This window comes from Ochotona princeps, chromosome 2 (genome assembly GCF_030435755.1).
Source record: "Ochotona princeps isolate mOchPri1 chromosome 2, mOchPri1.hap1, whole genome shotgun sequence".
Taxonomy (NCBI): Eukaryota; Metazoa; Chordata; class Mammalia; order Lagomorpha; family Ochotonidae; genus Ochotona; species Ochotona princeps.
The window spans coordinates 128,070,074-128,142,162 of NC_080833.1; the positions used below are offsets into that span (position 1 = coordinate 128,070,074).

Here is a 72,089-nt window from a genome sequence, read left to right on the forward strand (position 1 = left end):
TAGCTCCCTGCTTGTAGCCTGGGAGGGCAGTCAGGGATGGCCCAAAGCCTTCGGACCCTGTACTCATCTAGGAAATCTGGAGGAAGTTCCTGGCTCCTGGCTTCAGAGTGGCGCAGCACCGGCCATTGTGGTCACTTGGGGATTGAGTCATTGGGCGGAGCATCTTTGTCTCTCCTCCTCTCTGTATGTCCGACTTTGCAATAAAAATAAATAAATCTTTGAAAAAGCCAAAAAAGTATATCCAGATGGTTCAGTTTGGCCCATGGTTAGAAATACAAATGTAGAAATAGAGAGGAGACCTAAGACAAAAAGTCAGATTTAGACACTGGCTATGCAAAGAAAATGCATAAGTCTTTTGAAAAAGGTTGGATCATATAGGCAGAAACTAGGATGAGAAAAACAAAAAGGAGATCCAAGGATGAAAACTCATATAGCACTCATGTTTGAGCATAAGAGGCTGAGCCAGTTAAAATGGCTAATCTTAGAAATATGACAAAATCGGTTAAAACCATTTGAAAAAGTCAATGTAAGTGTGGGAGGTACTCAAAAGAAATTTCCTAGAGTGTTAACTGTGTTGAAACAGTTCTACTGGCAATGGTAATGGTGGCTGGGACAAATTTCTGTGCTGTAAGGAAAAGAATGCATGTCTGTTGATTCCTGGACAGGATTTACTTATGAGAAAAAAGAGCTGAGGACTGTTTTAGAGGGGTATTTCTGGATGGATAGTTGAGTGTGTTTACAGGCTAAGAGAGAAATGCTAAATTATGTTTCATTTAGACAAATTGAAGTTATGTTTCATTTAGGATAAAACTGTATTTTTAATGTCAGTTTTCATCTTGTATAATAAAGATTTCTTATTACATACATATATTTCCTACATGTAGATGCTGTAGAATAACAAAAAATATCACTTGCTTGGTTTTGACCAAAAACTTTCATATGCATTATCTTAGTTTATATTACAGCTGCTGTGAAGTATATAGGCCATGCATTAATTCTTTCTCTAGATGAGAAAGCTGAGTCTTATTAGGTGGTGGTGGTTCAAAATCACATAATTTATCATAATACAAGGTGTGAGCACATATTTTATGATTTCAAATCTTTCATATTTTATAGTCAGGCACAGCTGTCTAAGTTGTATTCTTAGTTTAAACTTGTCAACATCATTTATTGACACATTCTGTCAAACTTTTGTTGAGGTATTGAGATAGGTTAAGAAATACTAGCCTAGTGGAAAGTGACGATCAATAAATCAGCCATTTTGGTACTGTGATAGGTATTATAAATTTTTCGCAGCCTGATATCTGTTTAGTTTAATGCAGGAATCCCATTGTTCAGTCTGAATTTGAAATAAAATACCTCATTTTATCCAATTCAGGGAAAGCATCAAACATAATGCATAGCATAAAAATGTTAATCTCATGTACAATATCCTTTTTAAATTAATAATAAAGATCAAGGAATATTTCACATTAAGAAAAAACAGTCCACAGAGCTAAGATACAATTATCAGGTTAGCAAAGTGGTGATTACAGGACAAATTGCACTCACATTTTCTTTTCTTATTATTTATTTTTTTTTTATTCATTGATTACATTGTATTATGTGATACAGTTTCATTGGAACTGGGAATCACCCCACCCCTCCCCCCCGCCCTCCCCCCATGTGGAATATTCCACCTTGTTGCATATCCACTGATCAAGTACAGTTGAGATTCCCTCTTTGCAAGTATAAACCAAACATAGAGTTTTCAAAAAGTGTTAGCATCCTCTGTGATGTAAAGTTTGCAATATGTCTTTTTTATATACCTTTCTTTTTTTAAATTATAATTTAAGTTTTTTTCGAATTATCATCATTCTGTAATACAGTTCCATAGGCCCTGGGATTTTCCTTGTCCCCTCCCCAAGCCCCTTCCCCCCACCAAAATCCCCCTGTATTATTACTACAGCATAGTTCTTCATAAACAGTCACATGTTCATCATTGCAGGCATGGAAACTGGCAGAGAGTCCAGCATCCTAATGTCAAGATGCAGCTAATGTTTCATTAGTAGTCCATCACTGATCTGGAAGTACTCCATCTTAGTGTTCCGTCTGCACAGATCTTCACTGCTAATGAATGGCCTGGGTAGTTGATCAAATTGTTCTGTCTTCCATCCTCTGCCATGGTACCAGGTGTCCTCTGGAGCGTCCGATGTACTGCCATATCCTTCACGGACATTTGGATATGCTGTCCACTGCTCCATCTGAGCCACTGAGGAGGCGTGACTCTGACACATCCACTCTCACAGTCAGCCCATGGAACCTGCAATTCTCTCCATGGTTAAGGTTCCTAGTACAGTAGCTCAGTTGGTAGGGAATCATCCATGAAAACTCATCTGAGGACATCCCAGATTTGATTCTTTTGTGTGTTTGCCTATACAAGGTTTGGCGTAGTCTGTCACCCAAATCAGTCTATGCATACACTGGTAGTTGTAAATCCTAGGTCATTTCTGTCTCCAGCTCTGTGTTTTACGAAACTCAATGGGTGCTGGAGCCCAACTGGATCCTGCCCAACACATACTCGCCCTTCATGTAAATCAGTGGGAGCTGCAGTCTAGTTGGAGCAACTCACAAAAACCCCACTAAAACCACCCCCGCCCTGGTTTCTGTGCTTGCCAGTAGGTACAGCAGATTGGTCCCATCTATCCAACATCTGATGCAGCTCTCATACATGTTGATGGGTATTGAAACCCAGTTTGTCCCAACAGGCCCCACTATCCAGTCCACACTGGTGCCAACAGGAGCCACCATCTTTCTAAGCCATGCTTTTGCCTGACAGAATTTGGCCCCTGTGCCACCATCTATTAGCTAATGCTGTGGCAAAACACAATCAATCCATGCCGACACTGGCTTATGCATGTAGGAGAAGGTACAGTCAGTCTAGCCTGGCTTTTCTCTGATCTAGCTCACATGTAGGCCATTGGATGTGGCCCTTCCTGGCCTGGTCTTCCCCCATCCCAGCTCTCATGCTCACCAGTGAGAGTAGTGACCCAGTAGGGTGGCCATCTCAACACCCTTACTGGGGCAAACACCCCTCTCATGTTTCACATGTGCTGCTTGGGTGCTGCGGCCCATTCTTGCACAGCCCTCTCATCTTGACATTTGCCAGTGGGTGCTGTAGTCTGGCCAGGCCAGGCCCACCCCCATTTCCAACTCACATTGGTGGGGCTAGAGCCTAGCCCAGCCCTGCCAGCCTCTAATCCCGGCTCTCATGTGGACTGCCTGTTATTGCTCCCTGACTTGGTCTGACCCACACTTCATTCTGGCACTCAGATTTGCCAGTTGGTGATGTGGGCTGACAGCCTGGCCTGCCACCGACCTGCACCAAATGTATGCTTGTGGGTAACATATTTGGGCCTGGTCTGGGGGCTGCTCCCTGTCTTGGTTCTTTCACTCACCTGCAGGGTGTGTGTCCTGACAGAAGAGTTCCATACGCTCCTCCAACCTGATCTTTCCCAATGCCAGATCTCGTATGCTGGTGCATCAATGGACCATCCCTACTTAGTCTTCCACCTGTTCTAGCATAACAGTGGCCTTTCCATACGGCCTTCACACATTCTGGTTTTTGTTGTTGGGTGCTACAATCCAGCCAAGCCTGATCCATACCCAGACACAGCTCACAGCTGGCACTACGGTGGCAGAGACCTAGCCTAGTCCTTCCTATACCTATCACAGTTCTCAAGAATACAAGTGGGTGCTGGATTCTAGCTCAGTCTGGTCCATACCCAGCCCTCACACATGCCAAGGGAATCAGCAGCTATATCCAAATCAGACCACAGCCCCTCACTGTGCCCCCATGCTCTCCAATGGGGATCACGACCTGGTCAAGATATCCCTTTTGCTACCCAGCCAGGCATGCTCCCCTCTACAGATCTCAGGCATGCCTGTGGTTGTTGTGATCCATCATGAAATCACCCCCACGCATCTTAGCCTTTGTTTTTGAATGCTGCAAGCTGGCCTAATCTAGGCAGCCACCAGTTCTAGTTCTCCCTGGCAGATGCTGCAACCTAGCCCTACTAAGTCTGCTCCAATCACTAGCTAATGTGAACCAGTATGTGTGATATCCTAGCCTGGCACAACCTACCCTCCATTTTGGTTTCTGCACTTGCCAGTGGGCTAAGATCTGCTCGGCCCTGCCCAGGCAGCCCCCTTCCAAAAACCAACCAACATACTTACCAATGGGTGGGGCAACTCTGCTAGGCTTGTCTGACCCCTAGATCTGGAACACATACTCACCAGTTGGAGCTATGGCCCAGTAGGACCGCCTCCCAGTTTTCCAGTCAGCCCACTCCCAGACTCAGATCTTACATGCTCCAGCAGGTGCTACGCCCTTGCCCACATAGCCTGCCCCTCCATCTTGGCATTTGTATGAGCTTGTGGATGTTGTGGGTTGCCCCGTCCTACACCCTGATTTAGGATGCACATGCAGGTGGACCTGTCAGGCTATTCTCAGTTCCAGTACCCATGAGTGTTGGCAGGTTCCGTGTTCACTCCTAGTTCATCCAGTTACCACCCCTACTCTTGAGCTAGCCAGCGGGACTTGTATTTCCGTAGGGTTGGGCCCACTTATTCACTACAGAATCAACCCCCAGTCCTGGTTCTCTTGTGTGCTGGTTAGTGTCATGGCCCTGAATAATGTGACCTGTCCCCTGTTCCAAAACTCAATTAGGTACTTGGATCTAACTCTGTTAGACAGGCCCCTAGCCATAGCTGTTGTGTGGTATGGAATGTAGTGGTCAGTGATACACTGAGTTAAGAAGCCCATCTCGGGATCCATGTTGGCTGATGAATCAGTCTGACCCATACAGATCATGCAGTCTCTCCCCTCCATACTACCAGGTCTCAGTCCCCTCACTTACTAGCCAGTACAGTAGCCCTGTTGTTGGTTGTTCCTTGGGTTTCATGCCTCATTTACACATATGGTGTCCGTATCCATGGATGTCCCTATGCAATATTTCCTCACCCCCAATCCCGGGAGCTCATTGGCAGGTGGCCAGGGAGCAAAGCCCAGCACCCATTAGGCACACTGGACTCCAGCAAAATAAAGATTGTGGTGGCTGCTTCAGAAGCAGCCGGGTGGGGCAGCAGGCTTCCTCTGCTCATCACCAAGTTTGGCCCATGAAGAGGAGTTCTGTTGCATGTGTCCGACCTGCCAGGTAGGCTTCTAAATACTACTGGGAACATTGATATAGTGCCCTGCCAAGTCCTCCTTTTTACTTATCTCTTTATTTTGCTACTCTCCTTCTCATTCTCCTCATCCGTTCTTTCTTCTCTTCCCCCTCCTCCTTCCAGTACCCCTCCTTCTTGTCCACACTTTTCCTCTCTCTCTTCCTCCTCCTCCTAATTCTCTTTCTTTTCTCCCTTCTCCTCTACCTCATCCTCCTGCTTCTCTTCCTCTTTTTCCTAGTAGGACCACAGACATATGTCTATTTTCAGGCCATTTATTATTTTTTCAGGTTTTTCCAGATTGCAAGCTAATGAGTGCTTACGGAAAATCACCTGAACTAGACTTTAGCACCCAATGTTGTGACACAGGCCTGAGATCATGTAGGGTTGTTTGGGCTGAGATGTAGCACCCAACAGTTTGAGAAATGGGGCTGAGGTGGAACTGCCCCAGGCAGTAGCATCCACCAGCATGTACTTGGTGCAGGTGACAGAATAAACTTGAGCCTGCACTAGCTGGCACACACAGAAATCAAATCTTAGATCATCTCAGGTAAAGTTTCTTGGGCACTTCTCCAACTAGACTGCTGGACTCAGACTCTGGCCATAAGGAGACTCACAGGATGTATAATGCTCCCTTGGAGTGCATGCATCAGGCCTGGGCCTTCTCAGTTGCTGGTGCCAGAGCAGTGAACAGTGTGTCCAGTCGCACATGGAGGACGTGATGGCCAGGTCATCCAGGCCATCAAGGGATGTTGACTGCATCATCAGAATACAGAGGGAAGAACAGGTTGTAGAGTTCTCACGTTGTGCAGCCTGTTCCTGGCTCTGTGGCTGCATTAGATGAACTTTATCGACTTTATCAACCAGTAGATCTTGGAAAGATTTTCTCAGTACTGGAGGAACAAAAGAGACATCTTAGGGCTATCGCAACAACACATGTCACATCCTCAGAACATGCTTCCCCACACTGGGATCTCTAAGCATCACTAAAAGACCATGTTGGGGAGTGAACCAAAACGTAGAAGATCTTTTCCTTTTTATCACTCCTGCTGTCCCTAAGTCTGACTTCTAAAAGAAAGAACATTTTAAATTCATTCTACAAAGAAAACTTTTTAAAGTTACTTTATTTAATATGAGAACTTCCAATTTTATTGTGTTCATCTACCTAAATGTTATCATGAGTATTTTTTTCTTTTTTGGTAATTATAGTAAGTTGAATGCCAAACAACCTATCACTTGTAGCTTTAATCCTATTTACTGAAATGTTTAAATAGTGTTTTTGCTGTTGGGTTTGTACTATTATATTGTTAGGGTTTTTACATGTGTGCTTATTAGAGGTATTGATCTGTCATTATCTTACACTGTTTTTGCAGAAGAAGGTGTAGAAGGACATTATGACCCTGGAAGGTCAGTGAGCACAGGATTACAATTGATTGGATAATATTTGTGTGATAACAATCAAATGGATACCTTTGTTATAACTGATTGGATATCATTTGTATAAGAACAGTTGAGTGGGCAGCATGTGAATGAGAACACTTGGTAGAATATACAAAAGGAGTTCCAAACATAAGTATAGAAACAGTTGATGGGTTTTGTTGATAAGTTCAATACTTCCTTCCTAATTCCATATGACCCTTAGTGTATAAAGTCTGATGCCACTAATAAACCTCGGTTATTCATCATCAGTCAGTAGTCCATGTGGGTTATTACCAGCTCCATGCACCAAGTCCATCACTGCAGAACAGTGACAGAAGGTACATAGGTCAGTGTGGTGGGAGGGTATCAGGGTGTAAGCTGTGCTTGGTCACTGTTGGGAATGACTGCTACACAAGGCTAAGGCTGTTCCAGGATCCTGAGTGCTGGGAACCTGAACTCCCTCTGCTCTCCTGACACATGATCCACAGGAGGCCCTCACCTCCCTGTCCAGCTTCCCAGATTAGGATGTTTCATTTCCTGTCTGGTGAGTCCCATGAATAGTTAAGCCTTGCAGGGACTGGGAGTATCATTTTGTATAACCAGACCTAAATGACAATTAGCTCCTTTTGCTGCTCTGTCCCCAGCACACCAAGTTTGGTGGACCATGGCCTCAGCCCTCACTCTTGCTTCACTCACTTAAGCCCATGTGGCTGTCCTGGTGATAGGGAGCATTCCGATTGACTGCCCCTCTGTGACCTCACAGGGCTCTGTGGCCATACCAGCTGTCCAATCAGCAGCTGCCTGATCACAACCAGCCCAGAATGCTACAGTGTCAGCATTCTAGAAAAGCCATGGTGAGAGACAGGCCCCTCAGCCTGGTGCAGAAAGTGGGCAAGGGGTTCAAACTCTGCTTTCTGTGGTCTTTCTCCCCACAGGCCCAACCAGGGGGGTTGTCCAGCATCCATGGAAGCCAGCTGACCATGAGTGTATGGGGCTTGGGTGTGTATCAAGTGGGAGTGTGCCAATATGCTGAAAATGTAGTGAAGCCCAGGGCTTTAGCAACACTGTTACTATGAAAGCATTTCACCTCTCCCTCTGTGAGAATACTTTGTATACCTCTAAGGAGACACATTGAACCTAGTTCTCCATTAGAGATAGTGTTGTGCAGAACACATGTCATGGAGACAGCCAAGTCAAGCTGATTGGCATAAGCAGAGCACATCTCCTTTCCTATCACATCTTGCAGTGAGTTCTCCCTAACAGAACACAGTCTCATGCAACAGGGTCACCACCTTATAAAACAGGCCACTTCAATAGATTTTTCTTATGTACGTGGAACTTGCTATCCATGGATCGACATGGCTTCAGACAGATTTGGTTTTTGCCTGGCATTGTCTCTCCTTGACTCAATCAGTCTTGTCTCTGTTTTTTGAGTTAGATAGGTGCCCGATAAGGCTGATATTTCTGCTCATGTTCAGGAGACAGCCTTAGCTTCCCTGAATGGTCGTGTTTAGTGTCTTCTGGGTTGTGGTTTCATTGTCATTCTCTTTAGAGTCACGTAGGCAGAAGATTGCCATAGCCATGTCTCACAAAGAAGAGTCCTTGAGTAACTATGGAAACCACATTTGTCATGGAACAGGGACCTATGAGAATGATTTTACACAGGATTGGGGCTGCCTCTTATATGGAGTGGGCTTTCTGCTCAACAAGGACCAGCTATGGAAGACAGATACATGTCAGAAGCTGCCATGCATCTTGGATTCCTTGAGGAGCAAGCATCTCAGCTGTGGCTGCAGCAAAATGTGTGCCCCAACAGGCATAGAGGCATTTGATTGCAGAAAAAGGATGTTTGCCATAGGATGCAACCACAGCACAGAAGGCAGTAGCATTCAAGAACAAGAGAAGGATCATGGAGACATTCTATCTCAGTTCTGAAGTTACTCTCTGCAGTAACACAGCTGAATGTACCTTGTGAATAAGTAGGCGTGTCTACACCTGTACATGCTATATCTCCACGGTGTCACATTGTAACTGTAAACGAAGAATGATACCACTGCCACGTGAGGGGAGTCAGTAGGAAGTGAGAAAAGGAAGGGAAAACGGGACTCCATAGACCTACAAACTGCATCATGGAGAACTTGGATTGTAGTTTCATTGTCCAGAATTTAGGGTGCCCTATACAGGGCAGTGGTCATCCAAAAAGTTTGGTCCTGCCACAGGAATGGAGAAAGATCTTGTTGGCCAGGAGAAGGGATGCTTTTAGAGGGGTGAGGAGGCTGAGTAGCAGCACCAGCCCAGGGAACCACCGGCTGGGTCAGCACTTGCACACACTGTCCCTTGAGGTCTACCCTTACAACCAGAACTTCCACTTTTCTCCCTAAAGACCCATTATTATTCATGAACAATTCTTCATGGAACTCTGATTTCTACAGACTTCAGGATCATGTATAGCAACCATCTTCAGCAGCTAACATAATGAGGTGTGTTCAGTTAATAGACAGGACCTGTTTCCCTGGTTAATTGAATAGGTGTGGCCATTTATTTTGACAGGGTGGAAATGGCACCCGATTTTTTGATAGATGGTCCCCCCTGCCTCCTATCATGCTATTTTAATTAACAACAGGGAAACATTGGGGCTCTAGCTGCTACCTTCCTGCCTCTTGCCTTAGTTAGTCGAATGTTTTTTACTGTTGTGGAATATTGTACTGTGCAGCTTCCAAGTTGATTGGAGGATGAGTGCATTAACACTCCTCAATTTGCCGTGGTGCCTGGATATAGCAGGAGCTGCAGTTGCCTAGCTTGCCAGTGAACACACTTCCTAACACCCTACACTAATGTCCAGTGTGATTTCTCTTATAATCTGCAGTACTAATGGCCAGGGTAGCTCACCCCTGTCACCACATGAGCTCTAGGCTGGCCTGTGCCCCAAGGAAAAGAGGCCCCTCCCAATTGTCACAGCAACACAGCCCTAGCCCTCTCTCCCGAGCCTCTCCCGTGCTACCTTAGATACCTGCAGCCCCAGCTTCCTCTTGGCAGTCCCCAACAGGCTTATATTTTTCTTAAAACTGACTATGTAAAGGAGATGAAATGAACAAACAAAAACACTGCAAGCCCAATGTCCTAAGTCAAAAATTGTAATGGTTTTAAATAAAACAATTTTGATTAGCATTAAAATTCTGGAAATGAGAGATATTTCAAAGCAGAAGAAAATTTGGTAAATACCAATTTCTTTTTTTAAAATTTTGCAATTCTTTGTGGACAAATGGGCCCGACTGGAATCCATCATGCTAAGAGAAATGAACCAATCCCAAAAGGTTAAATACCACATGTTTGCCTTAATCTGAGATGAAAAGAGAACAACTTGGAAAATAGTACCTGTATATTGTAATATTAGTGCAATCTCTTATAACCTGTATCCAATGCAATAAGATAAGGCGATATAATCTATAAACCAACAATTAATGTCAGAATACTTAAGATCTACATCGAAAATCTGTAAAACCTACTATACCCTCAATACGCTATGTTAACCTGTAATGGGGGGGAGTGCAGGGAAATCTTTCAGGACCATAAAAAGAGTGAGAAAAAAGTACAATATAGTCTATCAAGATCAAATCTGGTAATTCATAGATAACAGACTCAAAGTGGCACTAAACAACAATAAAACTACTATACCAATGCGTGAGGGGGGAATCGGGTGCGATCCTGACAACCTCTTAACAGGAGGTCATGTGCGTGGAGCAGGGGAGCACTCCAGAGTGGAGCAGGTGGTAAGGAGGAAGCTTGGATCCCAACCATGAAGACTCCCAGACCTTCACCACAAACTATTAATACGAGCAACAAGGACTATATCCCAACTGCCAAGGAGGCCACAGGGAATTGGATGCCCTCGGAGGCCGAGTACTCTGAGGTCACCCACCCCCAACCGGAGCTTCCACAGGGGATGGAAGAAGTCCAAACACTACAGTGCAGAAACCAACGTCATCGGAAAGACAACCAGAAGCCCTGAGTGGTCTGCAGAAACAGAAGAACAATAAACGTCCTTCGGGACCAGGGAGGAGAGCTTTCTCTGGTCCGAGCCTGGCTCCACCTCTGGACCCCCCCTCCCTCGCAATGACCATCGGGATCGCTTCGAAAACCCCTCACAGCAAACAAACAATCATACAAACTAAAAAAAAAAAAAAAAAACCTAAAATAAATAAACAGCAGAAAGTAGAGCTTGAAATCTGACAGGAAAGAGCTGGCATGGATTGGCTCATGCCTCGCTGGGTGGGTCACAAAGATTAGTTTTACTCCTCACCATGGTGTTGAGGATTTTCCTGCACACCCCCCCCCCAAAAAAAAAAAAAATGTTCTGCACCTAAAATGTTGACATATATCTTGTTAGAGTTACAAGCCAGTCTGGATTATCCTAAAATCTGCCAAGATCAGCAAAATTTTACTTCAACACAACAACTGGCTAAATACTAAGATGAAATGGACACGAAACAGCTGAATGGTGCCTTATGGCCATTTTAAGGTATAGAGCAGCCGGTCCTGTATATGAACTAAATTGAAATGTCAATGAGCTAATCATAGGTTGTGGCTAGGACTTGTTTTCCTTTTTTATTTTTTATTTTTTTTTTCTTTTTAATACACTGGTTACTCAAAACCATGTCAATTCCATAACATTGCAAATTGCTGTTGATGTTATATTGGGACTCTTAATTGACTGTGATGATATTCTGCCAGCTCAAACTTCAGACCAGAAAAGGTCTCCCCAAGAAACTGTTCAACCAATCTGGACAATAAGTAGCTGGACTCTATGCTTGGTATATGTTTGCAATGAAAGAATCTTGATTGAATTTGAACTGTATTACTGCATCAAGGTGGAGGAATCCACCGGGGGGAGGGGAGGGGGAGGGAGGGGGGGATTCCCAGAGCCTATGAAACTGTCACATAATGCAAAATAATTAACAATAAAAATAAAAAAAAAAAAATAAAAAAAAAAGCTAAAAAAAAAAAAAAGAAAAAAAATTTATTCATTAATTATATTGTATTATGTGGCAGTTTGGTAAGTATCAATTTCTAGATGGAGATGTGGATTTTTGCAGCCTAATAAAATTTTGTAAATGCTAAAATTCAAGAAATCAGAATTGCTTTCTTGTACCAGAACAAAGTTTTGATTACTGTTAAAATTTCTGAGATAAGTATTTATTGCAATAGTTGAGGAAAGGTTATATTAAAGTTAAAATTGAAAAGAGTTGATTTTATATTTTAAAAATTTGGTTTTGACTAAGATATGGAAAGGAGAGCTTTTTTTATTATTTAGCGAATGAAAAATTTTGTTTAACATAAAATCCTAAAAGAAATGTTCCTTGTCATAATCGAGGAATTTTTTTTTTATTAAAGCCAAAAATCTGGAGAGATGTTGTCATACTGTGGAAATTTGAGTCAACATAAAATACTGGAAAGCAGACTAGTTTTTAATCATATGAGAATACTCAATTAACATTCAAAATCTGGAACATAGAGTTGTTTTCCAAAGCTGAAGAAAATCTTGATTTAAATTCTGAAGATGAGTGTCCTTTTTGAGGCTGAAGAAAACTTTGGTAAAGGTAAAACTTCCAGAAAAGGGATTTGTTTTGTGATGGAAGAACTTTTTAATGAACATCACTTTCTGGAAAGGAGTGTCCTTTTTCATGTAGAAGAAAATATTGGTTAAAGTTAAGCTCCAAGAAGGTAGACAAGTTTTGAAAGCTATAGGAAACTTTGGTTATGGCTGAAATTCTAGAAAGAGAGTTGTTTTTTGTTACACAATACATTTTGCTGGACATTAAAAGTAAGAGATGCGTTCCTTTCCTTAGCTGAAGAACTTTTCAGTTAAGTATAAAGATGCTAAATGAGAGTTATTTTCATGGTAGAACATACTTTGGATTAACACAAAATTTCTGGAAAACATGAGAAGTTCTCATAATTACAGGATATTGTGGTTAAGGTTGAAATGCTAGAAAAATTGTTTTTATAGTACAAGAAAGTTTTGATCAACATTGCAACTTTTGGAATGGGTGTCTTTTTCAAAGATAAAGGACATTAGGGTCAAGGCTAAAATTCAAGTTATATTCTTGAAGACAACTTTTGGTCATGTTGAGATTCTGGAAATCAGTTTTCAAAGCTGTAGGAAATTGTTTAAGATTGAAATTTTAGAGTGGTGACCTGTTTTTCTGTCACACAATAAATTTGGATTAGTGTTAAAACATTGGAAAGCAGTGTTCTTTTGAAAGCTGAGGATAGTTTGGTTGAGTAAGACAACTAGAAAGGAGAGTTGTTTTCACAGCAGAAGACAAATTAGATTTGCAGGAAATTTCTGAAGGGCAGAGAAGCTTTCACAGCTGTTGGAAATTTTGCTGAAGCTTCAAATTCTTGAATGGAGAGCTGTTCTTTCTCACACAGTATGATTTTGCTTAACATTTAAATGGTTGGAATGAGTGCCCTTTAGGATGGTAGTAGAAAATTTTGGTCAAGGTCAAATTGCTCAAAATGAGACCTGTTTCCAGGTAGCAGATAATTTTCATTAATAAAGTTTAATTTGGGACAGCGGAGGTTTTCATAGCTGAAGGAAGTTTTGGTTATGGTTGAAAGTCTAGAAAGAAAAGTTTCTTTTTCATCAGATAATACTTTTGGTTAATGCTAACATTTTTCAAATAAGCTTTCTTTTTCATATTTAAAGAACATTTTGATTGAGGTGAATCTTCTAAAGAGGAGAGTTCTTTGTCAGGCACATGAAAATTTTGATTAAGATGAAATTTCTGAAAAAGGAATGTTGTTCTTTTCATAGTTGAGGAAAATTTGGAATACGTTTAGAATTCTGGTTTGAGAATTGGTGTTATTTTTTGGAGTGCAAAAATACTGGTTTACATCAATATTCTGAAAGCAACTATTGTTGTACAAAGCACTGTACTAGCAAATCTAAGACTGAAGCTACTAATGATTCAAAACAAATACAAGAAATGAACAAAATATATGACTTACGACAGGTATGGATGTCTGATAAATTCTTAAGTCATCAGAGGAAGACAAATGCAGAATGAGATGCTGTATATAGTCAAATGGACACTCCCAAGGTTTCTTACTCACAGAGACCATTGTGTAACTTGCCAAAAGACAGATCTGTTAGTCCTCTCCTAACCAACTGTCAATAATGATGGACACACTGAACTCTCTGTCTCCACATGGGCTGGGATAGGAAGCACCCAGGAGTAAGGATGGAGTGTTCCTGCTTAAATGGTTCAAATGAAGGGAATCGCAAAGGGCTATACAAGAAAGCCTCAGAATTTAAACTGCTGAGCCAGAAAACGGACATGTCATGACAATCACCATAACAAAAATGTGAGAAGATGCATTTGTGTCGATGTACACAACTTATCTAGTGAGCTCCTTAAGGTGTGGGAACATTGTTGTGTGTAATTTGTTTATCAGTTGGCTCCATATGCAGTTTTTATTGGGATACAGTGGGTGTTAGCAAGAATTGAGTCCCCTTGTTGGAGACTAATTGGCCAGAAGCAGGGTACAATTGCAGAATCCTTGTATTCACACCTCCACTGGACTCTGGGCAGTGCCCTTAAGACTAGTGATTTATGTCAACACATAGAAATGTAGGCATTTCTTCAAAAAATCAGCTCAGTGGAGGCTCCATAACCCCCTTTCAACCAGTTCAGGACAGGGGTGAGGTCTTGGCATGACTGGCTCCATGCTGCTGGGAGTTGCTCTCACTACCCACTGCATGCATCTCTTTATATACGTGATTGTTCACATTTCCTTACAAACACTTTGGTATTTTTGTCTTAGTTCTATCAGACTGTTAGCATCAGAATCTGGATTTACAATCTCATTGATCCTGTCATGTGTACCCTCCACCAATGGTGTCACCTGAGTAAAGTCCTCCAAATTCTGTACTACCCTTGTCCTTTTTATGCTGTTAAAATTCTCTTCATGCCTCGTGCATGATCTCCTTCTCATTCAGCCTGGAAGGTGACAGTGCCCTGCACTCTGGTGAATATGCATTGCGACCACAAAAAGGACATCTGACTTAAGGATTATCAAGCAGGAAATCATGATTATAAGGTCATTATGAGGTGGGAAACACATTTTAGCTGTTGAAACTGATAGGACTTGATTCACTTTCCTCTCAGGTTGCTCATTGCTGACACTAGACCTGGGGAAGAGCAGAAGACACAATCAGAATTTACTAGGTTGGATATCAGAATTTTCCAGAATGGAACAGGAGTAATGATAGTGATGATGATATTGAGAAAGATTTCTGAGAGCAACAACAAAGTTCTTCCAAGTATGACTCTGACTCAGATTTTTGGAGCTCTGTCTTTTGCATCTTTTTAGGCATCTCACTGGCAGGCATAGCTGAGTGACCACAGGCCCCTGTGTTGCTACAGATGCCAGATTCATGGTGATGTTTAAGTTTCTCACTCCACCCCTGAGGAAGCAGCAGCAACTTTGCCTGTTGGCTCTCACAGCAATGAACACTTGCCAACAAGCTAAGGTTAACCTTACAACACAAAACCATACACCACACTAAGCCCTTCATCTTCACAGAAGGCAGCGAGAGTGACAGGGCAGGGTTAGTACATGATTATATCACTCAGGACAAGGCCAATGGGACAAACTCCAGAGAGCTCAGAAGATGTAGCCTGGCGGAGAGAGAGCAACTGTTTGGCCAGCAGTTTCTCTGCACCCTTCCCGTGGAATTTGCATACCTCTGAGTACTTAGGAGTTCTTTCCCAGAACCTCTGACATTTCATCTCTCCATGACTCCTCTTCCTGCTGCCTGTTTGTAATCTGAGGACCAGAAATGTCAGGGGTCATTGTTCTTACTCTTTCTGAGAGTTATTTACATCTACAAAGAAATTCAGAAATGGTCCCTCACACACTGGACTGTTTCAGTTCAATGACGAAGAGCATCATGGCTGTGATCTGTGACCAGAGGAGGCTCAAATTTTATCACTAAAGAAACATACACGCTGCCCTTATGACCTCAGCACAAGTGAATCATCTGCTAGATCACTATAGCTTCCTGTCTTAGAGCTAGGCAAAGGCTCTCAAAAGGGCACATGATTGCCATCCTAAGCAATGTTCCTCTAGCCTCACTTTTGGTTGCTGCTGTATTCATCCCTTGCACCACAAACCTGGTTCTAAGCCTCACAACTCTATGTCCCGATATGGCTTCCAGGGGAAACCTACCCCTGTTGTTGAAAGAAGGAATTACCCTTACCCACAATGTTTACATCAAACTCTCTATTTTGCTATGCAACCCCATAGACCTGTGTCTGCTGAATGAGTGAGAATTGTACACATGTACCAAGGTTAAGGGTTGCACAGCATTCGACATCTCACTTCAGATTCTACCTCATCTGTCCCTCAACCAACCCAGGAGAGTGACTTTATTCTGCTTAAGGTACAGTCAAGAGTCCTTCATAATTGATTGCTATAGCTGCCATATAGCATGCTTTTAACCATTGTGGGGATCACAGAACAGAAATCCAGGTGAAGGAAACATGCCTGAACAGCGTCTCTGAAGTCAGAGTGTGCACAGACCTGGGAACCCTCATCTTTGCCCAGATCTCTTCCCTCCTAGGAAGCTCCTCCTGCCACAGCCTCCCTGTGAGGACACTGCAGACTGTCCCTGCTCCAATGCTGTCTCCCCACTGGGTGGAGTTCCCCAGCCTCTGTCCTAGCACATCTTCCCTCCTTTCCTTGGACAGTACCTTGGCTGAGCTTGACTTCATGAGTGCTCTGCCAGATGATGCCCTTCAGAAAGTTGATCCCAGAGGTTCTGGTTCTGGTAGATCTCAGGGCCGTCCACTGTGAGCAGATCTTTGAGATGCTGATGGAGTAAGAAAGAGGTATCTTTTCCTTACTGTGTTTGTTGCTTCAATTGTCTCAGTTGTCTTGTTTGAGGTTGGAATAAGATATCGAATTTCCTAAGGTTAGTGAGAGAAGGGAAGATTCACAATTAGAGATCAGTGGAGGACAGGCTTTAGGTCTCAGAGAGCATATGTGGGAAAAAAAAGTCCTTCTCCCAGGAAAAAGACGGAGTTGTACATTTTGGGTTACCACTAATCCCACCCAAAATGGCCCTAATAGGATTGGAACTCCAGCAACTGAGGAAAAGTCACTTTGGGAGAGTGGAATCATATGATAAATGACTCTAAGTTGTTTCTTTTTAGTTCATCAGCTTATTTGATGACTATCACTTCAACATATGCATTTGAGAGGAAATTAAATGTGGCGAATATTGTGTTTATTGTGCTCCGTGCTTTTAACATTTATTTATAAATAATTGTGACCCACTTACTTGTGTATATGAAGTTCTATGCTTGTCTTGACCCAGGTAAATGCCTTGCTCTGCTAGCTACACTGCCTACCACAGAGATGCTTGCAGCTTATACCTGCTGCATGCCCTTACTTCAGCCTCTTGGGGACAGGTGGGCTCTCAGCCAACTGTTCCTCCTCATGCACCATGTTCTCCCCCAGAGCAGGCCAAATAATGACCTTGTACAGCTAACATTCTGAGAAAACACAGACACACAGCCTCTTTAGATGGCTACACATGCTGCTGAGGTCACAGTAGAGAGTATTGGGTCCATTCTAGCATGGATATACACTGAATGCTAGCTCTGTTTAAAATCTCTCAAGTCTGTTTCTCCATTAGCCAAATATGTGAGATTTTTGTACATCCCAGAGAGATGAGTAAAGAGAAGCTTAATGTGCACTGGGTAACTCCATCAGATCACACAAACAGTGTTTAGCAGAGCCTAGTCTAACCCCTATGGTGTGAATGTGTGAAGTCAGTCATTTACCAAGCTTGACATCTCCCATATCAATCACCTAGGCTTGGCATGGTGCTCCTGTTTGTGTGGCAAACATCAAAAGATGATACTGGTGAAGGGCCTGTGTGTTGGGGCTGCAAATTACATACAGCAAAGTCACAAAGAAGAAAAAAATCTGTACACACATATATGCCGTAAGTCTTAGGACAACACATTTGTGAATCTAACAACTCATTCATTATCAATTAGATTGATCACCTATCACATTCAGCCATGAGTCTGACATCATTCAAACACATGTAGAAGTATCCCAATGAGTCTGTATGACATAGTGCATTCTACTCTGACTCAGAGAGGTGGGGACTGCCCCCATAAGATATTACCAGAGGAGGGCACTGAAGCTCAGAGAAAAAGGAAACCTGGTCAGAGGACAGGAGACCAGTCCAGCATTCATGCTCTCTGTACAATGTGCTAATACAGTGAAGATTTGGGTCATTATCTGCATTTTCTTCTCTTCCAAAACTGTTTTCATGTGATTCTACTGGGAAGTGGAAAATTATTATTAATCAAGAAGAGCTGATGTCTCCTCAAAATACATATCTTTACTTAGAATTAAAATTTTTGATTCAAAACTTCTAAGCAAAAATTCCTACAGTGGTTCTTAAAAAAATAACTGCAGAAAAGACACTGCTGATTCCTAATAGGGAGACACCACCAGCTTCCTCTTGTGCAAGCCCTTGTGTTCCCAGGAGTCAAGGTAGACTAGGACCTGCTTTGAATTCTGCATCCCAAAAGCATCTTCACTCAGGGAGGGACAGAGATTACTGAGAGAGTCTCTATTAAGTTCCCAAAGCACACACTCAAACAAGGGATATCCTGACACTACAGAGGGCTGAAGACAAACCCAGTTTTGGCTCTATGAGTAAGACTACCCTTCTCAGGCTAAATGTGCACCCTCAATGTTTTTACATAGATTGTACCAGAGAAGTTCAGACATCTTCATTATTTTTAAACTGAGATACTGTGCAGATCACTTTTTAATCAACATCACCAGCTTGGTGTTGTGCCAGTTGGGTCTCAAATATTGAATAGACTGACATGAAGAACACTATAATAGTACATGCTGCACAATATCTTGCAGTACACAGAGCATCTCAACACAAGAGTTTTACATCCATTCCTGTGATAACCAAGCTCCTTTGTGTCTGTGCCAGGATTCAGTAACAGGGATTATTATCCAAGGCACAACCTAAACCTCACCTCAATTCTCGGAAGAAATACAGCCACCCATCACCTCCAGAACTTAGTGTTTTGTAGTTGGTTGCTGAGGGCATAGGCAGTAGGCCCAAATGGAAGAAGCTTCTCTTTGAGATCTTCAATCTCCTGTGGAGTGTTGTCCAGCTGGGGCACAAGACCTGGTGTTCTAGGAGGTTCATTTCTGTCCTTGGATCTGTTGGAGTTCTGGAACATGCTGCCATGCTGATGGTGTGGCAGTCATTAATCCAGGGTCTAGGCAGTAGAGAAACAAGCACCTGATGTTTAAAACAAAGTCAAAGGGATTAAATAGAAGTCATGGATGGCAATAGGTTTCAGTCTTCACTTACTGTAGAGAATCACTTCATCGACTTCCAACAATACTTCATAGTTCTTAATCATACAAACAAGGATGAAGTTGCCAGAGCCCTAAGCGAATGCCACTGCCTGTAGTGATGTTTCTGAGGGTGAGAGGGAGGGTTCAGTATGAGGTAACAATCTGGAGTTTCCATGGCAGTATTAGAATGTGGAGGGTGTCATGGCCTCTTAAAGTGCCCTACTCTTCAGTTGGCTAAGCATGGTTCATACAGAAATTTCTTGGACCTTCTGAAGTTCACCCCGATGGAGACCATCCTCTCATCTTTTATTCTTACTAGTTGTGCACACTTGTGTTGATTATATGGGCCCATTACTTTCCAGAAGCTTCAGTGACATAATATCTCTCACAGTGGGACATTCCCAAGAAGTTTTAATTTCTTCTATCACTTTAAAACTCTTCAAGTCTAAAATATATCCTGTATATTTTTCACAACTGAGGTTTTTTTTTTTCAGAATGAGGGAGTGTAGGGAATTTGCCATAGTGGTTAAGATGTATCCCAGGACACTTGTATCCCAAATGTAAGTGCCTGGAATCATGTGTTAGCTTTGTTCCCACTTTCACATTCCTGGTGCTGCCCACCATGGGAAGTAGCAGATGATGGCTTCTTTTGCCACCTGTGTTGGCCATCATATTCTGTTCCTCTCCTCCTGTGCTGGCCTGGCCACAACCAACCATTTTGTTATCTTGGGAGTCTGAAATGTGTGATAGGCCTTTTATCTTGTTGTCTTCAGACAAATACAGCACATAGAGTAATGTAAGCTGTTTCCATTTAATAAAAGGCAGAGTTACAAAGATAAGAATGTGCCGGATGTTAGATCTTCCTTCTGCTAATTTTATCACCATAAGTCCACAATAAACAGGATTGGTTCATGCTCAAGATAGAGAAACAGAATTCTAACCAGGTTACTCACATAGATAACAGAGGTCCAAGCACTTAGATCATCTTCTTCAGCCTTCCCAGGTGGGTTAGCCAGGAGCTGTATTGAAAGAGAAACACCAGGACCGAACCTTACACTTGAATGGAATGTTCATGTCCCAAGATGTGCTTTAATTTGCGGTGCTCAGTGCTAGCTCCAGAAAATTCCCTGAAAGTTCCTACAAAAAATAACTGTGACTTGTACTCTTTTTGTGGGAGTTTTTTTTGTTTGCTTTTTTTTTAAGAAAATTTGTTTTGCTAATCATTTTTGCAGGTTAGTCAGTACTATGGATCCAGATTGAAGTACACATTAGAATTCAACCTCCACAATGAAATTCATTCATGATTTTGGGAATTTGAGTTTTGCATAGGATTTTTACTTGCTGTACATGTATTCAGATTTCCTGTTTCTCATTGAAACTTTTAGTGCTTTGTATATATTTAGGGAATTGCACAGTCATGGTACCTATAGGCATACATTTCGTACAGGTCAGGGGCAAGCCAGGCTGAACAAGCTCACATCGACTGCTGTCATATATGATCACCAGAATATAAAGTGAGTTGGGCCCAATTTAGTCACGACATACACCAGGACACAATACCACTGGGTGCTGGCTGTGCTGGTCTAGGCTGTAACCCCCAGCAGTGGGAGCTGGAATTGGGAATATTCTGGGACGGGCAATGGCTACAGCACCCACTGTCAATTGCTGAGGCAAGGTGGGCCATTCCAGCCTGGGTTGCAGCACCCAGTCAGCAGACAAGATTACCTGTAGGGGAGGAGGCAAACCTGGTAGAGGAAATGTGGAGGGCTTGTCTGCTGGACTACCATACCACTTCCACCGGAGAGCATGAGTTGGGATGAGGCAGACCAGACCAGATAGTACTACAACACCTGTGAGCCTCACGTGAGCTAGATTAGGGAAGCGCCAGGCTGGGTTGACTGCTCCTACTGGTGCAAGCATAAATCAGATTGGGTGAAGGTTGCCAGGAAAAACGGGCAGGGTGGATAGCTCTAAGACATTGGGACGCTGTTCCCAAGTGGAAGACTATAAGATGCTTCTGGCTTCTCATTGTGTACCAGTATTTCCTGGCCTATGTTGCCATTTGGTGAGTGAACTAGCACCTAAAAGATCTTTCCCTCTCAGTCTCTCCTGATCTCCCTAATTAAGACTTTTAAAACATAACTAAAGAATATTTAAAAACCATTCTACAGAGAATACTTTCTTTTTTAGCAAGAAAGTTTTGTTTTATTTTAATGGAAAAGTCAAATGTACAGAAAGGAGAGACAGAGAAGAAGATCCTTGTCACTGATTCACTCCCAAAGCAGCTGCAATGTCCTGAGCTGTTTCTATTTGAACCCAGTAACCCAGAGATCATTCTGGTCTCCCACGTGGGTGCAGGGATCCAAAGTTTTGGTCCATTATCAACTGCTTTCTCAAGTGAAAACCTGGGATCTAGATGAGAAGTGGGACCTCCAGGACATAAACTGTGGCACATATGGGATCCTGGCTATGCAAATCCAGGAATTTCACTAGCCACTAGGCTACCACATCAGGCCATAAAGAAAACTTTCCAAAGTTTCCTTATTTAGTACAAGAACTACCAATTTTGTTTTACTCATCTACCTAAATGTTACCATGAGTATTTTTTTCCCATTTGGATAAGTTACAGTAACCTGAATGTTGAACCAATTGTTATTTTTATCACTAACACCATTTGTTCACAACGTGTAAATCCTATTTTGTTGCTTAGTTTGTACAATGACATTATGTTAGGGTTTTACATGTGTGCTTGTTAGAGGTATTGATCCGTTATTTTCTTCTAGTGTTTTTGTATTTAGTATCCAGATGATTCTGGTCTCATAAAAGGAGTTGCATTTAATTCTACTCTTTTTTTAACTGTATTTATTTTGGATGTGTTAGTGCTGCTCAGGATGCCAGACCTTGAGGAATCTTTGAAATTTATTTTTCAAGCAGTTTGCCCATTTCATCTAACTTATTGAGTCGATCACTTTTGTGTTTATAATCATGTCTCTAGTGAACATCCTAATTTCTCAATTTTAACCTCTCTCTCTCTCTCTGACTTTCTCTGTCTCACTTTCTCTGTACCTCTCCCATTCTCTTGGATTATAAATGCATACACACACACATACACAACACACAAGCTACATAGATGGATAACATCCAGATCCAGGTTTCAAATAGCTCTAAATTGTTCTTTGGTTGGGTAGGTAGTGTATTAAATCTAGCAAGGAGTCACAAGGTATAGCAGAAATTTTCTACCACCAGTTTGTACCAATGTCAGGATTCTGACAGGATGATGTCACCTGTGTTGGAGAGTACCCTGATTTTCCACACAGCTGAAAGGGCCCAAGCACTTGGAACATACTCTTCTTCTTTTCCACCAGCATGAGCAAAGAGCTGAGTTCAAAAACGGGATGAAGCTTAACACATGATGCTATGACATTGGCCTTGCATATGACAAATGTTGAGAGAATCAGAAAACAAAAGGAAAGCCAGTTTTCCACTAACAGCCACCAGCAGTGTGTTAACTGCACTTGCTGACTGATGACAACACAGGATAGGCTACTACCCTGGGCTTGGATGATGCTTCCTCAACCCCAAGACACAAATACTGAAGATCTCTGGCCCTGGATAGGTAGTCTTTGTGAATGTTTAGACAAGGAGATGAAATCTGGACACTCAGAGCCTGGAAATTTAGTTTGAGCCCCTTGATACCCCAGCCTGCTCCTCAGGGTGTCAGTGACCCCAGTCTGCAGGCGAGCAATGTAATCATTAACCCTGCAACCACTTACGTGACATCTTTCTTGCACTTCACAAAGCCACAGCAATAGCCCTACAGAAACTCCATTCCTCTGATCCACCATGTACCCACGGAGTTGCCAGAAGTCTTAAGTTGGATAAGGCTTGGGCTACAAAGCCAGATGTGCACAGTGGTGCCGAGCTGGTAGTCAAATTCACAGTCCTGTAGAAGCAGTCATGTAACCAGGCATCTCCCTCTCCCAGTCTGGAGGTGACTCCTCATAAGGAAACTCTACTCTCCAAGAAATGGTGTGTGCCCAGACACTCAGCCCCAAGGATCTCATCCAACCCTCTCTCCACCAGTATAAGCACAGAGTCAGCACACAACACTGGTAACAATGGTGACAATTACTGTGTGTTCTCCATAGGGGGCCAGGCATCCTCAGCTTCCTGCACAGAAGGTTCCTTGTAACATAGTCAACGGCCACATCTTCTGGCCTCCCTGCCCCCAGGACTGAACCAAAGTGTCTCCTTAGACCTTAATCCTGAGTGTGCCAGTGAGTCAACAATGTTATACCCAAATTGACCCACTAAAGGGGAGCCTGTAGTGCCTTCAATGAGGTGGGAACCAGATCTTCTGGAAGCCAGGACTGCATCCCAGACCCAGGCCTGGTGAAAACACAGTGGTTCTCTTCTGCTCAGAGGAAAATGCTTTCAGTGCACCAGTGTCACTGCCAGAGTGCCTCTTTTATTATTATCCATGCTCTGATGGCTTCTGATCCCCCAGGCATGATCCTCACACTAGAGGAAGGCACTGAGGCAGTAAAGTAGGAGGGGATGAGGGTGTAAGCTGTGCTGGGGTGCCGTTGCGCCTGATGTTCCCCAAAGCTGAGTCTGTTTCAGAATCCTGAGTGCTGGGAACCTGAGATCCCTCTACTCTCCTGACACTTGATCCACAGGAAGCCCTCAGCTCCCTGCCCAGCTCCTCTGCTTAGGATGTCTTTTCCTCTCTGGTGAGTCACATGTTGAATCAACATTTGCAGGGATTGGGAAACCAGTGAGAACCAACACAGTTGAACTCCAGAACTAGCTGACAAGTAGCTCCCTTTCTTTCTTCATCTGGAGAGGGACATGAAGTGTCTAGGGCACTCAGCCTAGCCCTGGCATGGGGACAAACACAAGTGCTTTGGCTCCTGGGAGAAGGGTTGCTAAAGGTTCAGGAGGCTGAGCAGTAGCATCAGGATAGGGAACCACAGGCTGGGTCAGCTCTGTGCAAACAGCCCCTTGAACTCCACCCACCAAACGAAAATATCATCCTCTTTTCCCTAAGGAGCTATTATTACTCAGGACTAACTCTTCATGCAATGGTGATTTATACAGATTTCAATATCCATGTCTGGCAACCATCTTCAGCAGCCAAAGTAATGGGGTACAGTCAGTTGATAGGAACTGCTTCCCTGGTCAATTGATTGTATAGATCGTCATTTAATTTAACAGCATGGAGGTGGCACAAGAACCTTGTGTACCTGCTCCCTCGTGTCCCCTACCATGCTAAAATCAGTTAATTAACAATATGTAAACTTAGTGTCTCCAGCAGCTCCCCTCCTGCCTCTTGCAATTTAGTTAATTGAATGTTTGAAAATGCTGTAGAAATACTGTACTGTGTAGCTGATTAGAGGATGACAGCTTAATTCATTATGAAGAACTAAACTATTGTAACAGTATGAGGAAAAACAGTCAATGGTGGGAATTTAGTGTTGGGGGGAAAAACCCAGACTGTATGGAATTGTACCGTAAAATTCAAAATTCGTATATATATATATATATATATATATATATATATATATATATATATACTTTATATATATATATATATATACTTTATATTCATATATAAAGTATAATAAAGCCTCTGGTTTTGTCTACTATGTGCAGTGGTTCCTGGGGTTTAACATGTTCCTGGATGTAGCAGAAAGCAGGAGCTGAAGTCGCCTAGCTTGACCAAAAAACACTCCTCCTAACATACTACATTAGTTTCCAGTGTGATCTCTCTTGCCCTCTGCAGCACCAAAGGCCAGGGTAGTGTCAAGTGTCAAGGTCTGAGCTTAGGTTGGCCTGTGCTTCAAGTTGAAGAGACCCCTTCTGAGCTGTCTCAGTAGCACAGCCCTAGCTGCCCCAAGAAAGATCCTTTCTCCTGAGACTCTTCTCTGAGACCTCAGATCCCTGCGGCCCCAGCCTCCTCCTGCTTGTCCCCAACAGGCACGTCTGGTTCTCAAAAATGACCACGGAGTGGTGATGTAATCAACAAGTAAAACACTGCAAGTCCAATAAATCAAAAATTTGAATGGTCTTAAATAAAAACAATTGTGATTAGCATTAAAATTCTAGAAATGAGAGATATTACCAAAGCAGAAGAAAATTTTGGTGAATGTCAACTTCTAGAAAGAGTTGTGGTTTTTTGAGAATGGAAGAAAATTTTGTTGCACACCAACTTTATAGAAGTCAGTTGTTTCCTTGTACCAGAACAAAAACTATATAACATTAAAATTTCAGAAAAAAAGTATAGTTTGTACTAACTGAAAAAAAAAGTTCAATGAAAGTTAAAATTAAGTAGAGTTTTTTTTTTATTTTGAAAAAATTTGGTTACGATTAAATTTCTGGAAACAAGACTTTTTGCGGATGAAAATTTTGATAAACAAGAAAATTCTGAAAGAAATTTTCTTTGTGATACTTAAGAAAAATTTTGGTTAAAGCAAAAATTCTGGAGAGATGTTCTCATGCCTGTTAAATTTTAGTCAAATTAATATCCCAGTATTAGGTGGCATTCTATTGCCTGAGAATCCTTGATTAACAATCAAAATTTGAAATAGAAGTTGTTCTGCTAAAGCAAAAGAACATCTAGGGTAACATTAGATTTCTAGAAATGAGTGTCCATCTTCAGGCAGAAAAAAAAAAGCTATGGTTGAGGGAAATGTTTCAAAAGGAGACTTGTTTAGTAAGCAGAACAACATTTGATCAACACCACATTCTGTAAAGGAGAGTACTTGTTCATTACAGAAGAAAATGTTGGTTAAAGTTAAGCTCTGGAAAGTAGACACATTTTGTGAACTGTAGGAAACTCTGGTTACTGTTGACATTCTAGAAAAGATAATTGTTCTCTGTCACACAATAAATCTTGATGAACTTTAAAATGCTAGTAAGGAGAGTCCTTTCCATAGAGGGAGAACTCTTTTGTTAAGGTTAAACATCTAGAATGAGAGTCATTTTCATGGCAGAATGTACTTTAGCACAAACTTTCTGGAAAACAGAGAAGTTTTTATACCTGTAGAAAATTTTGGTTATGTTTGAAATCCTATGAAAGAGAGTTGTTCTTTAAGGCAGAAGAAAATTTTGGTTAACATTACAATTTTGGAAATGAGTGTCCCTTTTCAAAGATAAAGAACATCAGGGTCAAGTTTAGTCATTAAGAAAGGAGAGCTATATTTTTGAAGATAACTTGAAGTTCATATTAAAATTTCTGGAAAGCAGTTTTCATTGCTGTAGGAAATTGGATAAAATGGAAATTCTAGAATGAAGAGTTTTGCTTTGTCACACAATAAATTTTGAATAGTATGAAAACATTGAATAGCAGTGTTCTTTTGAAAGCTGAACATGGTTTTGGTTAGGTAAGGCAACTAGAAAGGAGAGTTGTTTCCACAGCAGAAGACAAACTAGATTAGCATGAAATTTCTGGAAAGGAGAGAAGTTTTAATAACTGTTGGAAACATTGGTGAAGATTGAAATTCTTGAATGGAGAGTTGCTCTTTGTCCTACAATACGGTTTTGCTTAACATTTAAATGCTGTTTATGAGTGCCTTTTAGAAGGATGTAGAAAAATTTGGTTAAGGTTAAATTGCTTGAAAGGAGAGCTGATTCCTTGCAGAAGATAATTTTCATTAACGTTAAAATTAGGAGAGCAGAGGTTTTCATAGCTGTAGAAAGTTTTGGTTATGTTTGAAATTCTAGAAAGTATAGCTGCATTTTGTGGCAGGTGATCATTTTGATTAACATTAGAACTTGTCAAATGAGCTTTGTTTTTCATAGTCAAAGAACATTTCAGTAAAGGTTAAACTCTAGGAAGGAGAGTTTTTTTGCTGTCATATGACAATTATGATTATCAGGAAAGTTCTGGAAATGAATGTTCTTTTTCATAGCTGACGAAAATTTAGCTTATACCTAAAACTGTGGTTTGAGTGTTTCTGTTGTTTTATGGAGTGCAAAAATATTGGTTGGCATCAACATTCTGAAAGCAAATATATTTTCCTCATACCACATTATCAGCGAATAAAAGCATTAAGCAACCATTGAATCAAATGATGCAAGAAATGAGAACAAAATATGTATTACGATAGGCATGGATAGTTGATGAATTCTAAATTCATCAGAGCAAATAAATGCAGAATGAGATGCTGCGTATTCTCAACTGGACGCTCCCCAGTTTTCTTAATGATAGGCCCCATTGTGTAACTTACCAAAGGACAGATCTGTTAGTCTCCTGCCTAAACAACTGACAACAATGGTGGACACACTGAACTCTGTGCCTCCGCATGGGATGGGGAATGAAGCACCCAGGACTAAGGATACAGCATTCTTGCTTAAATTTTTCACCTGAAAAGTATCATGAAGAGCTACTCAAAAACTCCAGAATATAGACTGCTGAACCATAAATTTAACCTGTCATGACCATCATAGTAACAAAAACATGAGGAGGTGCATTTGTTTCAATAGGACTAAAGCATTATGACAGTCAGTTTTCATACTTCTAAATTAGATCCACTTTTTCTGTTATTAACTGAAGAAGACATGGCAAGTCCATTGTCTCAGTCAATGGTCTACATTCTAGCGTTTGCAGGTAATTTCCTCATGATTCTTTCCAGGCAAACTTTTTCCACAAGAGCACCACAACTTTATTCTTGACTGCTCCTACAGCATCCCCTGTGGAGACAGCGCATGTCCAGTGGGGCTGTTGTCACAGTGCATCTGGTCTTGAACCTGCTTCTTGGCAGAATGGCAATGAGAGTTAAGGATTCCCAAGAGTCTGAGGCTTTGGGCCTTGGGTTGCTTAGGTGTTTAACCAAGTGGAGGCTGATGGACTCTGATGGCTTTTCTCGAACCTGCCTGTGGGACTAAAAATTACCAAGTGTCAAAAGTGATGTTGGAAACTCACCTCTCAGTGATGGATTTTCCTTTGTTTGGGGTTGAGATTTTTTCCCTTCATCTGCTGTAGTAGCTCATTTGCACATATAAATCTGCAATATCCTTTCAAAATTTCAGTGATCTTTAGTATCTGAGAGTGAGACAGAGGTAAAACCAAATGAGAATCTTTTGCAGGTACTTTGGTAGGTGAGATAGGCTGGCTTTCTCAGTTTTGATGGAGTTCACTGAAGGACCTGAACTCCAGAGAGGACCTGAGGGACAGTGCCTCAAGCCTGCTCAAAGATTTTGTGATAATCACAAACCAGAGCAGACACTCCCTGATCACATGTCACCCTGTGCCATGGAATATAGAAGTCTTGCACTCCGTCAGTGTGCTTGTTGTGAGATCACAAATTTTGCTGATAATTTTACATGTCTGTTCTACTTCTCCCTGAGGGATATTCGTAATCACCATTGTGCATACCAAGAAACCATCTATAATAGAAGAAGAAAAGTCACTTTAGGAGAGTGTCATCATATGATAAATGTCTGAGTTGTTCCTTTCATTTGGGTATGAATATCACTTCAACATAAGCTTTTGAGAGAAAATGAAATGTGGCAAATGTTGTGTTCATTGTGCTCTGTGTTTTTAACATTCATTTTATTAATAATTTTGAATCAATACCTGTGATGTAAATATCCATCCTTGTCTGGACCCAAGTGAATTCTCAGGTTTGCCAGCTAAACTGCCCACCACCAGGATTCTTGCAGGTTGAACCTGCTACCTGCATTTACCTCAGCCTCTTGGTGACAGGTGGGCTCTCAGCCAACTGTTCCTCCTCACACTGCATGTTCTGCCCCAGTCCAGGCTGAATGATGACTCTGTACGGCTCATATTCTGAAAAAACACAGACACAACAGGCTCTTTAGACAGTTGCACATGCCGCTGATGTTGCAACAGAGCATGCTGGGATCATCCTAGTGTGGACATACACTGGGTGACTGCTCTGTTAAAAATGTTTCTTGTATGTTTCTGACTTACCGAAGTATATGGGATTTTAGTACAACCACTGGAGAACATAAGTTTGAAGTCCACTGGATAACTTGATCAGATGAAAAACAAACAAAAACTATGCATGAATCTGACACTTGGGGCATTTACCAAGCTTGACATCCCCCAATTTAATCACTAAACCTGGGCATGGTGCTCCTGTTTGTGTGGCAAACACTACGGTATATACTGCAGTTGCAAGTCCTTTGTTCTGGGATTGCAAATTGCATGCAACAAAGTCACAAACAAACAAAAAAATCTGCACACACACATATGCCATAAGTCTTAGGACCACACATTTTTTTTAATATATTTTATTTTATTGTATAGCTGTTGACAATCTTTACATATTGTGGTTAACAAAAAAAGGTTCAGAGGGTATAGGGAAGTCCATATTGTTTCCATTGTGTATCTGAGGCAAAGGGGGATATTGAGGGAGAAGCCCCACCCAGTTTCCCACCCACCCCAAGTCCTGGATGTGGTGCATGCTCTGAGATATTTGCTCAAGTGGTTTTAATAGTTCTCCAGTTATGAATCGCTGCCAGTTTCACTCAATGAGGTCGTCCACTGAGGACCACACATTTGTAAAACTAACAACTCATTCATTAGCAATTGGAATGAACACCTATCAAACACATGTAGAGGAAGTATGCCAATGATCCTGTATGACATAGTACAGTCTACTATGACTCATAGAGGTGGGTACTACTCCATAAGATATTAACAGAGGTGAACACTGAGGCTCAGAGAAGAAGGAAGCCTGGCCAGAGAGCAGGAGACCAGTTCGGCAATCTTGCTTTCTGTACAGTGTGCTAATACAGTGAAGATGCGGGTCATTATCTGCATTTTCTTCACATCCAAAACCATTTTTATATGATTCTACAGAGAACTGGAAGATTTATTATTAATCAAGCAGAGCTTATCTCTTCTCAAAATACATATCTTCAGTTACTTTTTTAACATTATAATTCAAATGTTCTATGCAAAATTTCTTTCAACGGTTCCTACAACAAAACAATAGGAATGAAACCGGCTGACTCCCAGAGAAATGCAACAGTCCCCTGTTGTGCACGCCCTTGTGTTCCCAGAATTCAAGAGAGACCAGAACCTACTGGGAATCCTGCATCCCAAAAGTGTCTTCACTAAGACAGAAACAGAGGATACTGAGACAGTCTAGGTTAAGTTCTAGACAAACACACTAAAACAAGGGTTCCAGTGACACGTCAGGGGTCTGAAGACAAACCTGGGCTCCAGGAGTAGGATTCCCCCTTCTCATGCTAAATGTGCACTCTCATTTTACCTCTGTGTATCAGAGAAAGACAGACATCCTCAAGCTCAGTGTTGTGTCTGTTGGGTCTCAAATATTGAATAGGCTGACATGAAGAACACCATGATGTTACATGTCTGCACAACCTCCTGTAATACATCTCCTGTAGTACACCTCCTGTAGAACATCTCAAAACAGGAATATTCTACCTTTCCTATGATCAACAAGCTCCTCTGTGCCTGTACCAGGAATCAGTAGCAGGGATTTTAACCCAAGGCCCAACCTGCACTTCATCTCATTTCTCAGAAGAAAGACTTATGCCCTCCAAAACTTAAGATGTTTTTGTAGCCCTCCAAAACTTAAGATGTTTTTGTAGCTGCTTGTCCAGGGCATAGGCAGAAGGCTTTAATGGAAGAAGTTTCTCCTTGAGAAGTTCAAGCTCCTGTTGAGTCTTGGCCAGGTGGGAGTGCATGATCTGGTGTTCTAGGAGGTTAATTTCTATCCTTGGATCTGTTGGAGTATTGGTATATGCTGCCATGCTGATGGTTTTGGCAGTCATTAATCCTGTGTCTAGGCCTTAGTGAAACAAGCCCATGATGTTTAAAATAAACAAAGTTGAAGTGATTAATGAGGAGTCATGAATGGCAATAGCTGTCAATCTTCACTTACTGTAGAGAATCACTTCATCAGCATCCAACAGTACTTGTGAGTTCTTAATCACACAAACATGGATGAAGTTGCCAGAGCCCTAAGCTAATGCTTAAAATGCTGAAAATTTTAGCAATTCATGCAGTTCTAGGGATTATTAAGATCATGTAGGCTTATTGGTATGTAAATCACATTTTATTCAAAGTGATGCCTTAGACCTGACTTCAGTCATCAGTGTGCTTTTGTATTTAATTCCAATGGTTCACTTTTTTGGATTTTCTACAAAGATCCATCTTTCAATTTCAATAATTCTCTTCATTACTAGTTTTTATAATTGTTTCCCTTCCTTCTGTTATCTTTGTTCCTTCTTTATAGTTAGTTCCTGCAGATGTAATGTTAAGGTTATTGATCTTTTTTAGGTAAAAATGTGATGAGTGTCAATTTAGTTGTTATTCATCTAACCCAGCAGTTTCAGAATGTGTGAGTGTTTAGCACAAGGGTGTCAAATAGGTCCTCTGTAGCTTAGGTTTCTTTCTGTCCAGGCTCAATCAAGTGTGGATCCAAATTTTTTTAACCATTTCATCTGTCTGAGTATGTCTCCACTTTTTCCTTGTTTTATTTCTTCCATTTATGGGGATGGGTTGGCCCTATAAGTTGTGCCAGGCCTGGGAAATAATTTATCTTATTCTGTCAAAACAACCAGAGAAGAAAAGATCTAAAATGCTTTACATCTTTTACAGGCTAATTTTTAAAAAAATATTTTATTTTACTTGAAAGTCAGAGTTATAGAGGAGAGACAGTGAATCTTCCATGTGCGGACTCACCTCCCAAATGGTTGCAATAGCTGGAATCAAACTGATGCAAAACCAGAAGCCAGGAGCTTCTTCTGGGTTTCCCACATGGGTGCAGGTGCCCAAAGAGTTGGTTCATCCTCTTCTGCCTCCCCAGACCATGAGCGAGGAGACAGATTTGAACTGGAGCGGCCAGGGCTTCAACTTGTGCCCATGTGGAATGCTGGCACCACAGGTGGATGAGCCTGCTATGCCAGCACACTGGCCCAGTTTTTAATTTTATTTCCTCCAACATTCCCTACAGAGAAAAGCTCCTCTGGGTATACCTTTAACAATATATTGTCAAATAATTTTTAAAAGTCCTGGAAAATAGAATTAAGAATCTGGCTGAAAAGTTTTTGCAAAATTTGATTTACCACCTCCACCATTTCCAAACATCAGTGGCATTAACCAGTCTGACCTTGTTGTGTAACCACCAATGCCCACCCATAGAAATGTTTCATCATTCCAAATCAAACTCTCTGTCCACTAGAATATACAACCAAAACCTTGCTCTGCTCTCTTTTTGGTCCTTGATAGCAACTGTTTGGTCTGTAGATTTGAATTTTCTAGGTGACTCATTTGAATGGAATTATTTCTTTTCTGTGTATTTCACTTACCATGTTTTAAAGGTTCGCCTACATTGCAGCTTGCTCTAATATTTCTTTCTGTTTTAAGGCTGAACGATTTACCTTTGCATGCATATGTATCATTTTTTATCCATTTGTCCATCAACAGTCACTTTGATTATTTCCACCTTTCAGTCATTATGGGTAAAGTTGCTAAGAACACAGGTGCAAAAGTACATACTCATTTCTGCTTCTAATTCTTTTGGACATTTGCATACAAGCAGAATTGCAATACAATATAAGAGTATGCTTGGTTTGTTTAAGAGTCTGCCATGTTGTCTTCAGAAATTGTTGCATCATCTTAAAAACGCTCGAGTTTGACTGTGATGATATTATACCAGCTCTGACTCCGGACCAGAAATGGTCTCCCCAAGAAACTGTTCAAACCATCTGGACAATAAGTAGCTGGACTCCATGCTTGGTATATGTTTGCAAGGAAAGAATCTTGATTGAATTTGAACTGTAATACTGCACCAAGGTGGAGGAATCCACCAGGGGGGAGGGGGAGAGGGAGGGGCGGGGGGATTCCCAGAGCCTATGAAACTGTCACATAATGCAAAATATTAATAAAAATATAAAAAAAAACTGAGGGAACCAGGATGAAGTAAGCCATCAGACCAGCACACCAGAAGTAAAATTTGTATGGCTGCAAGCCCATGTTTTACAATATTATTGTCATGAATACAAATTGCTATGACTCTTTGGGGGAAAAAAAAAACGCTCAAGTAATACAAGTGATTCTAATTTCTCCATATTCTCACCTTATTTGTGCTCTTTATTTCTAGTAGCTGGATATCATGTAATATTGAGTGACCTTTCCCTAATGATTAATAATAATGATAAAATCTTCTGAAATGTTTGGTAGCCTTCTGTGTATTTTTAGTCAACATGTATTCAAGTCTTTTCCCACTGTTTTATTTACTTCTTTGGTTGATGAAATGCAAAAATTCTTTGTATGTTCTGGACACTAGATTGATGAGTTGTAAGTATTTTATCCCATTCTGCTATCTTTACATTAGGACTTATTACAGAAGAGTTTTAAAAGTGTAAAACATTTCAATGTACATGCTTCTGGTGTCACAATAAATCACTGCTAAATTCAATGTAGCAACTTCACCCCTTGAAAAACAATTAGTTGAAACAGTCTAAGCAGGATGAAGAATGGAATTAAAAGATACCCTTCCTGGGGGAGGAAAATGGATATTCACTGGTGGTGAGCAATGTACTGTGGTGAGTTATGTTGCCCTGCATGATGTTGGCATCCTGTAATGGAATGTTGGCTCAAGTTACAGCTACTCCACTTGCAATTTAGTTTCCTGCTGATGTACCCGGGAGGACACAGACAATGGCCCTCATGGTTACTGTTGTTGGTTCTTGGTTCTTGGTTCAGGAATGGCCCAGAGAATGGCTATAATTCAATCATCAAATAGTTAGATATATTTCTTTTTCTGCATCTGTCACTTTGATTTTCTAAATAATCAATATATCTTTTTCACAAAGAGAATATTCACAATAGAGAAGGTAGAGAAATCTATTGATAATTGAAAGTATAAGTAACTCAGATGGGTAATATAAAAAATAAATTGACATATTTTAAATATATTGTTTGACCAGATATCTTTGTTGATAGGCACTCTGCAAGCAATTTCTTAGACTTGGTTTGAATATATTTTTAAAATATTTTAAAATATACTATAAAAATGCATTGAAAGACATTTCATAAACATGCAATAGCATATAGTTGGTAAGTTGCATTTTTGTGTAGATGATCATCTATAAAGAATCTACCCACACTATGCTTTATAAATATCATGCTGGAGAGTCCTTGGCATTATATTTTATGAAAATCAGACAAAAGTTAAAAATATATTTATTTTATAGATGTCAGATTGTATGCATTCAGAATATGGAATTTACCATATAAGAACAATATGAGAACATGGTATGTTAAAGTACTCGCTAATTTAGCTCAAAAATATAGTTTTTCCAAATATATACCACTTATTTATAAAAGATAATGTCCTTCACCTATAGTACTTCTTCAAAACTAAAAAGAAATTGCCCTTGCCCCTTACCCTCTTATTAATATATTATTAATATGTAGTAGGAGCCAGAAAACGTTTTAGATTAAGGACCGATAGTAAATATTTCAGTCTTTGCAGGTCATACAAGCCCTGCTACATCTACTCAGCTCTGGAAAAGTGCTGCTAAGGTGCAAATACAACAATAAATGAGTGGGTATGGCTGCCTGTAATCTTTTCTTTAGCACACCATGATACATTCTCATATAAGATATTCAAAAGATAAATATTAATTTAGGCCCCTGGAGTGGGCTTGTGATATTTTAGGAAAGAAGATACTTATGTTTTAAATGAGAGTACCTGGTTTTGGAGCTCAGCTTTAAATCCTAATTGCAGCTTTCTGCTAATACAGACCACAGGAGGCAGTGGTAATGGCTCAAGTAGTTAGGCTGCTGAGGTCTATGTGGGAGACCTGGATGGGAATGACAGCTCACAGTCTCAGCCCTGCCTCAGTGCCAGCCACTGTTGGATTCTGGGGAGGGAATCACTGGGTGGAAGGTGTCTCTCTCTCTCTGCTTTTAAATAAGTAATTAAATTTACAAATAAATCAGGGCCTAAAAGGTATTTACAAACTATTTTTCTTTTACAGTCCTTTCTGCAAATCATTGTTGTTTCCCAGAAAGTGTTTTCTGTTTTCACACTTACCTTCTTTTCTTATTCTGAGATATTCATTAAGAATGGGTAATCTGGAATCCAGTACATGAAATATCTTTGGGAATAATACAAACAGGAAGGGATACTACTTTTAGCATTATAAGAACCCCAAGTCTCAAGTAATAACTGTTGGATAATAAGTAAGTGCTTGCACCATGCCTTAACATACAGGATGTTAAAGGGCAGTAAGCTCTCCCTGGCAGTGATTGCAGCAATTGAAAGCTCTATTTCCATATCTGGTATAGGGATGATATCTTCCAATAATTTTCTTCGTAGCAAGTAAGGTGGTTGGTGAAGACTCAGCAAATGGATTATCAGGGGTGCTTTCTGTACAGGTAACTAGATCCAAAATGTGCAGAATCTTAAAACAAACTAAAAGATAAGGTTAGATGAATAAAACGTCATGTACACAAGTCCTTAATTTATTTGATGAATCATTACTATAGAGTTCCATTTCATTAATAAGTAATCCCAGAAAAACAATATCTATTGATGACAGAAAATATTATACTCATTTTCTCTAGAAGCTCTGAATTTAATAATGATATACGCCTATTATATAGTTTAGGGAAAGCATTTTTTTTTTAATTCATGACCATTTTTCTTATGGATAGTAATGAGACAGAATGAAAAACAGAAGAAAAAGAGATAAAACAATTGTACTTTGAGTTGATGCTGTGGCATGGTGATTCAAGCATTGACTGTAATACCAGCATCCTATATAGGTACCAGTTAAAGTCCTGGCTACCCAACTTCTAATGTAGCTTGTTGCCAATATATCTGGGAAAACAGTGGATGATGGCCCAAGTGCATGAATCCCTGCACCCATCTCACACACATGGACAATTCCCTTCCCTAGGTAGTCTGCCTGGCCCAGGGCTTGGCCATTGTGGTCATCTGGGGATGAAACGGGGAGGAAAACCCTAACTATTCTGTCCGCTTTCTCTGGAACTCTTCCAAACAAATAGGTAAATCCTAAGAAAAATCCCACAATTATCCTTAACATAAATGTCTACTCTTAATCCAAAGCAGTACCTCTTTGGCTCCTGTGCCCCTACCTTTTAAGAGATTTATTAATTATTTTTATTGGGAAGGCAGATCAGATTTATGGACAGGGAGAGACACCACAAAAGATCTTCTATCTGTTGGTTCACTCCCCAAATAGCCTCAATGGCTGGAGCTGAGCTGATCTGAAGCCAGGAAACAGGCGCTTCTTCCAAGCATCCCACATGGATGCAGAATTCTAAGGACTTGGTCATCTTTTATTCATTTCCCAGACTATAGAGATGGAAGCCAAGGGAGCAACCAGGACATGAAATATCGCCTATATGGAATCCCAGCCCTTGCAATGTGAAGATTTAGTCATTGAGCCACTGCACCAAGCCTTACCCCCTTTTTAAATCTTTGATTTAACTGATTCTTTTACAGAAATGCGAGTTCAGCCTTTGATTTTTTTTAATTCAATGGTTTTTTGTTTTTCTAATTTATGCAAAACATAGCAGGCAATGCTTCTGCAATGTGAAGTAGAAGGAGAAAGGATATTTGAGAAATAAGCTTGGGAATGGAGATGGAAAATGTCTATTCAATATAAACAATATAAATTCTATAATGAGGGAAACTGGGGCCTCTTTGAAGGTTGTACTGTATTTTTAAAATAATTCTGGCAGTAGGAGAGTGAATGATCCAGTCAGGGAAGAAACAAGACAGGGTGTGCTTGGCACCATAGCCTACTGGCTAATGTCCTTGCTTTACATGCGCCATGATCCCCTGTGTGCACAAGTTCTTGACCTGGCTGCTCCACTTCCCAACCAGCTCCCTGCTTGTGGCCTGGGAAAGCAGCTGAGGATGGCCCAAATCTTGGGACCCTGCAGGCATGTTGGAGACCTGCACAAAGCTCCTGGCTTGTGGCTACACATCAGCTCAGCTCTGTTTTATGTGGCCACATAGGGAGTGAACAAGTAAGCAGATGGAGAATATTTTTTCTTCTCTCTGTAAATGTACCTTTCCTAGAAAAATAAATCTTAGCAATAATAACAAAAAAGTACAAAAACAAGACAGGGGTATTAGTGATGGGACTGTAGCAATAATCTATGCCAGGACATTAAAATTGGGGGAAGATCTAAATTAAAATATCTAATAAGATTTACAAAATTAGTAATATTTGGGGGATAAAGGAAACAAAAATCAAGGCTACTATCCATTGAGAAATTACTATAAAATGGAAATCACTACAGCACTATCTGCTTTATGGAATCCTGGAAATGTATTTAAGACCTGAAAATTATATACTGATTTTTAAATGAAAAATAACCCATGACCCAGTAGTTAAATTAATGACTTCTTTCAAAATAACTGCAAATTCTTCCCTTTAAGGACAGAGCAGTAAATTTAGAGAAGAATACATCTTAGATTTATGAGGAAACAATTCCTTCTAGATTACAATCTCATTAATACAACAATCATGTTTGGCTCACATTTCCTAACTCTGAAGGCCAAGTGCTTCCCATTACATCATGTCACCTTTGCGGAAGAATTCATTCTTAGTTCCATTGATCAGGAAAGAGAAGATATCTTACCTTTTCAGCCACTTTCTCAGCTGGAGTGCTGCAAAACTCAACAGAGGCCAGAACCTTCTTTTGACTGCTCATGCCAACATTTCCCAGAAGATAAGTGTTTACTGCCTTTGCCAGACTGTGATTTGCCAGTGCTAGTTCTGTGGTGTTGTACAGCTGTGCACCAGCTCTTTTCCCCACTGTAATGAGATTATGAGTTCCTCCAGTAACCTGCAGAGAACACACATATACCCTCAACATTAATAACACGGCAAAATGTAAACATTAATTATTGTAAGTAAATGAGAAATATATTGGCAGCAAATCATTTCCCCATCTTTCTTACAATTCAGTAAATAATGAAATCTTGTTAAATAAATTAGGCTACTTAAGTATCTCTCAATCTCCTACTCAACATACAGCATTATTATGTTTTTATATTTAATACAGGAAATGATGGTTTCATTAGTGCATCTGTGAGATATTCATATGCCTACTTTAATCTACATTAAATGATTTTTTAATGCTAAAACAACCTACAATTCATGGGATTAATAACACTTGGTCATGATCTACTCAAATTATTTGAAGGACTTTGCATTTGTGTTCCTTAGAGGTATTGGTCTGCAGTTTTCTTTTATAACAGTTGTGGTTTCCGCATTTAAGATAATGTCATCCTGCTAATGTAAGTGGGATATTGTTCTCATTTTCCTAGAATTTGTGTAAATTTTGTTCCATTTCTTACTTAGCTGCTTATTAGTACATTCCAGTGAATCCAATGAGACTGTTTCTAGGATTTCACAAACCGGAAAGTTTAGTACCACAAATTCAATCACTTTAATATACCAGGGTTATTCAGGTTATTTTTTGAGTCACTTTAGAAATCTTTCATCAAAATTGCTGCAGTGCACATAGCAACAGTCTGTTGTATACAGTGCAACTCATTACTGACCACTTGATGCACATCTCCTTACTCACTTCTGATTAGACTTGTTATCTGATTATTATCCTCTCAAAGACCTTAAATTTACTTTCAATTTTTTTTCTCTCCTATTTATCATTTTGCTTTCCTCTTACTTTGTGTTTAATGTATGTATGTGTATGGTATAAATAGTGAGTTTAAATTATTGATGAAATCCTTTTTGTACCACAAGCACTTAGGCTATGAATTTCCCTCTTAATACTATACTAGTTGCCTCTAACCAAGTTTTGACATTTTGATGTACCTTATTTTAACTGACTCTGACTCTGCTAACAATACATTACTTGTATAAAAGCACAAAAAACTTTTATAGCAGGCTATACATTTTGATAACTCTGAACTATACTGACAGCAACAAGTTCTACCACATTTACAAATCATCAAAAAGATTTTTGATAGCAAAGACAAGCATTTATTGTAAACTATTAAAACTATTTTAACTAAAATTCTTTTACATCTAGAGCTTATATCTATTCGAGAGATATATAATTCTTTTCCCAACAAAAACAATTGAAAAGGGCCTGGCGGCGTGGCCTAGTGGCTAAAGTCCTCGCTTGAACGTGCCAGGATCCCATATGGTCGCCGGTTCTAATCCCGGCAGCTCCACTTCCTCTCTGTCTCTCCTCCTCTCTGTATATCTGACTTTGTAATAAAAATAAAATAAATCTAAAAAAAAAAAAACAAAAACAATTGAAAAGAAGAACATACATTGGGAGAAAATAAACTGTCACAGTAACAAAACTTATAGCAGAGTTCAGAGGAAAACTAGCACCATACTTGTGGGTGACAGCCATTTCTTTCTGGAACTGTTCCCATTCGCTTACGAGATCTTGCATGGCACTTGTGCCTCGTGATTCTGATGCTGTAAAACTGCTCTGGAATTGGTTAACTCATCTGGCATCACCCAGGAAAAGTTTCAGTTCTTACACATAAATTCTCTTATGATTACACAATATAAAGAAGTAACATAGATACAATTGTTTTCAAAAGGCTAACATAGATGACTCAAATAGTCAAATCACTTCTCAGTTTAAAAACATACGCAAAAAAAATTTTTAAATGTGGCCTAATACCTAAAGTCCTCTCTTTGCAAACTCTGGGATTGCATATGAGTGCCTGGTTGTGAGCCAGCAGCCCCACTTCCCACCCAGCTCCCTGCTTGTGGCCTGGGAAAGCAGTTGAGGACGGATCAAAGCCTTGGGACCCTGCACCAGTAAGAGAGAGCCAGAGGAAGCCCTGGCTCCTGGCTTTCAATCGGTTCAGGAAGTAAATCAGTGGACAGAAGATTTTCCTTTCTGTTTATGTTGTACTCTCAGTATATCTGATTTTCCAATAAAATAAATAAATCTTTAACAGGTACATGTAAAAATGTTTATGAATTTAGGTCTCAGTAAAGTAACATATGCTATTAAAAATAAGACAAAAATCTCACTTAACTTTTTCAAAAAAAATTGTTTATTTATACTTCAAAGGTATATTTACAGAGAGAATGATATGCAGAAAGGGAAACATCTTCCACACTGGCATGCTCTCCAAGTGACTGCATCACTGGAACTAAGTGGTCCCAAAGCCAGGAGCCAGCAGCCTCGTCTGGGTGGACCACACAGGTATAAGGCCATCTTCACATGCCTTCCCATGCCATAAGCAGGGAGTTGTTTGGGTGACGCTTGAAGGTGGAGGATTAGCCTGTTGACGCACAGTGCTGGCTACTGACATTTCTGTATGACAACTTTTGTAATCTCAAATTTGCAAATTGGTGGAATTTTTAAAAACAGTTAAGAAATGCTTTTAGACACACGAAAACAACAAACACACAAAAAAAGTTATTTTCTTACAAACCATCTATTTACACTTACAAAACATGAATATAGAAAGATTTCCACAAAAGGACAAACTGTCTTTCTTCCTACTTTAGCATGCTTATATGTCATATGTAAGTAATCAAGTATGACATTCTTCCAGAAAAAAAATGTATCTTTCTACATGAAATAATTGCACAGTGAGTTAATCAAGCATATCATGGCTGCTTCACTTTCATTCCAGCTCCCTATTCATGTGCCTGGGAAAACAGCAGAAGTTAGTCATAGTACTTCTAACCCATGACCCACATGGCAGGCCTGGAAGCAACACCTGGCTCCTGGCTTTAACCACTGCAGACACCTGGGGAGGGAACCAGCAAGTGCAGTCTCTTTCTGTTTCCTCACCTATTTCTGCAACTCTGCCTTTCAGATGAATCTTTCTTTCTTTTATTTTTTTTAAAAAGGAATTGTACAACACAAATCTTAGACTTCTATGTTTCTGCATACAGAATTACCTCATTGCTGTTTCAAAAAATTTTAAAAAAGCTTAATGTTTTCTTGTCATTGGATGTGCTACATTTTACCCAACCAGACCTATACTGATGGCAGTGTAACAACATGTTAAAAGATGGTTATTGCTGAAAACTGTAAAATTAAACATTCATAACGATTTTGAAAATCTTAAACTGAAAAAAATTCTTATTAATTTAAAAAGTTAGAGAGTGAGGAAAAGGGATTTTCATCTGCTGGTTCCCACCTAAATGGCCACAACAATTGGGGCTAGGCCAGGCAGTGGTCAGGCTGGGCCAAGACTGAAGCCAGGAAACAGGAGCTGCTTCTTGGTCTTCCTCGTCAGTGGCAAAGACCCCAGAACTTGGGCTACTCTTCGCTGCTTTCCTAGAAAACGAGCAGGGAGCTGGATCCAAAGTGGAGCAGCTAGGACTCAAACCAGTAATCAAATAGGAAGCCAGTTTAGCACATGGTGGCTTAATCCATTAGACCACAATACTCACACTAACACAATTTAAGGAAATGATTCCTTTAGTAGAAAGTATTACAGATATTAAAACATGAAGAAGGCTTTTCCTGAAAATGTTATTCTTCACAATCAGTGGTTCTTAATGTACAGTATGGAAACCTTTGATGTTTTGTATGAAATCTCAAGGTGATTCAATGTTAAATAAGCAGTTAATAAAACAAATTTCACAACATATTTTGCTAAACACCAGAGGTATGGATGTGAAACACACAGGGCTGGTATTTCAGTAATTCAAAGTCATTGTTGGGGTGGGCGACAGCGTCGTAAATGGACAAAAGAGTCTAAAGTGTTAGCACAGTTTTCTGCCACCAGTTTGCCCAGATGTCTGGACTGGGACTTGGTATTCTTTACCTGTGTGGAAAAACAGCCTCATTTGCCATGCCATAAAAATGTTACTGTTTTGGTAATTGTATAGAGAAGGAGAAAGGCTGAGATGCTCTATCATACAGGAAAGAACAATAAAACAGAGAACGGACAGAGAATATTTTTTCAGATACTTGCGGAAAAATTAATTTATCTTTTACTGATTTTAGAATTTATCAGACTTCTGAACTTACAGTTTTATTTTGGTCTGAATATGAGGGTGGATCTTTATATTTTTCCTGGAAGTTTGGGTGAACTTCCAGGAAAAAACCCACATCTTAAAGTATATATGATTTGCTTTGATAATTTTAGTAAAGAAAAATCATACTACGGATAAAAAATTTGATAGCAAAAGCTATGAAATGTAACACTATTTACACTGCAACATACCTGGTTGCAACGAATTTGCTTCACCACACATCACACTGAAGTGAGAGGTGTTCTAACGGTTCGGAGAGTTGAGCTGTGTTTCAGCCGAGGGCTTCATTTTTTAATATAAGCTGGTTCCTGTCACAGGCTAGACGTTCAAAGTGATACTGAAGATCATCTCCAGCAGAAGCTACCAGCAACTTTTTTGACCCGTGATTTACCTAGTAAAAATATAGCCATGCAAATTCAAAGCAATGCCACTGACGTTAATGTAACAAAATTAATAAGAGAAATCATGTTTCTGTTAATTTGGCCCATCATTACTTAAAACATATGTTAGAAAGTGGCATTAAATAGTCAAGATTCACAATAATTTGTGTATATAAATATGCTATACTTACAAATATAAAAATATATTCAAATCCCTATCAACTGATCCTCTTAGAAGAATGCCAACTAATGTCATGAAAATAACAAAGTGATCTGTGAACAGCAAAAACCCACAAATCAGAAAGTTAAAAACATGTACTGATAGAAAGAATGTTTTATGTACTTTTCAATACAATACTTCTAATGTAATCTCTTGTAAGTTTTTGTTTGAAAGAATTTGAGCCAAGAAAGTAATGAAAAGTATCTAGAAATATTAAATACACTTAAGTACCTATAAATATGGAGTATTATATAAATACCTATAAATAAAATATTTGTACATGTAAATTACTTTCTTAGATTTTTTTTTACTTTTTTTTTTACTTTTTTTTAATTAATTATTATGCATTATGTGACAGTTTCATAGGCTCTGGGAATCCTCCCACCCCTCCCCACGCCCCTCCCCCCTGGTGGATTCCTCCACCTTGGTGCAGTATTACAGTTCAAATTCAATCAAGATTCTTTCCTTGCAAGCATATACCAAACATAGAGTCCAGCTACTTATTGTCCAGATGGGTTGAACAGTTTCTTGGGGAGACCATTTCTGGTCCAAAGTTAGAGCTGGTATAATATCATACCAGTCAATTAAGAGTCCCAATATAACATTAACAGCAATTTGTAACATTATGGAATTGACATGGTTTTGCGTAACCAGTATGTTAAAAAAAAAAACAAAAAACAAGTTCTTAATCACAACCTGTGATTTGCTCATTGACATTTCAATTAAAGAAGGTCCTGTATACAAACTTTCTTAGATTTTTAAAATTTTATCAGGAAAGCACACACAAATTCAGAGAGCAGAAGTATCTTCCTTTCCCTGGTTCACTTTCAAATGGCAACAGCAGCTGGAGTTAGCCCAGTACAAATCCAGGAGTGGAGAGCTTCTTCTGAGTCTCCCACATAGGTACAGGGGACTCCACTGCCTTCCCAGGCCAGAAGCAAGGAGCTGGATTGAAAGTGGAACAGCCAGAATTTGAACTGGTGCCTGTAGAGGATGATGACATCACCAACTAAGGCTTAGCTTGTTAAGCCACTATACCAGGTCTTTAAATATATACTTTATATTGTTATTGGAAAAGCAGCAAAAAACTAAAATGTCTCAAGAGGTGGGAATAGGTAAAGCTTTTATGTTTGATAAGATCCCCAAAGCAGAAGCCATCAAAAACAGTTAAAATGTATTTAATCCAAATAAAACGTTTCTGCACAGCAAAGGATACAACAAAGTGAAGAGACACCAAACAATGGCATAATAGCCAGAGGCTGAAGTCCTTGCTTTGCACCTTAGAGGATCTTATTATGGTTCATGTCCTGGCTGCTCCACTTCCCATCCAGCTCCCTGCTTGTGGTTTGGGAAAGCAGTTGAGATGGCCCAAAGGCATGGGATCCTGAACCTGCATGGGAGATATGGAAGAAACTCCAGGATCTTGGCTTCCAATCACAGGCCATTGTGGCCACCTGGAGATTAAACCGGCGCATGGAAGGTCCTTCTCTCTATCTCTCCTCACTCTGCAATTCTGACTTTACAATAAAAAGAATAAATAAGTCTTTGGAGAAAAAAAAACTCATGAAAACATATATGTTGAAAAAACTATGCATGAATTTCAAATTTTTTCGAATCAAGATTGTCTGTTTTGGTTTAAAGATTTATTTGTTTTTTTTGAAAGTCAGATATACAACTCGCAAGATGGCCGACATAGGAGAAAGACTCTGAGGGAGCTCACAGACAGAGAGGGCTAGAACGTGACAAAAGCGTAAGTGGAGCAGCATAGAACTACAGGGAGAAGAACGTGAAGTTCCCTGGACAGTGTGGAGCCAAAAAAATCCAAACAACTCGGAAGAGCAACCAGGGAAAAACAAAACAAAGGGCAGGGAAGACGACTTTGCGCTCCTGACCTGCTGAGTCACCTTTGAGTGCAGACGCTGAAAGCCGCAGTTGAAACGCAGACCTTGGGACCCACAGACGCTGTGGCCGTGAGGACTGGCGGTGATTGGGACCCACTGGCACCTGCTCACCCTGGTCACCAGGACCCGCCAGGACCTGCGCCCGCTGTGGACATTAGGACCTGGAGTTGTCTGGACCCGCTGGCATCCGCCCAGCCTGGTCACCAAGCCCCGCTGGGACCTGCACCAGCCACAGTCTCCAGGTTCCATCGGGACCCGCCAGGACCTGCACCTGACACAGTAGCCGGGAGACGCAACAGCAGTGAGGGTTCCCACCAGAGGAAGAGGCAGACTGCAAGAACCTGAGGTTTGAGTGAGTTGGGTGGGGACAGTGGTGGGTTGGAGGCTCCGGGAGTTGGCCCCCCAGGGGCATGCACAGAGCCTGAACACCCTTGGTGCTCAAGTCCCCGCCTCTCCCCCCCCCCCGAGACTCCAGCGTCTAGGGACACCGGGCAAGTGCCTTGAAACTGCCAAAACTGTGTCTGGGAGGTGACACACAGTGGTCCTGTGTGCTGAGGAGAAAGGCAAAAGGCACACGGAATACTCCCCCGTGACTTTGCGGTCTGGCACTCAGCTGGGCGGTGCTGTCCCACAGGAACCCAAGCACGCCTCTGGGCTGGGCAGTCCCGTGCTAGAGCTGGGGCGGTCGGTCCCCTGCAAGCGCTGGGGTGGGCAGGCCTGCGCAGGAGGCACTTCCAGAGAGCACCTGGAACACCCCACACCCAATAGTCCCCTGCTTGGAGACAAACCAGGAGAGTACTGCGGACCTGCGTGCAGGAGGCGTTCCCAGAGAGCACCTGGAACCTCCATGCCCTGCAGTCCCTGGCACGGGGGACACACCAAGAAAGCACCTAGAATCCTCTGAGCCCTGTGATCCCGCGCACAGGGGGCGCGCACAGAGTGCCTTCACTCCCCCACGCCCTGTGGTAGCATACCTGTAGGGGACGAGCTGAGAGTGCGCTTTGAATCCGCTGGGCCCTGGAAGTGGCGCCCTGAGGTCCAGTGTTCTGGAGATGCACCAAAAGTGCCTTGAAAATTCCCACACCCTGCTACTCCACGCCTGCAGACTCCGATCTCTACAGGATAGTGCTTGGAGACCCCTCAGCACACTGGTGCCTAGGTCTCTTAAAAAAGAAACACTAACACAATGGGAAGAAATACCAGAAAAGGTAATGATCCAGATGACAGTGCCAACACCCTACCAATAAAGGATCTAAAGCCAATGTCTAGTTCGGAGATGCGAGATGAAGACATAGAAGATCTACCAGACAAGGAATTCAAAAAAATAATGTTAAAATATGTCAGAGACAATGAGAAGAATTGGGAGGACTTCAAAGAATTCAAGAACCTCATAGCCTCAGAAATACAACAAATGAAAAGTAAAATCCTTGACTTAGAGCACAAAATTGAGAGCCTAACCAACAGAACAAATACAGCAGAAGAGAGGATCTCTGAAACGGAAGACACACAAAACGAACATATCCAGTTCATTAAACAGCTGGAGACAAGCCTGAACAAAGCCAATAAGACCATACAAGAAATGAAAGACAACCTCAGAAAATCAAATATTAGGATTATTGGCCTTCCTGAAGGAGCGGAAAAAGAGTCAGGAATGCAAATGGTGCTCGACAAAATTATACAGGAAAACTTTCAAAACACTTGGAACATGAACCCAGCCCAAATCCAGGACGGTCAGAGGACTCCCAGCAGATATGACCCAAAGCGATCTTCACCCAGACATATGGTGCTCAAGTTCCACTCCAACGAAGACAAAGAAAGAATCCTAAGACAAGTAAGAAGCAGAGAAAAGATCACATACCGGGGAAAACCAATCAGGATCTTTGCTGACTTCTCTGAAGAGACTTTACAAGCAAGAAGAGAATTGACAAAGATGTTCCAAATCCTGAGTCAGAACAACTGTCAACCAAGAATATTGTACCAGCAAAGATCTCATTCGTATTTCAAAACGAAATCAAATACTTTCACAGCAAAGAGAAATTAGAAGAATATGCCAGCACAAAACCAGCTCTACAAAATCTCCTTAGAAATGCACTAAATCCAGAAAAAAAGGAGGTGAATCATAAGCAAAGATGGCAAACAGGAAGGCCTCCCCACTAAAGTCCACACAAGGAAGGGCAATTACACAGATACCAACACCCACAAAAACAAGTATGGCAGGGCAAAATCACAACCTCTCAATTTTAACTCTTAACACAAATGGCCTGAACTCACCAATCAAAAGGCATAGATTAACAGAATGGATTATCAAACAGCACCCAACTATCTGTTGCCTACAAGAGACACATCTAACCAGAAGAGATTCGAAGAAGCTGAAAGTGAAAGGTTGGAAACAGATATTTCATGCCAATGGATGAAAAAAAAAAAAAGGCTGGGGTAGCTGTCTTAATTTCAGATGATGTGGACTTCAATCTGACACACATCAAAAAGGACAGGGAAGGACATTATATATTGGTGAAGGGACTGATCCATCAGGAAGTAATTACCATTGTGAACATATATGCACCAAATTCAAACGCACCTAGCTACATGAAGCAATTACTCACGGACTTAAGGGGAGACATAGATATGCACACAATAATAGTGGGTGATCTTAGCACCCCACTAACAACAATAGACAGATCAACAAAACAAAAACTCAACAAAGAAACAACAGAGCTCATACAAACAATAGAACAACTGGACATGATAAATATTTATAGAATTTTTTACCCTAAGGCCACAGATTATACATTTTTTTCAGCAGTGCATGGCACCTTCTCCAGGATCGACCACATGACAGGACACAAAGCAAACCTAAATAACTTCAAAAAGATAGGAATCATACCATGTACCCTTTCAGACCACCATGGAATGAAGCTGGAAATCAGCAATTCAAAATGCCCAAGGAATTACAGAAACTCTTGGAGGCTGAACAATATGCTATTAAACGAACAATGGATCAGAGAAGAAATTAAAGATGAGATCAAAAAATTTATGGAAACCAATGAAAACTCTGACACAACATTCCAAAATTTGTGGGACACTGCCAAAGCAGTGCTACGGGGTAAACTCATCGCAATTGGAGCTCATGTCAAGGCCCAAGAGAGGCGCCAAAGACAAGAACTAAACACACACCTCCAGGAATTGGAAAAACAACAGCAGAAGAGCCCCACACACAATAGGAAACAAGAAATCATCAAAACAAGGGAGGAAATCAACCAGATAGAAATAAAAAAAAAAAAACATACACAAAATCAATGAATCAAAAAGCTGGTTTTTTGAGAAGATAAACAAGATAGACACCCCACTGGCCCGACTGACAAAGAAAAAACAAGAGAAGGCAAGAATTAACAGCATCAAAGATGAAAAAGGCAACATAACAACAGACACCACATCCATTAAGGCCATAATTAGAAATTACTACAAAGCACTGTACTCCAACAAATCAGAAGATCACCAAGAAATGGAAAAGTTCTTAGACTCACACAACCTGCCAAAACTTAGCCCAGAGGCAACAAACGACCTGAACAAACCCATAACTGAAGCAGAGATTGAATCAGTGATTAAAGACCTCCCAACAAAGAAAAGCCCAGGCCCAGATGGCTTCACTCCAGAATTCTACAAAACATTCCGAACAGAACTGACCCCAATCCTCTACAAACTCTTCAAAACAATAGAAAAGAGGCAACCCTTCCAAACTCATTGTATGAAGCCAACATTACCTTAATCCCAAAACCAGACAGGGAACTAACACAGAAAGAAAACTACAGACCTATCCCTTTGATGGACATTGATGCTAAGATTCTCAACAAAATCCTAGCCAACAGAATTCAAAAACACATCAGACAGATCATTCATCCGGATTAAGTAGGATTCATCCCTGGAATGCAGGGATGGTTCAACATCCGGAAATCCATAAATGTGATACACCACATCCAAAAACTGAAAAACAAGAATCACATGATAGTATCAATAGATGCAGAAAAAGCTTTTGACAAAATCCAACACCACTTCCTACTAAAAACCCTAACCAAGGTAGGCATAGATGGAAAAATCCACAACATAATTAAAGCCATATATGAAAAACCCAACGCCAGCATCATACTGAATGGAGAAAAACTGGAACCCTTCCCACTGAGATCTGGAACAACACAGGGATGTCCACTTTCTCCACTACTATTCAACATAGTCCTAGAGGTACTCGCTGAGGCCATAAGACAAGAAAAAGAAATCAGAGGAATCCAAATGGCAAACGAAGAAGTCAAACTCTCACTATACGCAGATGATATGATTCTTTATGTAGAAGAGCCAAGAGACTCAATAAAGAGACTGCTAGAACTTGTACGAGAGTTTGGTAGAGTGGCAGGGTACAAAATTAATGAACAAAAATCAACAGCCATAGTGTATGCGAACAGCCCCAAGATGGAAAAAGACCTAGCCAGCAAGATACCATTCAAAATAACAGAGAAAAGTATGAAATATCTGGGAATAAATCTAACCAAAAATGTAGGAGACTTATTTGAAGAAAACTACAAACTACTTAAAAAAGAAATTGAACAAGACCTCAAAAGATGGAGTAACATCCCATGCTCCTGGATAGGTAAAATCAATATCACTAAAATGTCTATACTGCCAAAAGCAATATATACATTCAACGCAATCCCAATCAAATTGCCCAAAACATTCTTCATGGAACTGGAAACAATGATCCAAAGGTTCATCTGGAAACACAAAAAACCACGGAGAGCTAGAACTATCCTGAAGAACAGGAAGTTAGCAGGGGGAATCACAGTTCCGGACCTCTGGACATACTATAGGGCAGTGGTTCTCAAAACAGCGTGGTACTGGCACAAAGATAGAGAGGAAGATCAATGGAGCAGAATAGAAACATCAGAAGGGAACCCAAACAGGTACAGCCAAATAATCTTTGACAAAAAGACAAACGACAATCCAGGCAAATGGGAAGGTCTGTTCAATAAATGATGTTGGGACAACTGGTTGATAGCCTGCAGAAACAAAAAGATAGATCCACATCTCTCACCATACACTAAGATCAGATCTAAATGGATAACAGATCTAAACCTACATCCAGAAACCTTCAAACTTTTGGAAGAAAATGTTGGAAACACACTGCAACACTTAGGGGTAGGGCCTCACTTCCTAAAAAAGACTCCAAAAGCAGTAGAAATCAAGACCAAAATAAACAATTGGGACCTCATCAAACTAAGAAGCTTCTGTACAGCCAGAGAAACAATCAACAAAGTAAAATGGCAACCCACAGAATGGGAGAAGATCTTCGCACACGACATAGGTGATAGAGGGCTGATCTCCAGAATATACAAAGAGCTACAAAACAACCAAAATGTCAAAACAAACAAGCCACTCAAGAAATGGGCACGGGAAATGGCCAAACACTTCACAAAGGAACAAACCCAAATGGCAAATAAACATATGAAAAAATGCTCAAGTTCCCTGGCAATAAGGGAAATCCAAATTAAAACATCAATGAGGTACCACCTAACGCCAGTAAGACTGGCCCACATGAATAAAAGCACCAACAATACTTGTTGGCGAGGTTGCAGGGAAAAGGGATCCCTACTCCACTGCTGGTGGGGCTGCAGGCTGGTACAGCCTCTATGGCAATCAGTATGGAGAACATTCAAACAACTCAAATTCAACATACCGTATGATCCGGCAATAGCACTCCTAGGAATATATCCAGAACAATTATTTTATGAGAAACCAACATGCACTCCTATGCTCATAGCAGCACAATCAGTAATTGCAAAAACATGGAAGCAGCCAAAATGCCCATCAGCAGAGGATTGGATAAGAAAGCTATGGTTCATCTACTCCATGGAATACTACTCAGCTATTAAAAAAAACAAAATGCAGTTCTTTGTGGCTAAATGGGCCAAACTGGAAACCATAATGCTAAGAGAAATGGGCCAATCCCAAAAGGTTAAATACCACGTTTGCCTTAATTTAAGATGATATGATGTTATGTATAACATGTTATGTTATGAATGTTATATGTTGTGTATAAACTAAAATTGAAGTGTAGGTGAGGTGGTCACAGAAGGTGGCTAGGAACTCGCATTTACTTTTACCATATTGGTTACTCATTACTATGTCAATTAATTCCATAATGATGTAAATTTTTGCTGATGGTATGTTGGAGCTTTCAATTGACTGGGATGATACTCTGCTGGCTCTGTCTTCAGACCAGAGAGGTTATGCCTAAGAAGCAGTTGAACTTGACTGGACAATAAGATGCTGGACTCTATGTTTGGTATACGCTTGCAATGGGGGAATCTCAACTGAACTTGAGCTGTGGTTATGCAACAAGGTGGAGGAATCCACCATGGTGGGAGAGTTTGGGGAGGGTTGGGGAGATCCCAAGTACCTATGTAACTGTGTCACATAATACAATGTAATTAATGAAGTAAAAAAAATAAATTAAAAAAAAAACAAAAAAGAATGGAAAAGGCAAAAAAAAAAAAAAAAGAAATTCAGATATACAGAGAGGAGCAGAGACAGAGAGGATGATCTTCTGCCTGAGGATTCACTCTCCAAGTGGCCACCATGGCCAGAGTTGGGCCAATTTGAAGCCAGGAACCAGAGGCCTCTTTCTGGTCTACCACGTAGGTGTATCATACCAAGGCTTTGGGTCATCCTCAACTGCTTTCCCAGGCCACAAAAGCAGCGAGCTGGCATTAGAACTGATGCCCATATGGGATCCAGTGCCTTCAAGGTGAGGATTTAGCCAACAGGTGGAACTGAGGTGGAACAGCTCAGGCAGCTGTATCCACCAGCATGTGCTTGGTGCAGGTGACAGAACGAATTGAAGCCTACCTACACTGTCAGGTACATAGAAAAATCAAATCTGTGGTCAACTCAGATGGAGTTTCTTCAGTGCCTCTCCTACTACACTGCTGGATTCAGACCCTGGCCATAAGGAGACTCAGAGGATGTATAGTGCTACCTTGGAGTGCATGCAGCAGACCTGGGACTACTCTGTTGCTGGTGCTAGAGCAGTGAACAGTATGTCCAGTTTCACATGGAGGACATGATGACCAGGTCATGCAGGCTATCAAGGAATGTAGACTGCATCATCAGAATACAGAGGCTAGAACAAGTGGGGGGGGGTTCTCAAGTTGTGCAGCCTGTTCCTGGGTCTGTGGAGCCATTAGATGAACTTTATCCACCAGTAGACCTTGGAAGATTGTCTCAGCCGTTCAGCAACAATATAGACATCTTAGGGCTATCACAAACACACAAGTGACACCCTCAGAACACTCTTCCCCACAATGGGAACTAAGCATCACTGAGAGTCCATGTCCGATCCTCTATCACTGATGTAGTTGGACAGCAAGGAGTGACCTTCACCCTATCACACTGCAGTAACAGTTTGAAAAAATGACAGAAACGTGTGTCCCACACACCTTCCTTCATAGCTGACCACCAGCACCCCAATGAGAGGCCCACATGGGTGTGCGTTCATCTCAAATACATTAAGATATTAAAATTAAAAATAAATGGAAGAAAAATGTCTCTATGATCACATGTTCTTGAGACTCAGATTTACTTCCTAGGTTTCCTAACTCGACACCAAGCACTTTGTTACATGTCACCTGTGCACAAAGCTTCAGTCTGGAAGATCCACAGCCCATGAAAGAGAAGGCATTTTCCTTTGCAGCCATTGCTGAGTAGGGCTAATGTAAATGTAAGCCAACAGCCTCATCTTTTCATCCACATTTCATGCGAGCATTTCCCTAACAATGACTATGTAGCCAATGTACCAAGCTGTGACCTATTCATTTGAGTTCTAGTTTGTTAATGAGCTGTGCACCAAGAGAGTCAGTTTGTTTTGTTCCCCACTGCAAAGAAAATAAAAGCATTCTCTTCTGTAACATGTATAAACACACATGAGCACTGAGTGTGAAACAAGACAACACAAGAGTCACCCAAATCAGGTCAACAGGAAACATTTCTGAAAGCCTAACTTTTCCCTTTCTCAGAGTTCAGTGCATGAGGAATTCTGGGTAAATAATAGTTCTCAAACACTATTAGCTTGATATCTAAAAATCATTTAGGAGCAGGTGCCTTGACTCTAGACGCTCTGCCTCTAAGTGCTGATATGACATGTGGGTCCTTGTTGGTTTCTGTCTTGATGTTCTACTTTCAAGCCAGCTCCGTGCCTGTTGCCAGTGAAAGCAGCGGCAAGGTGGATAGCCCTAAAGCCTTGCAACTTTGCTCCCAAGTGGAAGACTTTAAGCCACTTCTGGCTCCTCATTTGAGATCAATATTTTCTGATCTTTCTGGCCATTTGGGGAGTGAACCAGCACATGGAAGATCTTTCCCTCTCTGTCTCTCATGCTCTACATTAATCTGACTTCCAATAAATAAATAAATTTGAGAACCTTTGGAATGCATTCTACAGGAAAATTTTGTAAAGTTACCTTCTTAATATAAGAGCTCCCAATCGTATTTTGTTCATCTACCCAAATGCTATCATGAATACTTTTTGATAACTTACAGTAAGTTGAATGCTGAATAACCCATCATTTATATCATTAACCACACTTGCTCACAATGTGTAAATAATGTTTTTGTTGTTGGGGTTCTCCCAATACCTTCTATTAGAGGTTTTACATATGTGAATACAAGAGATATTGATCTGTCATTATCATACACTCTTTTTGCACTTAGCATTCAGTGACAGTGGTCTCATGAAAGGAAGTGCATCTAATTCTCTTTTCTGCATAATTGGATGTGTTTTAATGTGTTATGTCTACTCAGGGTGTCAGTCCTTCAGGAATCTTTGATAGTTTCTGTTTCAAACAATTCCATCTAAAATATTGAGTGGAACTCTTTTGTGTCTATAGTCATCACTCAAGGGTACATCCCAATTCCTGAATCATAATCTCTCTCTTTCCTCTTTTGTCTCTCTCTAACTCTCTTGCTCTGTCTCTCTCTCTCTCAAAGAAAACACAGACACACACACAAACATACAAAAATACACAGATTGAATACATCCAGATTCAATTTTCTAATACCTCAAAATAGCTTGTCAGATGCCATAGCTCTATAGTAATCTATCAAGGAGTCACAAGGTATAGTAGTTTTCCACCTCCAGTTGTATAGATGCCAGAATCAGGATCCAATGATGTCACCCTCATTTCCCACACAGCTGAAATATCACACATTTGGGTTAGACTCTGTTGCTTTTCTAGGAGCATGAGTAAGGAGCTAAATTCAAAGTGGAATCAGCAAGGCTGCCTAGCAGAATGAAGCCTAACCAATGATGCCAGAACATCTGCCCCTGAATATGATAAATGTTGAGAGAATCAGAAGCCACAACAAAAAGTCACTTTCCACTGATGGCCACTTGCCCAGTGAGGACACCACAGCGAGCAAAGGCTGTTACCATGGGGTTGGGAGATGCTTCCCCATCCCCTCCTAACTCACAGTAGAGGCTTCAGTGACTTTGTTGGCAGGAGAGCACTGCAATCACTCTTTCTGTAACCTTCTATGTGACATTCTCACTGCACTTCATGAAAATACAATAATAGCCCTACAGAAACACAAATCCTCCACTCCACCAGGTGCCTAAGCTGGTGGACACTTTTGGTTCCAAGCCAGGTGCACACAACTTCCACAGTTGTGCTGTATATAATTAGTTTTCTATCATTGACTGGAATAATGAAATCAAAATACAAACTCATAGAATCATAGGCCTTACAATTCCAAAAAGATGTGTTTTGTGATTGACTGATAAGTGACAGTCTCCTGTGGCCCAGGGATAAGCTCAGTGGCAGCAGTGCTGCTTTCTGCCCTGATCTCCCATTACAAACATCCAGGAGATCCTGCCAGGTAAAACACTTGATGTTTACTGTCATTGAGTGAGCGTTAGTCCCTGGGAATAACTCACCTGTAGCAATGTGATTTATTACTTCAACATTTTCTACCCAAATACTTTCCTAGCCCAATGTTGAAGCAACAACATTTCTGCTTTAGCAAAGGCAATAAACTAACTACAAGACACAGATGTGCCAGGTTTGCAGTTGGAGAGAAAAAATCCTTCTCTAACCTACTCTCTTTATGTATTAAATCAATAATGTAGAGTTGACCAAAAGAAATCTGGATGAAGAACTAACGTATCACACAGCAGACAAAGACCCAACCCCTTTCTAGATACAGAGCTAAGCAGAACACATAGCAAATGTTTTTTTTCCTGAATATTTGGAGGGGAGGGATAAGGCCTACTGAACTGTATTTTGAAATAATGTCCAAGAGATTGTTACTTGGTGGATTAGCCTCATCTTTGAACAAACAACTCAGGACGTACATTGTCAAAGTCCCAGTTACAGTGGTAGTGATTCAGCTGGAGCAGAGCAAATCCTTATCAAGTTGGCCATTCCATGGGAGTGACCATTTTTGCTCTGAAAGATATTTCACCCGCTATGCAATGAAAAGAGAACCCTAGGACAGTGATTGAGTGGCACAATGGTTAAAATTCTGCTTGCATGTCCACATCACATATGTTAGTGTGTGTGTTTGAGTGCCACCTCTGCTCTAATATGCTCCTGCTAAAACATGCTGTAGAAGGCAACGAGTGATGCTTCAAGCACGTGGGTCCTATCACCCAAAAGGATAACTAGGTGGAATTGCAAAGTCCTGGAATCAGCCTTGGCTGTTGTGTTTGGAATGAAGCAGCTGCTCAAAGATTGTCACCGTGTGTGTGTGTGTGCACTGCCTGCTCTCTGTTGTTTTATCCCTGTCTTTCAAATGACAGCCTATTTTATAGAAACTGCTTCCTCTTTGGTTCTGTCCAGCCTCCTGCAAACCTTCAGGCTTCCTCCATGTCTGTACAAGCTGGGCATCTCAGTCCTCCGCTGGTCCATTTCTCCCAGAAAACCCTTCTAAGTTTCTTCTCCATCAGGTGACATAGAAATTGCTTCTGGTCTTTATAGCTCTAGTTTTCTAGAACTCTGAGTTCATCTTTCTGTGAATGCCCAGGAGGGAGTAAGAAACAATACAGAAAGAATCGTTACAACATGTTTTGGTCAGATGTAGTTGTCTAGATCAGAAATGCTTGTGACTTGGGTCAAAATTACGGCAGTAGAAACACATCTTTGAGAACATGTTCTGGAATATTAACTTAAAGATGTTTATATTAATTAAATAATATGTGAAGGGGAATCATTTGAAAGAAAACATCAGGTTCTCTTCTAAGCAACTGAGTAAATGATGATGCCACTAACTGAAGCTTTGGAATAGAATTGGGGGAATCTGGGAGAAATTATATTTTCTGTTTTTGTGTTTTTGAATCTAATGCAATCATAAAACAACCTGGAGATGATGTTGAAAATGACATCAAGAGATGTGTCTAGTGCTCATGAGGAGGTTGAGCATGTTTTAAAATGAAAGGATATTAATTTCAGGACTGGAGCAATTTCATCAAATGGGGGTGTGGCCAGGGTGGCCGACCTCACCCCAATCACGGAGCAGAAAAAGGAGGAAAGGAGAGTCAACATTAACAACAACAAAAAGTAGGTGAGCTACACCAATGGAGGAGAAGGTCCTGGATACCGGACACGAACCCTCCTCCCCCGGGGAGTTGCAGCAGGCCAGCAGTCTAGCCCTGGCCAACTTGCCATTGCCCAGGGGCAAAAGCTGGAAAGGCAGGAAGAAGAAAGGGCACTGAGCCGGCAGCCCCAGAGATGACATTTTTCTGCCCAAAGATATCAAACTGGACAGCATGGAGATGGACGACACTGAGCGGGAAGTGGAGTACTTCAAAAGGTTCTGCTGGATTTGGCTAGACAGACCCAGCAAAGGTTCTCCATCAACGGGTCCAACTTTAGCTTGAAGAAGGCCACCTTCACAGCCCACTGACCAGGGAGCACCAAGGCGGAAATGAAGGTGGGCCATGCCACGCCGCCTGTGAGCCAAGCCCTAGTCAGCCGACCTGGAGCCAGGGTGCCCGCCCTGGGCGCTGTGAGTGCGGAGCCACCGCCCAGCTGTGTCCTTAACTGTGAGCCTGCAGTCCATGACACTTCCTTGACCGTAGCCCCATGCTGTCAGAGTGCAGCAGTATCCCCTCCGAGTCCTCCTGTGCTTGGCTGTGGCCAACACAAGTATGTACCAACCACTGGGCCCGTGGCCTCCGCATCCTTCCCTGTCCTGTCCTCCATCCGCGACCATCAGGGGTCGACTGCCCCTGAGTCCCCTGGCGGGTATCCACTGTCTGCTGTTCCCGAGTGTACAGGTTCAGTGTCTGTGTCTGACCCAGCCCCATAACCAGCTCATGTGCGACGCTGCAGAGAGATAGTGGAACATGAGAGACTGCCCAGCAGCACACAGTCCAGGCTGTTCCAGTGTGCGACTGTATTAACACAGAGGTCTGCCTGGCTACTTTTTAACATATTGTTAAATGATATTAAAATCATGTCACTCTTTTTGAAAGATGGAACATATGAAAACAAAACAAAACAAACAAAAACACCAAAAATGAACCCTAACCCTAAATCTAAGACTAACCCTAATCCTAAAACTCAGGTTTTTTGCTATTTTTGAAGTGACTCTATCACAGTTGGAGAGTGGCTGGCCTGGATTGTGTTAGTAAACACAGAGTGGCTTGGTGGGATGTCTCAATGTTTACATTTTCACATTTCAAGCACCAGGATCCCACATGCAACTGCTTCTTATGGCCTAGGAAAGCAGTGGAGGATAGTCCAAAGCCTTGGGACCCTAAACCCATTATGTGGGACACCCAGAAGCTGCTCCTGACTCCTGGCATCAGTTTCGCTGAGCTCCATCCACTGCACACATGTGGGGAGTGAACAAATGGATACAAGATCTCTCTCCCTCTCTCTCTCTCCTCTCCATAAATCAGATCTGACTTTCTTATAATAATAACTTATTAAGTAATTTGGGTAAGATTGATCTATTTTCACTAAAGGCAGATTTAGACCGAGAGAAGGAGAGACAGTAAGATCCCCCGTCCCATGGTTCACATTCCAGATGGCCGCACTGGATGAAGATGAGCACAACTGAAGCCACACACCAGGAGCCTCCCCGTGGGTCTCCCACATGGGTGCAGGTTCCAAGGCTTTGGGCCATCCTCTACTGCTTTCCCAGGCTAGAGCAGGGAGCTGAATAGAAAGTACAGCAGCCTGGACACAAACCAGCACACATATGGGATCCTTGTGATTTCAAGGTAAAGACTGAACTGTTGAGCCATCATGCTGGACCCAAATAAATCTGGAAAAAAAAACAACAAACAAACAAACAGACAAACAGGGATGCTGGAGCTGGTGACATGACTATCAAACAAATGCTTGAATTTGTAGGCAGAGCTTAATTACAAGGAACTAATAGCCAGTAGACTGCTAAAACCAACGTTATTAAGTTGGTAAATGAAAGAAGACTAACAGTTAATGATTGAGAAAATGTGGTTATTTGAAAGTACTATTTCATATACATTACATATATGAACATCTGTAAACATACAGTAAGCTAGATCACTAAAATATGGACTGAGGAGAAGGCTGTTGTACAAATGTAAAAGCCAGAAGAAAGACATTGTTCTATGTCTACCTGTAGAATAAGCAGATGAAAAGATCTAACTTGAGAGGAGAAGCGTCCCAGGAGTGAAGAGCTGGGAGAGTATACGTCAGACACTAAGGATGCAGGAAAGGATGGGGAACAGATTCCTAAACAGCAATCACTGTGAAAAGGAGGAAAAGGTCTGTGAACAAGACCTCAGGGAACACAAACATGGACAAGAAAGAGTAATATCACAGTCCTGAAGGCAGAGTAAAAGAAGGAAGACACATTGCACACAATCAACTATGAGAATAAATAGGCATCCATGGCTGTTGTATAAAATTGTAGAATTCAGCATGGCTGAGCACTTCCATATGGTTCAGGTTAAGTAGGAATCAAGAAGTGGATGGATCCCTGAGCTGGGCATGATCCTGCAGTGCCTGCCCACAGGGCAGTACCAGTGGGTAACGCAGCCGGGCTCACTCCAGCCTCAGATAGCGGCTTCAGAAGGGCCACTCTCCTTGTTCACAATGAAAATGTAAACCACAGATTGGAGAACAATGTGGGCCTCGAGTGCCATCTAGTGCTGAAACAGTGCAAGTGTCCACAAACTCAGAATAAGCCCACTGCTTAGAAAACCTAACAAGGGCAGGCACAAAGCCAGATTCCAAAGACTGCAGTATCTAATCCTTCTGTGCGCACAGAATGCGGTAGACAACAAACATCAAGAGCTTTCAAGAAAACTTGACCTCAACTAAAGAACAAAATCAGGCATGAAACTGACCATTTGACAACTCATGGACACTCTCAGGTAGGAACTTCAACAGAGCCATTTCAGGCATCTCAACAAGCTTCAAAAACACAGAAAGAAATAACTCAGTATGTTAGCAGAGAGAAGCCTTCTAGGAACACGCCTTGCAAATAGAGGCAATGTCATAAATTATACAGGAATTGAAAGATTGAAATAGAATACATCCAAATAGCAAACCAAAAAATGCCAGAACCGTTGAGGGGAAAGTTTCTTACTTCAGTATACTTTCTTAGCACCTTCACTGAAGATACAGCAGTGCACTGTCTTCACATAGATTTACTTATGATGTCCCTTCCCTATCCTCAACCTGTCAAGTTACACCAGTTCTGTGCTGCTGTACTTACTAGAGCTTTGTGGAATATTTTGAATTTTAAAGTGGATTAGTGCAACTTTCTTTTTGTTGGAGATTCCTTTGGAGTTGCTTTCTGGTTTTGAATCGGTTTGTTGGGAATTCTTGTTTCTGCTTCATTTGATTGTCACTGATGTGTTGAAAGGGCTGGTATAGTATCTGCAGATTGCTTGGAGTTTATGGGTCTTTTTTTGGGGGGGAAAGATTAATTTATTTTTATTGGGAAGCCAGATATACAGAGAGGAGGAGAAGAAAGAGGAAGATCTTGCACCCAATGATTCACTCCCCAAGTGGCTATAATTGCCAGAGCTGCGCCGATGAAAAGCCAGGAGCCAGGAGCTTCTACCAGGCCCCCTACTAGGGTGCAGGGTACCAAGACTTTGGGCCATCCTTCACTGCTTTCCCAGGCCACAAGGAGGGAGCTTGATGGGAAGTGGGGCTGCCACGTTTAGAAACAGTGCCCCTATTGGATCCTGGCACATAAAGGCGATGACTTGAATCACTATGCAATCACACAAGGCCAGTTTAAGGGACATTTTAAAAATGTTGATTTTTTTCTCATTCATGAATAGAAGATGGATGTGTTTTCATTTCTACAGTTAGCTGATCAACATTGCGGATTTTCTCTGGAGATCCCACATCTTTGCAGCTGATTTTATTGGTAGGAATTACTCTGTTCAGTTAATGAAAAAAATTTTCTTGAAATTTTCAGATGAATTTGCAAGGAAAACAACTATTTGACTTATACCTTTCAAATTGGAATGCCATTCTTTCTCTTGTTCATTTTGTCTGACCAGGCCTTTCAGTATGATGCTGAACACAAGTTAGGAAAGTGCACCCAAGTCCAAGAAAGTTGTGAGCATTTCGATGCTAGCTATTTTTCTATGTTAGCCATTGACATATTATTATGTAGCTTTTATCACAATGCGATATATTCCCTGTATGATCAGTTTATCAGGAGACAACCCATGTCCGTTGGGACTGCTGTCACAGTGCAGCTGGTCTTGATGCTGCTCCTTGGCAGGATGAGGCTCTGGGCCTTGGTCGGCTTAGGTGTTCAACCAAGTGGAGGCTGATGGGCTCCGATGGCTGTCCTCCAACTAGCTTGTGGGAATATAAATTACTAAGTGTGGAAGGTGATGTTGAAACTCATTTCTCAATGATGGTAAATTTCATTGTTCTGTTTGTACTGATTAGATGTTGCAGACTTAACTTGATTAGATGTTGCAGATTTTGTCTTCAAGTGTAAAAGCGCCTTTCATCACACATATTTGCAACATCTTTTCTTGGCTTCAGAAATCTTTGGTATCTGAGAGAGAGAGAAACCAATGTGGATCCTGCACAGGTACTGTGATAGATAAGTTGGGTGTTCTTGTTCAATGGTAACAGAGCTCAGGAAAGGATGTGAGCTCTAGGGGAGAGGAGGATCTGAGAGACAGGTCTTCAAGCCTGCTCAAGGAGCATGTGATACTCACAAACTATAGCTGACCTTCCCTGAAATTATACCTCAGCCCCGGGCTTACAATGGAGGAAACTTGAGCTCCTTCAATAGGCTGCAGGTGTGATCCCTGCTTTCCTGCTGTCTTGCATCATCTGATGCAGAGGAATGGTTGTTTCTAATTCTCTCTGAGGGATGCTCTTAACATCCATCTTGCACATCCAGAAACCATCTTCTCTACTGGGAAATATGCCTTTTGAAACACAGCCTCTGTTATCTGCTCCATCTCCAGAATCTGAGGGCATTGTGGAAAAGCCGTGGCAGAAATCCAAGGTGTGAAAGTCAGTGGGGACATCAGATACCACCCAAACTCCTATCCACACTTTACAAGAAGGCAGTGAAGCAGATAAAACTCAGGGACACATGATGTGTTCATGACCACCCACTACAGCACCCAGGCTGCAGGTCAGTTCAATAAGGGTTGGAGGAAAGATCTAATCTGAAGACCAAACCAGTCTATAGAGAATATTGCAACATCTAAGCAAGGATATTTGTGTGACTTTTATAATTTTATACCTGCAAAGACTTTTATACTTTTGCAGGTATAAAATTCAAACCAGTAGGAGAAAAGCAAGAAGACCAAAACACCTTCTGTCCTGGGCCCTTTAGAAGCCTGACCTAAGCACGTAGTTTTGGATAATCTCCCTTTTAGGACACAGAATGCATGATGACTGAGAGTGTGCTAAAGGGGAAATATACCTGAAATCAAACAACCTGGGGCTTCATTCTGCTCCCATCAGTGCCTCCCACACCACACACTCATCAGAGATCCTGGGCAGGGGACTGGACCCTGCACTCTGAGGATTATCCTTTGCAACTATATAAAGAACATCAGAATGCAGGTTTGTCAGGCAGAAGGTATTGCTCCAAAGAGAATCTTTCATACAGATCAGGTCATCATAAGGAGGGCAAAACCTTTTACCTGATGAATCTAACAGGACTTCATTCACTGTTGACACTACATAAATAGGGAAGAGCCAAAGAGAAAACTCAGTTTGCTACATTGGACACCATAAATTTCCATAGTGAAACAGGAGTAAGGATTGCTGATGATGTCACTAAGATTTCTGAGAGCATCCACAAAGTCCTTCCAAGTGTGATTTTGGCTCAGAATTTTGAGTTCTTACACATCTCTTTAGGAACCTGATGGACAAGCACCAAATGACCTCAGGTCCCTGTTGCTACAGGTCCCAGAGGCACAGTGATGTCTAGGTTTTTCCTTCCCATATGAGGAGTAGGTCGCAATATTATTATGGCTGTTGGAATTAAGTTGCTGGTGGGATTAAGGCAGGGTTTCATTTCTGAAATTTATATTATAAACACAATTCAATCCAATTGTTTTTCAATGCTAGGGAATCAGTTCATAACAGTCTTATGCTTCTATATGGCTCACCTTTTCCCTTTCTTAATTTTTCCTGTCTTGAGTACAGAAGGGCCCTGGCCCATGATTCTCCATCAAACTCTGAATTAGACCATACTATCCCCATAGACCTGCATCTGCTCAGTCACGGAGAACTCTAACCCTCTTGGTGACTGGTGGTGGCTAAAGTCCTCACCTTGCACGCACCATGATCCCATATGGGCACCAGTTCTAATCCCGGCAGCTCCACTTCCCATCCAGCTTCCTGCTTGTGGCCTGGGAAAGCAGTCGAGGACAGCTCAAAGCCTTGGTACCCTGCACCTGCGTGGGAGACCCGGAAGAGGTTCCTTGTTCCCGGCTTCGGATCGTCAAAGCACCAGCCATTGCGCTCACTTGGGGAGTGAATCATCGGATAGAAGATCTCCCTCTCTGTCTCTCCTCCCTTCTGTATATCTGACTTTGTAATAAAAATATATAAATCTTAAAAAAAAAAAAAAACTCAGCTTGGGCATGAGGCTCCTCTTTGTGTGGCAAACACCAGAGGATGGTGCCAGTGAAGGGCCTGTGTGCTGAGATGGCAAAATACATGCACCAAAATCTCAAAGATAAAACAAGAGTGATCGTATATATATGGTTATTATAAGTTTTTAGAAGATACATATATGAAAGAAACAACTCATTCACTAATAAATTGATTGATCACCTATCAAAATCCAACATGTGTCAGACACCATTCAAACCTATGTACTAGAAACAGCCTCCTGATTTTTCACAACATAGTGAATTCACTCTGGCTCATAGAGGTGGGTCATGCTGCTCAGTGGAAATATTATTATCTCTTCCCAGAATGTATCTCTTCATTTTACTCTGATTCAGAAGTTCTTATCAAAAAAATATCACTATGGTTCTTCTAAAAGAAAACTATAGGATTGACATCTCCTTAGAGAGCACCCACCATTGCCCACTCGTCCATGCATTTGTATTCCCAGGACTCAAGGTAGACCAGAAGCTGCTGGGAATCCTGCATCCCCAAAGGGTCTCCACTCAGGCAGGAATAGAGTGTACTGAGAGGTTTTCTGTTATATCTGAGACACAGCCGCTAAAACAAGGGGTCCACTGACACTAAAGGATTCTAAGACATATCTGCGCTCCAGCAGTACAACTTCCCATCTCATGTGATATGTGCACCCCCAATGGTTTTATCCCTCGGTGTAAGAGAAGAACAAACTTCTTCGTGCTTTTCAAACTGAATCCTGTGCAGATCCACCAAGTTTCCATTAGTATCACAAGCTAATTGCAGTACATAGAGGATCCCAACACAAGAGTATTTCACCTGTTCTTGTGTGAAACAAGCTACTTTGTGTCTGTACCAAGATTCAGTAGCAACGATTTGAAGCAAGTCCCAACCTGTACCTCATCTCATTTCTAAAATAAAGACAATGCCATCATTTCATTTCTCAGAAGAAAGACAATCACTCATCACCTCCAGAACTTACGGTGTTTTGTAGCTGCTTGTCCAGTGCATAGGCAGTAGGCTCAGATGAAGAAGATTCTCCTTGAGATCCTCAAGCTCCTGTTGAGTGTTGTCCATCTGTGAACACAAGCACATGATGTTTAAAACAAAGTCAAAGAACTTAATAAGGATTCATAGATAACAATAGCTGTTATTCTTCTTCACTTACTGTAGAGAATCACTTCATCAACATCCAACAATACTTGAAAGTTCTTAATCACTCAATCATGTATGAAGCTGCCAGAGCCCTAAGCGAATGCCACTGCCTGTAGTGATGTTTCTGAGGGTGGGAGGGAGGTTCCAGTATCAGGTAACAATCTGGAGTTGCCATAGTAGTATTAGAATGTGGAGGGTGTCATGAGCTCTTAAAGGACCCTGCCCTTCAGTTGGCTCAGCATGGCTGATGCACAAGGTTTCCTGGACCCTTCTAAAGTTCACCACTGATGGGAACCATCCTCTTACCTTCCTTTCTTACTAGGTGAGTACATTTGTGCTGCTTACATAGGCCCATTTCTTTCCTCAAACTTCATTGAAATTGTATGTGTCACAGAAAGCGTTTCCTAAGAAATTTTACTTTCCTCTGCCACTTTTCCATTACTGTAAAGGCATAATATATCCTACATATGTTTCAGAAGCAGAAATATGTTTTTCAGATTGAGGGAATGTAGGGAATTTGCCATCGTGGTTAAGAGGTATCTCAGGACAACCTCTTCCCAATCAAAGTGTCTGGAATTGCATGTTAACTTTGTTCTAACTTTAGATTTTCTGCTGATGCACACTATGTGAACTGGCAGATGATGACTCTCTTTGCCACCTGTGTGGGCCACCCAGACTGAATTCCCTCCTCCTGTGTTGGCGTGTCAACAAGCAGCCATTCTGGGCATCTAGGGGTTGCACAAGTGTGTGATAGGTCTGTCTCTCTGGTTGTGTTCAAGCAAATACATAACAAAATGCAATTTAAGGTGTTTTCATTTAAGAAAATCAGAGACACAAGGGGCAAGTCTATGCTACCTGTTAGATCTTCCTTCTGAATTACATGTTTCCCTGAGACCACAATAACTAGGGTATTTCCATGGTCAATGCTGCTGGAATGTGAGGGGCAGTGAACAGGGACACTTGGGAATTGAGGCCATGAGAAAGGGAAGTAGACAGGTGCACTGAAAAACCTCCAATTAAATGAGAAAGTTGCAGAAGCAATATTGAGAGAAACTGGAGCTCCATGATGATTTTATAGCAATATTTCTGAAGTCACTCTCTCCCAGTGAGAATGTTGCTGGCCTAGACTCAGATAAGAAACAAGTGGGCAGGTGTAATATTTTAATGACTAAATCCTCAAATGCAAGAACTGGGACCTCATTTGGGCATTGGTTCATGTCTCGGCAGCTGCATTTCCCATTCTGCTCCCTGCAAGTAACCTGGGGGAGCAGTGCAGGATGTCCCATACTTTTTGTCTCTGCATCCACATGGAAGACCCAGAAGCAGTTCCTGGCTCCTGGCTTTTGGTCACCTCAGTTCTGGTCTTTGTGACCATTTGGGGACTAAACCAATACATGAAAGATCTTTCTGTCTCTCCTCTCTGTAAATCTGATCTGCCTTACAAATACAAATAAATGAATCCTAAGGAACAACCCAGAGATATTAGTGAGGGCATTATGTCTAATAGAAGTTGGCTTGAACTTGTGGAAAGGGTTAGCTTACAAGGAAATAATAAATCTGTAAAATCAACATCATTATGTGGGTATGGAAAGGAAACCAAAAGTTAATGGCAGAGAAATATTCATGCATTTGAAACTCCTCATTTTAGATACATTATAAATGAATGAGTATAAATATACAGTAAGAGAGATAAATAGGGTATGGAATGAGTAAAAGGCTGCTGTACAAATGGGTCAGCCAGAACGAAGAAATCATTCTGTGTTTAGTTGTGAATAAGAAGGTGGACATTTCTATCTTCAATATGAGGAGCAGCATCACAGAAATGAAGAGCAGGGAGAGGATGTGTCAGACTCTGTGGATGGCATTAAGAGGAAGGTGATTCAGGCCACATCCACAGAATTTGCAATGAATGGTTGACACCTGGGTATGTTTTAGACCACAGCCAGAAATTGAGTAGAGGGCAGGGTAACTGTTGAGAGGAAGCCTGGCAGATATGGAGAGAGCTATGCATTAGGAGATCTAAAGACACTTTTCTTCTTTTTGTTTTTTAATTTCTTTATGTTATGATACAGTTCCACATGCTCAGAGACTATGTCTCTCTCCTCGCCCCTATTCAACTTTAGCCCCTGCTTTCAGCTATATTATTACCATAGTACTGTCATTTCTAATTGGTCATGAGCCCACTGTTCTGCTATCTAAGTGTATCACATCATTGTAGATATAGAAAATAGTAGAAAGTCACATTTCTTTAAAACAATGTATATACAGTGAGTAAATAAGCAGAATTTTCTTTTGTTTTGTCCTTTAAAACATATTTCATTTATTTTATTGTGAAGGCAGGTCGCATTTATGAAGAGGAAGTGAGCCAGTGAGAAAGATCCTCCATCTGCTCGTTCATTCCCAAACAAAGCCAATCTAAAGCCAGGAGCCAGGTGCTTTTTCTGGATCTCCCACTTGGGTACAGGGATCTCAAGACTTTGGGCCATCCTCCACTGCTTTCCCAGTGCACAACAAGGGAACTGGATGGAATGTAGAACTGCCAGGACATGAACCAGGGCCCATATGGGATTCCAGAGCTTTCAAGGTGGTGACTTAGCCATTGACCTGGACCTCCATTTCTTTTACTACTCCCATTTACTTCTCTTCAAGTTTCTCTTCACCCCTTTTTTCCTCTCAAAAATCATTTTTATTTTTTAAATGGGTCTGTGCAACATGTTGCTTGGAAGAATATAAACAACGTGAAATCACTGGGAAAATAAATGAATTGCTAGTAGATAAATTAAGAGCAAGGTTACGATAAAAGCCCACAGAGGGCTTGGCGTGCTGCGGCTGCCCAGTGCACACCCTACAGCCCAGCTGAACCCTGGCTGCAGTGGCCAGCTGAGCCCCAGCCAGTGTTTGCATGGAGTGTCTGGGTCAATGTGAATGCAGGGGATCTGTGAGACTCAAGTGGGATGGGTGAGGTGAGGTGAGGTGAGGTGAGGTGGAGCATGCATCCCTGCTTCTAGGACAGTCTTCTTATTCCAGATGACCAGCTTCAGGGCTCAAAAACTAGAAGAAATCTAAAATGAGTTAGAAACATATTTGAGTAGCTTGCCAGCACTGAAGGGAGAATCAACTATTAGCACATCTCCTTTGATCCCAGATATTTTCATACATGGATTTACAACAGGAACAGGTGACATATCTTACGTACCAACCTTTAGTCCATTCATTCTTTTCAGTAGTGCCAAAAGGAGAGACCCCAAGGCAGCTGTTCAACAAAATGTATGCAGATTGGCAAATACTGTGGAATTTAACGTGCAGAAATTTTACCGGATAAAGACTGATCATGCTAGTGACGTCTGGATTATGGAAAGTACCAGCAGATTTTAAATAAAGAATACCAATCAAAATAAGACAAAACCCTACTGAGTTTGACAAATATCATATTTTAACTACACCATTACATGACAGAACATGTATCATCTCTTTTTAATTTCTGTAACCATCCAAATAATAGTAAAGAAAATGTATTTATAAATATTTTCATCAGATAAAACATGCAGCATGAAGAAACGTTGGCACCTCAAATTCCCACTGCACCAACCAGATAAACTGTAAAGGAGGTTAATATTTGTCTTACGATTCAGTTAGTTAGTTTTTTTTTTTTTTTTTGACAGGCAGATTTACAGAAACAGAGATACAAGCTTCTTCCATCTGCTAGTTCATTTCTTAAGTGATCACAACAGCTGAAACTGACCTGATCTGAAGCCAGAAGCCAGGAGCTTCTTCCAGGTCTCCCATGTGGCTACAGGGGGCAAGGATTTGAACCTTTGTCTGCTGATTTCTCAGGCTATAAGCAGGCAACTGGATTGGAAGTAGAGCAGGCAGGGTATGAAATGGCATCCATATGGATGCTGGCATTAGCAGGTTACACACTGTGATAGAGCAGATGCATATGACATTTCAAAAAGCCACAAAATCCTCCTGACAATTGAGATAAGCACCCAAGAATTGCATTAAGGAAAAACCACTTTAGAAGCAAAGACACTGAAAATAAAACATAATGATGACTAATGTATGTGATAATTCTTAAAAACTGCGTAAGGTTCCCCAGCAGATACTTATTCTTAACTCTGAGAGTATTTTACACATCCAACTATATCAAAATAAAAAATCAGGGAGAACTTCAGTTCAGAGCAACCTTCTCAAAGAGTTCCATTCTGTACACCACTGCCACTCAGAAACCTTCCCTTATTTTATTTAGTTGAAAGAACAAATGGTTTAGGACTGAAAAGTTTTCCACAGTGATCTGGTTGAAGATGCTTAGAGTTGAGGAACCTCAAGCTCATAGGCTTGGGACTTCAAGAGGAAATGGTTAAGCAACTGCAGAGTCAACATCAGAACCAACAGACTCTAATTGAGTGATCCACACGACCCAACACACAGAAGCAAACATGTGGGGAGAACACAATTTAAAAACCCTGGGGAGAACTGAAGACTGGAGATCAGACATACCCCTCAGCTCCGTGGGAGAGACAATGAGCTTCTCCCAACCACACACAAAGTGTGCCCACCTCCCATACAATACAGCCGGAACCCTAGCCAAACCCATTGTCCCTCACACTTCAAGCTGGGCAAGGCAGGCCTGTGGACATCAGGGAAAGTGTTGCCAATGAAGCAAATGCAGAGGCCCTTGTCACTGTGACAGTGGTGGCCACGAGCATGGCTGTCCTGTCTCACTGGCCTATATACACCATCGCTGTTCAGAAGTGAACTAAGGTAGGCGATCAGCACTCTTTATGCCCAGGGATCTCTCAGACTTGGCTTGCCCCAATGTGTCTCCCCCAGCAGTGGCAACCGTCCACCAGACCCACCAGTGGTTCTTTAAAATGCTGGGTGAAGGAATAAACAAAGGGTTGAGTCCAATTGATTTACTAGGACTAGGGAGACCAAGGGGCACCACTCATGCCCCACTGTCCAGCCCCGACTGTCCCATGGGGACAGACTCCTCTGCAGCAAGCCACGCTCTCACCAGCCACACTCTCACCAGCCACATTCTCACCAGCCACATTCTTGGGATATCCCTGCACTCCACAATAAAATCTGGCTTTCCAGGTTGTTTTTTTCCTCTTCCCAACTCCAATGGAAGACATCAAAAAGTGCACATCAGAAGGGCAATGCTCTCTCCAATCACAATCGGCTCAGGGCTGCCACAGACCTCACAGCACAGCAGTAGCAGGAAGCCAGCACAGTGACAGCCATGCTAGTTTGAGGGTATCAGACAAAGTCACACCCAGCCAGCCCTGCACCAGCCCCAGGCCAACACAGCTTTGAAGCACAGTGAGGTGGAAGTCATACTAGGCCCTATATAGGGGGTCACACAGATCTACCCTGAAACACACACACACACACACAAATTATTGGGGTCAGAGAATTAGTCCCTTTTTCCTCCCACACAGTCCCCCATGGCATACAATTAACAACTCCCACAATGTGACCAAAGGATGGAGATGGAGCCCACAAATCCAAGTGACCTCTGGTGACACAGACAGCAAACCACTGCCCCTCCATGGCCCAACTGAGAACCACACTCAGAGAGACTGGGTACCTACATGGCCCACTTGCAAGTGAACCACCACTCAGGGTCACAGCAGGCATGGAGCACCACACCTAGCATCCCCAGAACCAAGACCCGACCCTTCACATGGAAACTCCTAACCCACCATTCTCACCAGCACTCAGGACAATGGCCGCCACCCTCAGCAGCAACCCCAGGGCACCACACTGGAACCCAGGTCCTGGGAACCCAGGCAAGGTCAAACGACCCTAGCTCAGACCTTGAGGACATCTGCTGGCTCTAGAAACCCCAGGCAAACCCCATATATCCCCCACCAGTCTCCTAGAACACAATTCCACCCAGCTAAAACCAGCCTGGTCCAAAGACACTCCAAGAGATGTCTACCAACCTGGGAGACTCCCACCCAGGCCAGAGACTCCTGCCATATCCCTAGAGATTCATTCTGTCACCAGATCTCTGCACAGATCAATGCAGCTCCAGGAGAACAGACCAGTCCAGAGACCTCAGCCATTTCCTAGAACCCCTCTTAGCCTCAGGAATCCAGCCCTGTTCAGAGACTGCTGGGTGAATATCCAGGATTTACAGAGAGCTTCAGAAACTCAAGGAAAGCCAAGCAAGCCATTCTGTTAAGAAATGGGCCAAGGACATGAGCAGACATTTTTCAAAGGTAGAAGTTCAAATGGCTAAGAGACATGAAAAAATGCTCAGCATGATCCACCTAACTCCATTGAGAATGGCCTCCATTCAGATACCTACTAACAATACCTGCTGGTTTGGAGGTACAGAAAAACTTACCCTACTCCATTGCTGGCAGCAGTGTAGGCTAGTGCAGGCACTAGCAAAGTCACTATGGAGGGAAATCAGACAACTCAGAATTCCTTACACTGAATTCCCAGCCATGCCACTCCCAGAAATACATCCAAAGGAAATGAAGCTTGCATGTGAGAGAGTGACCTGCAACCCTGTACTCAAAGCAGTACAACTCACCACAGCAAAGACATGGACACAACCCAGATGTAAGTCAACAGGTAAACAGATGAAGAAATCACAGTATACCTACTCTGTGGAATACTACTCTGCCATGAAAAAGAATGAAATCCTACTGCATTCAACAAAATGACCCTAACTAGAGACCATTGAGTGTACTGAAATAAGGCTGCCCATGTCAAAAGACGGAGAGCGCAACATGGAAAACTTCTGGCCAATCTTTGGTAGCAAGTGTCTGGGTGAATAGATGAACCAGGGTAAACTTTGTTTGACAATGGTCCTTGGAAAGATTTTCTCAACCTTGCAGTAACAAAACTGGCAACATCTTGAAACTATCAAGACTGCTCAAGCAATATATTTGCAACACCCTAATGCACATTGGGGTTTCTAAGATGCATCAAGTGGACATCCCCGATCCACAGGGACTGATTGGTTTGGTAGCTCGGAGTGGCCCTCTCTCCCTCATTAGTCCCCTAACCCAGACTCAGGAGGAAAGATAAAAGGAAAATTGGAAGTATTTGTCCCACCCACCTTCCCCTAAGCCTCGACCCTCCCCAACCTGGTGGGCAGTCCTCACGGGTGTGAACCTTCACAACTATGTAGACAACATCAAAAATAAAATTAAAATTTTGATTTAAAAAATTTAAAGAAAATAAACACGATGTCATTTTTTTAAAAAAGGCATTAATCCTGAAAAGAACAGCGAGGTGACATAATCAAACTCACATTTGTGATGAACTGGATATCAGAAGACATGAGGAAGGCAGTGAGCATATCATGCAGGCAACAGTCTTTGGCCTTAGTTTCCCGGATGAGCCTGTCTACTTGTTTACTGACTTCATGTGTCTTAGAGATGGTCTGCCGGGAGAATTCCTGTAAACACTGAAGCAGCTGTTCCAAAGCCAAGCACATGCACATTAGCCAGTACACACCTGTTCCCCTCACAACACAAAAGAAGACGCTGTGTCCACTACACACTTTTCCTGATGGCAAAAAGACCAAGTAGTATTGTACCATACCATGGCCTGGTCAGTAGAGACTGGCCACCAGTTCCTGCAGAACTCTCTCAGTCCTATATACTGGGTGTACTATAGGACACAAGGCAGGTATAGCACACTATTACTATTAGTAAACACTCTCCAAAGGGCCTGTTAAGTCAGCAACTTCAGCCTGCCTGCTCACACAGGGCCTGCCCCTATCCCTGGCATGGGGAGGCTGCTGCCCAAAACGAACTCCCAAGGGCCTGGGGCTTCAGGGATCCCATTCTGCTTCCACCCCAAACCATCCCTGCACCTCTCACCTAGAATGACACAAAGAGGAGCTGATTCAGGGGACATCAGGCTGGACACAACCTGCCTATCCCCAGCCCGGCCCCTCAGTCTTGACACAACCCCAACACACCAGCCCACTTGCTCCATCTGGTTTCCCCACCACCCCAGTCTGGACCCTCTGTCCTGACACATCCCCACTGCCACAATCCAACACCTTGGTCCAGAAACATCCCCAAGGCCCCAGCACAGACCCTCGTACCTGACACTTCCCAACTACCCCAGCCCAGCACCCAGGTCCTGGAACATCCCCAAAGTCTAAACCCGGCACCTCTGTTCTGACATGTCCCCACTGCTCCAGCCAGGCCCCTCGGTCCTAATACTTTCCAAGCCACTTCTTAGTACTGATATGTCCCCATCTCCTAGCCCAGCCCCTTGGTCCTGTGTGTCCACCACACCAGCC

At 41.7% G+C, this 72,089-nt stretch overlaps 1 pseudogene; it reads right to left on the reverse strand.

Annotated features, from left to right (window-relative positions):
• Positions 1 to 35,268: 35,268 nt before the first annotated feature.
• On the reverse strand, positions 35,269 to 56,767 carry LOC131478250 (golgin-45-like; annotated as a pseudogene).
• Positions 56,768 to 72,089: the final 15,322 nt, after the last annotated feature.